At 36.6% G+C, this 72,089-nt stretch overlaps 1 protein-coding gene across 2 annotated transcripts; it reads right to left on the minus strand.

The window, feature by feature from the left end:
- Positions 1-13,565: 13,565 nt before the first annotated feature.
- Positions 13,566-58,979, minus strand: SCAF8 (SR-related CTD associated factor 8). Of its 2 annotated transcripts, none has more exons than XM_070932641.1 (20): positions 58,833-58,979; positions 45,266-45,349; positions 44,182-44,226; positions 42,228-42,389; positions 38,996-39,152; positions 32,578-32,708; positions 30,640-30,816; positions 28,253-28,332; positions 27,488-27,602; positions 26,889-27,020; positions 26,338-26,450; positions 26,032-26,225; positions 24,667-24,767; positions 24,188-24,301; positions 21,469-21,625; positions 20,426-20,556; positions 19,414-19,558; positions 18,759-18,812; positions 17,156-17,368; positions 13,566-16,399 (listed from the first exon to the last, which is right to left on the minus strand). In XM_070932641.1, exons 1-20 carry the CDS (start codon positions 58,860-58,862, stop codon positions 14,781-14,783), a joined length of 3,954 nt encoding a protein of 1,317 aa, XP_070788742.1. In that variant the 5' UTR covers positions 58,863-58,979; the 3' UTR covers positions 13,566-14,780. The 2 variants fall into 2 exon arrangements, with proteins under 2 accessions (XP_070788742.1, XP_070788741.1); XM_070932640.1 differs by having other exon boundaries at positions 28,253-28,335.
- Positions 58,980-72,089: the final 13,110 nt, after the last annotated feature.

Consider the following 72,089-nt stretch of genomic DNA (forward strand, 5'->3'; position numbering starts at 1 on the left):
AGAACACCAAGGACCCCTCCTTTCAACCCTGAGCTACAAATATTCTCCTTTATTGATGTGTGTATACGTATTTCTGATTCTGCTTACTGGAAAGTATTTGCACAAAGAACTGTTCCTTCAGGTCAGCTTCAATAATGACATGTAGGATAATGGTCTAGATGGAACAACCCTTGGCTAAACATATGGCAGCTTTCTAAGCCTATTTAACATACAGAAGTAAGCATTCACTGATATTTTGGAGATGAGTCCAAAGCTGTGTATTGTGAAGGGATGGAACTTGCATTTTCAATTCAAAGCATTGTAATAATTTTTTAGAGGCATTTCTTTAGGAAGTTAATGGGGTAGGTTATAATGTAAACATTCCTATAAGGTCTGTGTGAATATTAATAGATACCTTTTGCTGATGCAAATGAATAAAAAAATAAATATTTAAAAACAGATATAAAATATATTGCTTCCTTCAAAACTAAGATAAATACTTGGGTGGTCAAGTATCTGTTAACTTAAAAACAAAACAATTATTAAAAATAAAGCAATGCTTTCAGCATTCTTGGATACATACTGTACATACATATGTGAAATATGCAAAAAGAAAGGTGTATAAAAATAATATCAGGGTTTCCAAGACCTACTGAAAGCTGAGGAGTAGAGATAAAAATATTCACTGACCAGAGAAGAAGCACTTAGCAGTTCACTGTAAAACAAACAAAAGAGTTTGCTGCTATCCTTCATTTGTAGCATAAGGAACTTATATACACACTGTCATTGCAACAGTAAAAAAAAAAAAAAAACTTGCATATTTTTTATTTATTTCTTTGTGTAGTAGTTCAGCTAGGTGGGAGTAAAATAATATCTAAAGGATATTATTTCAGTCAGGCAGACAGTGAGAGCAAAATGTTTGGTTGTATAAGTATGCAAAATGTGTACTGGTATTGACTGAAAATAATATAGCATTTTACATACTAGGCTATGTAGAAACCAGTGGTGGATTGCTACCGATTTGCCCCGGTTTGGGCGAATCGGTAGCAGCGGTGGCGGGAGGCTCCGCCCACCTGCCCGAACGTCATAAAATACGTTCTGCGAATGTACAGAAGTTTGCACGCGCAAGCGAACTGGTAGCAAAGGTAAGTGAAACCCACCACTGGTAGAAATGTATCAGTCTTCAGATTAAAATGTCATTAAAAATTTTAAAAATGGCCTAGCAAGGATTTATACTTCTTTAACCTACCAAAAATGGGTTACTTTTTAAAGAGAAGTACAGTAGAGGAACCAATTAGGGATTGGGAAGAAAAATAATTGATTGGCTCAGCTTCTAATATGCTGAGAAAAGGAACTGAAGTGAGGTAAACTATGAGATTAAAATATCTCCCCCCCTCAAAAATATGAGAAGCTTCAGAAAGGAAAAATGGTATTTCTCTTTCATTCTTTGTCTGATAGGAAATCAGAATAACTACAAAGTTGGTTGTTTCAGTTTAACTGAAGCTTCAAATGGGATTGTTCATTTACAGTGAGAGTACAATAAAAATTTAGTCTTTCTTAAAATAAAATATGCAGAGAAAAACACGGCCATCTGTATGGTATAAATAAACATACCATTTCTACTTAAATTCAGGCATTAAAGGCAGAACTGAGAACCTTTCAAATTAACTTCTGGATATTAAGAGAGCACAACCTCTGTTAAATGATGAAGATCTCCACAGAGATCAAGGAAAGGAAGAATGAAAGAAACAACTATGAAAATAAAGTGAGGATAATCCCTTAAACCAAATCTTAAGGAAGATTTACATAGACTAGAGAAATTAACAATAAAGTAATAAAAAGTCCAAATTTACTATTAGTTCCACATTACTAAGGTTCAGTGAGGAAAATTATTTAGACACTTGTATAAATATACCTGGTATTAGTCTCTCATCTGTTTTCTAAATTGTATACTTTTTTTAAAAAAAAATTATATTCTTTAACATTAATAAAGCCTTTCTATCTTTAGTATTCTCTAAATCGCTTCAAAACCTCCCCTTCCTGAGCATTTGTAAGGCTTTTCATACCTCTAAATACGAATCAGGAACAAATGTATATTTTTATGTACAGATACATTCATGCTTACTAAAATGCATGTTACCGTTTCTCATTTTTCCTCAGTAGAGATGGCCTTTGTTTGTATTTGAATGTGAACATTTGGAAAATCCAGGACTCTAAACTAGATGGAGAAGCTGAAAAAACTTCCAGAGAGAAGGTAATGGGTATGTTTACATCAATCATCAGCAATTCAGCTCTTCTTGAACATAACTGCTTTATATGATTTAGGGATTAGGGTTTCTTTGGTTGGGCTACTAATGGATCTTTGGCAGTTTCTTGATTGGGGTATTGCTTACTTGATTGTTAGTCTGAAGTTGACTATGGTGATCTGAGTGCTGATTACTGGTGGAGAGGTGCTGGAGTTTTTTTTCTCTTTTGGACTGGTTGATTTTCTCTTTTGCATAGTCTATAGATGTTATTAATGTCTATGTGTCTATTAATGGCTGATTTGTCAGAGTGCCAGGCTTCTAGAAATTCCCTGGTATTTTTGGACTTGGCCTGGTAAATGATTGTCACATTTTCCCAATTGAAACTATGGTTAAATCTGTTTATATGTTGCAAAATTAAAGAAATTTCATCATGTCTTTTGACTGCCAGTTGGTGTTCATGGATGTGTTCTGCCAGTCTTCTGCCTGTTTGTCCTATATAGTGGTTGTTGCAGTTCTTACATTGTATGTTGTAGATGACTCTCTATTTTTTCTTCAGGGGTTACTGGGTTGTTTGGTTTCTTAAGATGTTTTGAAGAGCTTTAGTTGTGATTCCATGTGGTTGTAGTAGTCTATTGTGGTTTCTGAGATATTTTTTATGTATGGCAGTGTAATTTTTTTTAGGGTTTGCGTTGGTTGTGCTGAATTGGGTTGAGTGGTCAGGGACTTTTTGATAAAGTTGTATAGATTTTGTTGGAATGTGTTCTATAGATGTTCCATTTCCTTGGTCCCTATTAGGTAGAGTGGGCTCTTTGGAACATCTGTTGGGCTATAAATCTTTCTGATTTATTCCAATCTGGATTCAGACTCAATAGGGCAGGCTGATCCCTGGGGGCATGGTTTGGGAGGGAGCTGGTGACTCCCAAGGAAGTGAACAGGATTATCTTGCTGTTGGTTTGGCTACCTCTTTGCTGAATCAGGGCCTCTCCTACATTATAAAGCATCCAGGAAAATGATCTGCAGTTATATCCAGGTTTAGCATCAGTTTCCCTAAAGGAGGGAGTATTAGTGGACAGCCTTGAAAGAAAAAACATGTGCTCCCTCCTCAAGAGGTCATCTTGGATCCAACAATTTTTGGCAACTACCAACAAGTACCCCACATTATGTTTGGGTAGGTTGGTGAGGTGTTTGGTCTGCAGCTGATAAGGAGTCTGGAGAAAACAGATTATCTAGATATGTTTTGATTGGATTTCAGGCCAGGATTTTGTACTGGGACAGACTTAGTTACATTTGCTGATAACTTGTGGGATTGAAGATGCTATTCTTGTGTATCTTGATCTCTGAGCACTTTTGATACCATCAACCACAGCATCCTTCTGCCAGTATCCATGGGTTCGGGATTGGGGGCACCATTTTACTGTGGTTCTCTTCTTTTCTCTTGGGTTGGTTCTAGTCGGTGTTGATTAGGTGAATAAATTTATTTATATATTTGTAAAATTGATTGACTGCCCATCTTATCTCAAGGTAACTCTGGCCAGCTTACAATCGTAAGAGACCACAACCTATTTGGTATGCTGCAGGGTACTAATATCTCTCCCTGCTTTTCAACAACTATATGAAACCACTGGTTGTAGTCGTCCACTTATCTGGGATCTGGGATCATGAGTAACCTTATGAAACCCAATTGTATCTTTCAACTCTGGGCCAGCCAAGTGAGGCTGTTCAGATGCTTGGAAGCTGTGCAGGTTTGAATGAGGAGGAACTACCTCTGACTCAATCCTATCAAGACAACTGGTCTTGACTGTGAAAGTTTGCACTCTCCAGAATTTGGGATATTCCATTGATGGATTGGGTAGCATAGGGGTCCCCAATCCTGAGGCCCACTACTGCGCATAGGTCAACTCGTGTGAGCAGCGCATGTGCGGAACTTGACTTGGACAAGTGGCGGGCCAACATGCAGTCGGATGTGCACACAGCTCTACTTGCAATCGAGCCATGTGTACATGCATATGTGTTGAGCTGCGTGCACATACGTACTGGACCATTGCTTGTGTGGACCGGTTCCCCTCTCCCCCATCCCGGCCGCCAAGCTGCAAAAGTTGGTGACCACTGGGGTAGCACTTCCCTTTCAAGGTTGGTGCGCAATCTGGGACGAAAAAATATTTGTACAACTTTATCAGCTGTACCAGTTATCCCAGCAGTCCCCAACCTTTGTGGCTTGGCCAGCTGGGGGGTGGGGAAGAGGGGAACCAGGCCGTAGCCTCTTTGCAACCGGGCCACAGGCAACACACGCACACATGCAGCTCAACTTGTGTGAGCAGCGGGCCAGCATATACCCAGGTGTGCAGCTTGACTCACAAGAGTGGCAGCTGGCACTCATGCGCATGCACACAGCTTGACTGCAAGCCGAGCTGCACGCACATCCACGGGTGCATCAGCCCGCTTGCACAGATCAACTTGTGCATGTGCGCCAGGCCACTGTTCACACAAATTGAGTTGCATGCATGTGTTCATGTGCCCTCCTGCGGCCCGGTTGGATATAGACTACGGCCTGGTAGTGGGTTACGGCCTGGGGATCCCTGAGCTACACCCTTCACCAAATTGGGGGGGGGGAGGTCTTCAGACAGTCACTCACACTTAGCCTTGAGGCCTAACTACTATAAGACACTGTAGATGGGGCTGCTGAAGATCACCCAGAAAATTCAGCTGATATGGAATGCAGCAGCACAAGCAGAGATGGGTGTGCACGTGTTACATTTTTGTTTCGTGAATTCCACTGCTTTCCACTTTGATTCCAGGTGCAATTAAAGATGCTGGCTATAATGCCCTATATAGCATAGGGATTGTTTGCTTGAAGGACCGTTTCCTATATTTACCTGGCCAATTTGATCTTGCAGTGTTAGTGTGCTTCAGATTCCTTGATTAAACAATATCACTATCAACTTTGGAAGTGTGCTTTCTCTGTAATAACTTCTACCCTCTGGAATGAGGTCCACCCACCCACCCCTCCCGAGATCTGGAATCTGCTGTTATTTATAAGGGCTGTGAAGACCTGGCTCCTCATAAAAGGCTTTGGAAAGAGAGAGTGAGACCCTTTGCTTTGTTCCTTCCAATCTGATATGCAAGCCATCTTTTATAATTCATTTGATTGCTGTAAGATGCTCAGTCATTGGGAGCCAGGCAGAATAAGTTTTAAAAGTTATTATTAATGTGGTTGGTTACACAATGTTTAGATTGGATTTGACATTTTTGTCCAGCTTTTGGGTCCTTCCCAAGGACCTGCAATAGACATAAGTTTTTGTTTAATAATATTAAGGTATTACTATGGTTGGATACAGTCAGCCAGGTGTTTAAGATTTGACATTTTTTAATCTGCCTTTTGAGTCCTTCCCAAGGATCTGAGTTAGGCAGGTGTTGTTTGATGATGTTAAATGTATTGTTAGAGGATGGAAACTGTTCCAAGTAAAACTGCCTTTTGCAATTGACAGACTGCGATTTTGTCAATGTCAATAGTATTTAAGCGATGCTCCAGAAGTTGGACATCGGCATTTACAAAATCACCACCAGCCATTAAAATCATAAATTATCATTTTAAAACTATGTTCCTAAGAGCAGTTGAACAAATTTTACATGTCTGTGGACAGGACATATATGGTGGGATCAAGTAAGGAATATCATAACTAGCAGGTACTGAATCAGGAAATTTTGTGGTCTTCTCTGGAATTATCAGCAATAAAATCCTGCTCTTTAGAAGGTCAGATCCTGAAGATGAAACTCAAATACTTTGGGCAACTAATGAGAAGGAAGGACTCACTGGAGAAGAGCCTAATGCTGGGAACAGTTGAGGGCAAAAGAAGAAGGGGACGACAGAGAATGAGGTGGCTGGATGGAGTCACTGAAGCAGTCGGCGTGAGCTTAAATGGACTCCGGGGGATGGTACAGGACAGGAAGGCCTGGAGGAACATTGTCCATGGGGTTGTGATGGGTTAAACGCGTCTTTGTGACTAACAACAACAAAAATCCATAGTAGGCATAAATCTAACTGCCTAGGTATTAACTGAAAATTAATACAATGATCTAGGGGACAGTAAGAAGTCAAAATATTTCTGCAAGAATGGGCGAAGGTGTATTTAAAATCTTCTGGATCCAGCTTACACTCTAGAGTTAAGCAACAAAATTTATATTTATTGCCAAAGTTCCTTTCATCTATGAACTGAAACTGGATCTGTTAGGCTTTGCCTAAGGAAAAGGCAATTCTAAATTTCTCATGTCATGTGTTTATTCTGTTTTAGGCTTCCTTATTTATTCATTTAAAAGTTAAAAAGTATGGCCCGCCAGATTCAGATTTGGGAAAGTCCTTATTGCTATTTATTCTTTCTTAATCACCCCATTTTCAAAGCCTTTGCCCAACTTTCTATAGATGTGTTCTATCAGACAAATCTTCCTCTGAGTTTGTGAATTTTCTTATAGAATGCAGCCCTTAACTTTCTTGAGTAAACTTTTGTTGGGAATATTTTCTGTTAAATTTTGGGACAGATTCAATTTCAGTTGTATTACCCCAAGTAGGTTACTTACGTCTGATGCAGGACAAATGGGTGTGTTCTCCTCTGTATTTGACTCTTAAATCTATGAACTGTTAGGGTACATATACCATAATGATATTTGCATCTCATGTCTCTTGTTGAAAGTTGTATAACAAATTGTACACCAATATTTGAAAATTATTCATTTAAAAGGAATGATATGTATTTCACACAAGCTGAACTAAAATACAGCAGATATAATTTCCAATGTGCATGTAAGATTTGAAATTTACATCATTAGCTAGATCAGAAGAAGCAGCTTACAGAAGAAATGTTACAAAATTAAAAGTGATATCTATTTGCCTAAGAAAAATGGCAATTTTATTCATGTAGTTTTAAAATTACTTTATGTTCCTCTAACAGTAGTGAATATGTAATAAAGAATGAGTAGCCCGTTTAAAATGTAATGTGTATATGTGTCATAACTCCAACATCAGTGAATAGATAAGATTTTAAAATTCTTGGCTTTATTTCATGTAAGAACCTGAAAGCAGCAACAACAGAATAAACCTACATGTTTACCCCAAATAATTTAACAAGATTTGCTCCAAAATAAATGATATAGAAGTGCAACCTAAATGAACTTCCTCAGTATAATTTTAGATACAATACTAAATACTTTTACATTAATAGTATTGTTGATAGTATTTCAGTACAAAAGCTGCATTCCAAGCTCTTTGTCTTGATGCTGTGACTGCTCTCCTTCTCAAAAAAGCATCAAAAAGAACTGTTCCCCTATCAGGGGAATAAAATATTGTCAATAATATAATTATTGTGGACAGCCAGAATTTTCTTTATAATGTAAATTAGAAAAAAATTAAAAATGTTTATTTTCAGGAAACCCTATTGGTGGCAAATATCCAGGCAGCTGTCCCAAGTTTGCTGTTACTGTTAAAGCAAGATTCATGATCCTTAGTAAGGAATCCAAACAATTTCATTTGCCTTATTTCAAACCATTTAAAGGAATACTATGGTTTATCCAGTAATAGAAGGACTTTTAACATCAGAGAAAAACTCTTCTCTTGCTTCTCTTTTCTTTTAAAAGTATACATCTTGATAGATATTACATTATAAAAAGCGATCTGATGGTTCCTTCTTTCTGTGATGATTGGATTTTAAGCATTTATATGATAATTTAGCATGTGCAGTAATATAGTTTCACAATCAAAATTAAATTTAGATGCTGTTTGCTAGTTCCTCCCTTTTTATTTTTGTGGGGTTATCTGAGGGAACGCCTCTCTGGTTTCATCTATCTGTCCCATTAGGTCTGGCATGGATACATTATGAATACAATTTTGCTTGTGTGTGGGAATCTGGGTGTGCAGCAGAGGCTGTGCAGTAGTAATGTTGACATTTATTTATTTATTAAATGTATTGGCCACCCAACAGGTAACTCTATTATTGGTGAATCTTCTGATACCTCAGCTACTGTTTTGTTATATGGATATCGAAATTGTTTCTATTATGATTCTTGTATTTTTAAATATATAATTTTAATTGCTGTGAGTCCCCCAGAATCATTTGAAATGAGCAATAATATAAAATTGAAATAATAAAGGATCTTTTACTTTCAGGGTAAAGGTAGTGTCTGATCACTAGATGCTTCAGAAAGTTCAATTAGTACAAAGATGAGCAACTTGGTATTTCCCATGAGTTTAGAACTTTAAATTCACATTAAGCTATCTATCATGGACCAGGAAGTCCAGTCTGCATTACCAAATAAACTACAATGCCAGAGTATATCGCACCCATGCTCCTATAATCATGTGCCATATATTTGCCTCTACAGCCATACTAAAATTCCTTTACTACTAATGTACCGAAGACAGCAAAAGTATCATTAAACAGTGCATTCAAAAAGAATTCAGACCCTCTTCACTTTTCTCAATTTTGTTATGCTGCAGCTTGATTCTACAGTTGTTGAAATTCATTTTTTCCCTCATTAATCTACACTCAGTACCCCATAATGACAAAGTGAAAACAGAATTTTAGAAATGTCTGTAAAATTATTAAAAAGAAAAAACTGAAATATCACATTGGTGTAAAGTAGTCAGAGCCTTTGCAACACTTGAAATTTAGCTCTGGTGCCTCCCATTTCTCTTGATCGATGCTGAACTGTTTCCACACCTTGATTGGAGACCACCTGTGGTAAATTAAATTGATTGGACATGATTTGGAAAGGCACACACCTCTCTATTGAAGGCTTCACAGCTGACAATTCATACTGTAGCAGAGCAAAAGCCATGAGGACAAAGGAATCGCCTACAGAGCTCAGAGACAGGATTATTGCAAGGCCCAGATCTGGGAAGGCTACAATAAAATTTCTGCTGCACTGAAGGTTCCTAAGAGCGCAATGAATGGCCTCCATAATTTTCAAATGGAAGAAATTTGGCACGACCAGGACTCTTCCAAGAGCTAGTTGTCTGGTCAAATTGCGCAACGGGGGGAGAAGGGCCTTAGTAAGAGTGGTGACCAAGAACCCAATGGTCACTCTAAGTGAACTCCAAAGATCCTATGTGGAGATAGGAGAGAGTCCCAGAAGGACAACCATCACTGCAGCCCTCCACTGATTTGGGCTTTATGGCAGAATGACTAGACGGAAGCCTCTCTTCAGTGCAGTGATAGGTTGCTACCGGTTCGGGCGAACTGGTAGCAGCGGCGGCGGGAGACTCCATCCACCTGCATGGACACTTCTGCGCATTCAGACCTGTGTATCCAAAAAGACTTGAGGCCATAATTATTGCCAAAGGTGCTTCAACAAATTACTGAGTGAAGGGTCTGAACACTTATGCCAATGTGATACAGGTAATCCTTGAGTTACGAATGTAATGGAGACTGCCAATTACATTTGTAACTCAAGGATACATAGGAGTGAATCACGTAACTTGAATGTGATCACTCCCTGCTTTTACCCACACATTCACTAATCAAATGTGCACGAGGTATCTTAAGGGTGGGGAAGGCCATGGGGGGCATAGTGATGGAACAGGCCACTCAAGGCCTTCCCGACCCACTGAGATACCTGCTTCCCTCTCCCATCCTGCCATGCTGGACTCACTTCACTTGCAAAGACCTGTCTCCTCTCTGCTGCAGTTTCTTTGCCTTTGAGGGAGAGATGGACAATTTCCCTTCCAGCATCCAATAGGCGTGCAAATACTTTTTGTGACAAGAGTGAAATGTTCTGGGGGCTGTAATCTTACACGACTTCAGGCATCCATCTGCTTTTGCAGAGAATAGTTGCCTGAAGTCACACAAGATCATGGTCCCCAGAACACTCTTGGAGCAAAAAGCATTTGCAAGCCAACCGGATACTGGAAGGAAAATCATCCTGTTCTCCTCTCCCTCAAAGGCAATGAAACCATGGCAGAGAAGAGACAGATCTTTCCAAGTTGAATCCAACATGACAGGATGGGAGGGGGAAGCAGATGTGGGGAGAGAAGGGAAATAGGGTGAATGTTGCAGTGCCTCTGCAGTCATTCGTAAACAATCATAACTCAAGGATTACCTATATTTCAATTTTTTCTTTTTAATAAATGTACAGACATTTCTAAAATTCTGTTTTCACTTTGTGATTATGGGGTACTGAGTGTAGATTGATGAGAAAAAAAATGAATTTCAACAACAGTATAATCAGGCTGCAGCATAACAAAATTGACAAAAGTGAAAGGGGTCTGAATACTTTCTGAATGCACTGTATATACGGACATCCTCGTCACTGTAGTTCTGGAACTATGCATTGTTTATTCAAGCACACTAAAAGAATTCCAAGCTCATACTTTGAGGAGATTTCAATTGTCCCAAGAAAAAACACAGATTTCAAAATAGATTCTATTTCACATAACGTGTAGTGCTAATATGACAAAATTCATATTGTACGATTCTGATTTTTCAGTTTTTTCCACTGGGACTGTAAACTGGATGACAATTATCCTTTTGGAACTGTTAAGAGCAAGCTTAACAGTAAGAGCAAGTGTCAGAGTAGTAGATTACAGTGTCAAATGAAATATACTGTTATTATCAATCTTTTTTTGGTATTAAATCTGTTAAATAGTTCATACATTTTGAAGTAAACTTTGTTTTTGTATATTCTTAGATTTTATAGAAAGAAGATGGTTATTCAAATATCAAAGGAAAAAGCAAAATAATTTTCAAAAAGAAAAGTTCTTTCAGAAATTAGGGATGGAATGTTAGGAACTGTCAAGCACCATAAATTCTTCCTCATGTGAGAAACTACGAACATATAGTATAACACACTAAAAGTATAATTTCCAGTCATATTCATTTTTATAGGTACTGTAATCAGTTTTAAGTATTTGCAAAAACATATCAGGGCATTTCATAAGCAAGATTAATTAAAAACCAAACAAGAAAAACTTCACGGCTCAATTTACATTGCATTTCAAAGCTGCAATCCTATGCAAATTCAACTCAACTCAATGGAGTAGGTTTGAGCAAACATGCACTGGACTACACTATAAGCAAAATATCCAACTTTTCATACTAAAAAACCAATAAAAAATCATCAAGAAAGAAGTGCCGCAGACTTATTAGTAACCAGCATGAAGTCTGAAAATCACTATTATAATTTTAACATCAATTTGTGGTCACACTTGCTTGTGATTTTTGAAAGGTCTTAGAGTAAAAAATTCATTTTGGAAATATACATATTTTTTAAAATAAAGCAGGAAACTACTACTGGCATTTAATGTTTTGCATGAACTACAGGATCTATGGAAAATCATTCCTGATAAATTATAATTTGATGAGCACCACTGGAAATAGGATTATGGGAATCAGACACATGGATTATTTGTATTTAAATATGTATATGGGAGCAGTCTCTTTTTAAATGATGAGTTTACATTCTGGGAATGTCAAATTAGCTTCTCAAAGATACCATGCATATTCTGTATGGTGTCAATTATAGTGCAAATTTCTGGTTATGATTTAATTTTCTTTTGAAGAGATCAATTTAACATGGTGCCTAATGAAACTTTTATAGGACTGTCAATCTTTTGAATTAGAGTATAATAATTTCATTTGTTAATTATATTTCTATTTTGGTTACTTCATTTGTTTGAGATTTTACTTTATTTTCTATAATAAACTTATCAAAACACATTTAAAAGTTACATGTTAAACCAATATTCCCCTGAAAAATAGAAATTGAAATTATGTCTATAACAATTAGCTTTTTCCTTGCTGAAAAAGGACAGTTTTTCTCTATAATACAAATGTTTATTACATATATGAGAACAAGAGAAAAATATAGGGCAAGAGCAGTATATTCTCAAATAATTTATAGACCATAATAGTTTGCTATTATAATAATGATCAGACTATTAATTTCATTCACTTAAGTTATCAACTTTAGCCTCATTAGGAAAACAATCATAACAAGCAAAAGACTCACAGCTGATTCTGTTTTCAATATGTTGGTGGATAGAGGTAAATTACAATTTCTCAGCCGTAAAATGGAACAGCTACAAATTCAGTAGTTCAAAATGGCACTGACTCATGTGTTATGTTTACTACCATAATTTGGAATACTGCTAGCAGTAACTTTCTTCCAACATAACGTAACTACCTTGTCTGGAGATCCCTTCTATCTAAGAGGCACCTTTGTCTCATCCTACTTTTTCCTCAACTAGTAGATCTGAGTTATGCCAAGCTTGTCTTACTCACGAGATGCTATGTCCAAAGATAACATAAAGTATGACATACTTTTATGCTATTTAAAATTTTAAAAGATACAGCTTTTACATAGTTCCAAGGTATCTTTTTATATGATAGTGATACATAGTTAGTGCTATTCCAAGATTTAAACTTAAACCACATAACATGTTTTTGGCCAATTGTAAAAATCAAGAATGCAATCAAACACAGTTATCTTATTAGAGCTATTGTCCCAAAGTAAAAAATGCAATTATATTCCACTGTTGCATTATCCAGTGAGCAAACACAAATCTGGGGCATTGAAACTAGATTATACTGACTATCCAGATTCTTAATGCTGTTATATTTGGCAACAGTAATTCAGTGAAAGTGAATCCATCCTGACAGGCAGACTGCCAATAAGTACGCAACAATAATGCATTTGTAATTTAAGATTTAAGTTGACCAAAAGCAAAAATGGTAGTGCAACTGTGAATTTCCAAATTGTAAGTTTGTAATTCTCAAACTTTATTGCTATAAAAGTGTATTGACTTCATAATATTAATGAAATTTCTGTGACTTTCATATATTTCATATTATTATAGAAGCATAATTTTGTGGAACTTGAATAATTCACATTATTGAAAATTCAAAATTTTCTTGAATTAAAGAATGTCATTTTCTACATAAAATATTAATTTAGCACAATATAAATTCTAGAACTATCATATTCTTTAGATTTTGAAGGCTTTTTAAAAGAAAAAAAAATAAAGGATAAATGGTTACATTCTATCAACTTGTTAGAGAGTAGATCCTAAAAACATATTTTTAGTTTGGACAGAAATATTTTTATGAGGCCATTTCAAATTATGGAAACTAGCTAGCCCAGAGTTTTAAAAATTCCAAATATCTAGATGCCAGTATTCAATATTGATATCAATGAAGCTTAATCCAAGTTAAATGCATATACGATTGTAGCCTAAAGAATCTTGAAACCTAAACCTTACGTGGTCAGTTATTTGAGATAAGCAAGAGTGTTTTGTTCTTAAAGTGGCTCAATACGTTTTAGATAACAACTATGAACTCAATATTCACAGCAAGCAAATCATCAACAAAGTATTTTTATATATCACTTTCTACCCAAAACACCAGAAGCATTACAAAAATGACAATTCAAACATTTGCTTCATTTTTGCACCATATATTGCCACACTTAAAAAGCATCCTTAAATCTTACTCTTCAGCCTTCAGAGCATGCCAGTCCACCTTCTGAAGTAATAAGAATTTAGAAGAGCAAATATTAATTTGTTTAACCTGTCACATCAGCATCTACAATTTTCTTTCTACCTAAAGAAGTTTAAATATGAAATTGCATAACCTAATTCATTTCATTTTATTTAACTGTCTACATTATTCTGTGAGTGCGTGCGCATGCACTATCACACACAGAAACAGTGGTATCTACATACAGTTTTACACAAATATTTACATACATATATTATACACAAACTAATGTGATTCCATGATTTTTTTAGTAGAAAGGCGTATGCTTTTGGAGCATATATAATTGTTGCACTAGTTTTACAAGAGCATTATAAACCTTTTGCAACAATTAGTTAAAGCACAATTCAACCAGAATGTTATAGATTGTATATAAAAAATACAATACCTAGAATGCTTATCAAACAAATAATGCTTTATTGGCATCTAAAAAAACATTTAAAACGTATGTTATTTTTTAATTCATTGTAGTACGAGGACAGATCATGGACACTTGTTTGAGAAACAGAGACTATAATGCAGAAATTTCAAAAACACACCATCTCTGTATTATTTATGCTCCTTTTCTGGGCCAAACTGAGGGAACATTTAGTATCACAGCTCTGCCTATGTTTTAAAAATTTGCAGCAGCCTAGAAATCTGGATAAGACAGCGCCTGTTTTCAAGTATAACAATTTCTATGGCCAACCTAATAGCATCTAAAAAAATCAAGTTCTTCCATAGGAAGTCTTTTTCTTTGTTTGACAAGCTGTAATTTATCCTTCAGAAGGAAAAGCAAGTGGGGGAGTTTGCATTTTGCCAGGAAAAAAAAAAGAAAAAAGAAAAGAAAGACAAACTTTACCTACCATGTTCAAATTAAAAACAATATTCTATACAGGTCAGTTGTACAACTATTTAAGTGAAAGATGAACATGAATATTAGATTAACTTAATTCTGGAAGAAAAAAAAATGAACTACTAAGGTCCAGTCAGCCATTCATCTATTACAGAGAGAGATGACAACTTTACAAAAGGTATCTTTTTACCTACTGAGTGATGATTATGTTCCCTCAGTTTCTGTGCTTTCTACCACTGGTTCATTTTCTAATTCAGCTTCTGTGTCACTCTTCTCTTTTTTTGTCTCATTTGAAGACGCCAACTTTTCATAAAGTTCCAATTCATCCTGCACTTCCACAGCAGATGGCTGATTCTCTGTTTCTGTGTTTTCACCGTTAACCTGGGGTACACTATCAACTTTTTGTTGAGAAGCACCACCTTCAAAATATTCAAACGCTCTTGGATGTGGAGGGGGTATCCAGTTGTTCTGTGTTCTCTCTCTCCCAAATCTGTTTCCATTAATTTCTCTACCAAAATTAAAATCTCTATCATCCCTGTCCCTTTGTCTTTCCCATGGTCTACGACGGTCATCAAAGTCTCTGTGGGCATCTTGTTCAAGTCCTCTGTTCCAGGTAGGACCACTTCGAGTTTCAAATCTGTAGTTTGTTTGCCGATATCTCTCTCGAAAATCCTGGAACCCCTTGAGACCACCATATACAGGAAAGGTCTGATGTTCTCTTTCATCATAATCTCCTCTTTGACCCCAGTGTTTTTCTGAGTTGAAAGCAAAATGCTCTCTTCTTAGATTATCCATACCTGGCCTTCCAAAGTTGTCCCGTAAATCTATATGTGGCCTCATAAGATGTTCTCTTCCATCTAGAGGAGGTCGACCTAGACCTTCTCTTGGATCTAGTGGTGGCCTTCCAATAGAATCCCTTATATCTACTGAAGATGTTCGATCTCTACTTTCCATTGGAGGGAATCGATAGTCTCTATCTCCTTCTTGTTGAATGCTATCTTCCCCAACAGGCAATCTTTTATCTGGGTTAGAAATATCCATATTTTGCCTACTGGAAGTTGCAAATGACCTCTCTGTTTGAGTAAAAATATCTCCTGGAAGGAAAGGAACTCTAGGTGGAGGAAGGGATGGATCAAGTATAGCTGGAGGAGGAACTGTACGTTGTGGTGGCATCCCATGTTGCAGTAGTGGAAACCTAGGACCAGGTGGTTGTGGTATTAATCCTGATCGGATTTCTACTAGAGGAATTCCAGGCAACCGTTGACTAGCAAGAGTTAAATGGGGTAAATTTTGAATTCCAGTGGGTGGTTGTAGTCCTAATAGTCCAGAACCACCTGAAATATTTGGTGGTGGTAATCCTAACAGTCCAGAACTACTTGAAACTATTGGTGGTGGCAATCCTAAAATTGCAGAATTGTTTGATACAATGGGTGGCTGGAGTGCTGTCAAAAGCCCAGAACTACTTGATACAATGGGTGGCTGGATTCCTGACAAACGTCCAGTATTATTTGAGACTATGGGTGGTTGGATTCCCATTAAAAGGCTGGAGCTGCATGAAACATTTATGGGCTGAAGTCCTGTCAAAAGCCCAGAGCTACTTGAGACACTTGAACCTGTCATAAGACCGGAACTATTTGAAGCAGTGGGTGGTTGAACTCTTGTCAAAAGTCCAGAGCTGCTTGAGACACTGACCGGCTGCACAAGTCCAGCACTACTTGAGACATGGGGTGGCTGGATTCCCCCTACATGCCCAGAACTGGTTGTGATACCAGATGGCTGTACTCCCTCGGTAAGTCCAGAACTGCTTGAAACGTCATCTTGAACTGAAATACAAAAACTTAAATCAGAGAATTGAAACAACCATGTCTAACTAATACTTTAATGGTTTAATTATAGAGTCAGATTAAACTAAATTCAACATCTACTGGTTGGTTTCGCATTATAATCTGCAACAATATCTATTTAAGGAAAAGTAAACAGTATTTCTTACTGAAGAATAGCTTATAAAATAAATGTTTAGAAAAATTATAAGCTTTTAAAATATTTTATCTAGAAAATTATAGAGAACTAAAAAAAAGAACTAGGATTTGGCATATCATTTTCCTATCTTGTATATTTGAGTGAATAAAACTACAAAAATTATGTTAAAAGCTTTTTAATTATTTGTATTATACTATTATTAATACAATTCAGATTAAATGAACAAAAAAGTATTGTGGCAATATAGTGATGAGTGAATAACAGATCTTATTGAAAACAGATCATCGCATGAAAAAACAGAAATTATATTGCAATTGGGCTAATAAAGAACTCGTTATGCTGATCCTATTTCCTATCCTTCTAGTCTGTCTGTCTGTCTGTCTGTCTTTATTTAGCTCTTAGAAACAACAGGTAAGTTCAATACTCTCCCAAAAGTAACATCTGATACAGGACTAGAATTCTTGAAAGTTATGACATTCCTATATTATGCAAGCATGTATGTGTGTATGTGCATATGCATTTATCCATGTACATACATATATACATGCTCATGCAAGCACGCATATAACCCTCCCAAAAGGTTTTATAATGCTATTTACCAGTTCTGTTTTCGGTAGAAGAGGTCTGAAGATCAGCACGAAGAGATCCTTTTTCATCTAATTCTGAACTGTTCTTTGAAAGAGAAGAAAAGACACTTCCGGCAGATAATGTTGGTGTCGTAAGACTACTAGAAACAGTACCACCTGGTAGACCAAGGCTGCTAAAATCTTTCATTGATTCTTGAGCAATAGTCAGCGACGGCTGTACAAGAGCTGTAAATCAATACATATGCACATTAATGCTTGTGCAAATCTATGTATGTCTTTCTAAAAGAATCCATCAGTATGTTAATCAAACTCTGAAACATCTTTCTACTTGCTGTATAAAAAAGTAATCACAAATAAGTTAAAAATATAATCCTTAAAACATCCAGACTGAAGAAAGCTATTAGAAAACCCATCAAAATTATACAGTTGGATTATAATTTTAAAAAATTCTAATCATTCCTCATCAATAACAATAAATGCAATCTATTACCTATTAACTTGGGGCAGTTAATACATATAGGGCAGCTTTCAAAACAGCATGAGCCTCTTGGGATCAGACAAAAAATAGTTGTTATATGCCTGTCATTATATATACTGTTTTACAGCCCTCTCTAAGCAGTTTACAGAGTTAGCATACTGCCCCCAACAATTTGGGTCCTCATTTTACCCACCTCGGAAGGATGGAAGGCTGAGTCAACCTTGTTCTGCAATTCTGCCTGATATTAATTGTTGCTTTAAGAAAGAATTTAGTTGAGAATTCATAATAGGTGATACTGTTTATTTCATTTTATGGGCAGAAATGCCAAAACCTGTCTGTAGGAGGCACTACTGTGCTTTAAGCACAAGTACTATTAAGTTGATAGTATACAAGTGCAAAGACTTGAAGATGTAAGTCCCACTATGGGAGAGTGCAGAAATGAGGCTTAGATCGTCATGATTTAAGCTTTTTTTCTACACCACACCAGAGGAATTCCCTTCCATGCATGAAGGAGAGCTGACATCTGCAAAGGGTGCAGAAATAGAGCTTAGATCTTCATGATTTAAGCTTCTTTTTTTGCATCCCATGAAAAGATGTCAGCTCCCCTTAGTCAGCAGCTCTTTCAGCCACCCTACAGAGATTGAGTAGGAGCCCTCTCAGCAGGCAGTAGCAGACTTTCTGGGTAAGGCAAATGGCAATCACATGATCACAAGGCGCTTGACAACTGGTTGTAATAACTCATTTAATGACTGCGTTGCTTTGTGACAGAAGTTCCAATCCAAACTGTAATTGTGAGTCAATGACTTCCTGTACAAAGAAATGTTATCTACATGCAAAAATCTTAAATTCTGGACTCCTATGTTCTCCAGTCTAACCCTAACCCTAATTGGAAGTCTTGCTAGGAAAACATGTCTTACAGGACTGTTTATATACAGTTCTTGATAATGCCTGTACAGGTACCATCATACCTAATACAGGTAAACTTGTCCACTTATTTAAGAGTAGCAGGAATTCAGCTCTAAGCTTTATAATGTTATTTATAAAAATAAATCCAATGTTAGCCAATTCAACCAAATTGTTTTTTTCAACTGTGACAGTTTTATTGGAATCCTATGAAGAAAAGTTAAAACAGCTTACATGTTGGAACTACTGGTGGTGGACCAGGTGGTGGAACAGGTGGAGGCATGAAACCTAGAAGAAATAAAGAATAAATATTAATAGACAAATCTGTTCAAGTTTATGAAAAATAGCAAGATTCTTAACTTAAATTCTTAACTGAATTATAAATATGTTCAAGCATATATTATCTAATTCAAGAAAGTGTTGTAATTAAATGCATATATACGAATATTTATGGAAATAAGATCCACTGAATTAAACCAGGTTTATTGCCACTTCATTATGCAAATAGATGACTACAGATTAAATTAATATTTTTTAAAATTAAGGAGACTCATAGATTCATAAAGCTGAAAGGGATTCCTTAAGCCATTGAATCCAACTCCCTATTCACAATATCGGGCCCTGCTTTGCAAAGAGGGGACCAAAGCTTTTCTGACTAATTATGCAAAATTCTCAGCAAATGTAAACTTAAAGAGAAAAAATACCGTGTTTTCCCGAAAATAAGACCCTGTCTTATATTTTTTTGAACCCTGAAATAAGCGCTTGGCCTTATTGCCATGTGCTCAAAGCCCGATTGGGCTTATTATCAGGGCATGTCTTATTTTGGGGAAACAGGGTAACAATGCCTATACATTTTGATATATATTATAGAATAGAAAGATAACTTTACCAGGAGGTGGTTGTGAAGGATTAAAGCTTGCTCTCAGGAATGGAGGCGGAGGAATTCCACTGTAACCAGGTGGAGGGACAGACATTGTAACAGGAAATGCAGGTGGAACTAAATTGACAGTTGGCACAGTTGGAGCTACAGGAATCTGTTATAATAGGAAAATATTCTTGATGATCCTTGATCCATGCACAGTTATGAGAAGAAAATTTTAAAATTGCACCCCTGGAAATTGGCCTCTTTGGGCTATTTTGTTTTTAAATTTCAGCTGGAGCCCCAAATAAGGAGATTTATAACTTGCAAGTTGTTAAAGAAAAGCATGTAGGAAGGGCAATGTAGTATTATTTTTTACATTTATTTCTATGTAAAAGTAGTTGTCTCTTTAAATTCAGACTTAGTCGTTTAATAGTTGACTAACAAATGAACTTCTAGAAAGTCCACATAACTACTTTTCATTTTCTTTCCAAATTCTCTCTCTCCTATCAGTGAAACTGAACACTTGCCAGTTAATTCCCAAAATAACTCTGGGTCGATTTAAAGATTTCTAAATGTTATAGATCACATTTTTAAACTGTTCATCTCCTTCACAGAGTAATTTACTATATAGGAGAAGAAAAATCATAACTTTTTTTTTTTTGAGGCAACTTGCCATGGTATCATTCCCAGAGTTTTGCCGTCTCTTACTTTTTCTTGTTGAGATAATTTTTTACTCCGTACTTTTTGGGAGTCTCCTTAGAAAACAACCAACATGGGATGTTCCTGAGATGTTTGAGTGGAGTTCTTTATTCTATATGTGAAACCAATGCATTTTCAGTTTTGTGCACGCTTAAGTTTAGAGTTTTTCACAATAAAAAGAAAAAAATGTCTCAACAAGTTGCAAATATCAGAATCACTGAGAAGGTACGAGAAGGTATGGATCTGATACAAAAATAAGAGTTGACAATCTAATCAATAATCTGAATTTCCTTCACTACTGGAAGAAAAGTGTGGTCAGAAAATGAAGTACAATACTAACCTGTAACATAGCGACAGATTGTGTGTAAGTTTCTGTCTGTGTTGTGACAACTGTGGTTTTGTCAACGGTTGCACTCTGGGTTATCTGCACATTCTCTTTTACAGTCTCTGAAGTTCTTATAGTTTCCCATTCTACACAAAACAACAACAGACAGTGTTTTGAAAAGCACACTAGAAGATAATAAGCATTTGCTCTACTAGCTACGATAACCTACATTTTTGCAATAAATGGAGACTGAAAAATATATTTAAAAAAAACTATATGAATGGCACATTCCCAGATTGTTTTATGAAGAGCAGAGGTATCGAACTCAAGTCCTGTGGGCTGGATCTGGCCCGTGGTGTGCTTAGATCTGGCCCACGGGGCTGCCCTGGAAACAGCTAAGGACCAGCCCTAATGCCTCTACCAGCGAAAATATGTATTATTAGACATGCACAATATTTGGATCAAAAGCACCTCTGGGAGATTTAGATCTGAGTATTTCATAATATATTTTTGTTTTATTTTTCTTTTCTTTGTATGTTTTTCCTGTTTCTTTCTGTGTATCAAATTAAACCAAACTAAACCAAACCAAACCCCACAGTTTTTGGCAAAGCATCATTTTCTAAGTAGCAATTGATTTCTCCTATTTACAAATTCTCTACAATTTTAGACTGAGGATATATCTATACTAAATCTTAAATATTATAATATATGATTTATTTATTTAATTAATAAATTTCCTTTGGAAACTAAATAATAAATATGTTTATTTACTAAATAAGTAAGCAAATAAATTTATTTATTTAAATAAATAATAAGTAAATAAATTTCCTTTGGAAACTAGCATATATCCCAGTTGAAGATGAAAATTTTCTACATATGTCACAAAGTGGAACTGTGATTCAGCTTGACTGCCAACTGTCAGCTTACTTCTTAAATAGCCTGAGAGGAACAACACTTGTAGTGCATATTTAGATTATTGGAAACACATTTCTCTGGAACAAAATATGAAAATATGAAAAAAAAAGTTTTAATTACAAAGAATTTTAAATTGTTCTTACCACTATTTACTGTTTCCTGGTCAATCATGCCTCCTTCTGCAAAGCCATCTAAATCATCCAGCTTAACTTTTTCCCAGGGTATATATGATACTCCAAGATCCACATCCCAAAACTGTTTGTATTCAGTTTTCACCCCTTTGTTTAAAGCCCATGCAATCTGAAAATAAAGCAAATTCAGTGGTGGTGGAAACAAAAGTACAATAATCTCTACAAGGCATCATAACATTCTGTTTATTTTTACACAGCCTGATTGACAATTCATTTGCTGAACAGGACATACTTGCAGAACAGAAAAATGCAGTGTCCAAATACATTGTAATGATATCTTTTATTTGACATTAAAAGATTAATTCCTCATCATGAAATTTCCTTTTTATAGGAAAGGAGATCAAAGTTACGTAGCACAGAAAAACATAGACAATCTGTTGATCTATAAAGAATCTTCCTGTGCTTGTCTTAAATTCTTCCAATATGTCAGCTTTTTCTGCCGTAAATGCCAGCAGTAAAGAATTTTAAAGTTCTCAGTCCCAAAGAATTTGGACATTATTCTTCCCAATCTCAGGCTTACTGTTTATCCAAAATTTCTAGTTATGTTTTACTATTTTGCAGGACATTTTTTTTCCCTTCTAATAATCAAGCAATAAATATTTTGAATTAATTTTAAATTTTTCCTTTTCTATTTTTGGATAACATCTTCATTTAATTGGAGTCATTAAAATGCATTCTTCAGATGAATTCTTTCCTAGAAGCATTTTTTCCCCAGTAATATAAATATTAAAATCTACACAACATAGACATAAGAATCTATACAGAAACTTATTTATTATATTTATTTCCTGCCACAATCCCTTAGGAGAAAGAAAAATAAGAATGCTTTGCCTTTCTTACTGCTCTGGAATAAGCTTGAACCTGGAAAGTTAGCTGTGCTTTGTTAGTTTCACTATTTATCTTCACCTATGCTCCAGGCATCATGCCTGCTGCTTCATTTTCCAGAGGGCCACTATAACCCAAGAGACTGCCTGGATCAGCCAGTGGAGTGAGGCCATTCAGGAGCAAGAGTCTGAGTTACTTTTTGCAAGTGGTAAAATAGGCAGTTAATTGATGGATTCACCAATCTAGCAGACAAGCCAAATGGACCTGACCCAATGGATAACAAGGGTGCTGATTTAACTATGACAAAGGAGTAATGGTAATACCTTCCATATTGGTCAGATCATAAGACAATTGCTCCAAAGCAAAAATTAGATCTAATTCATGGCCACCTATGTATGCAAATCTTCATGAAACTCCTAGGCTTTCCCAGGATCCATTGTATGGAGTTAAAATCCCCCAATACCCATAGGCGGAGGAAACTCAATCATCAACCCAACAAACAGGCCCAGGAACCCTTGGAAAGATCCAGATAGACAGCAGGGTCACTAGTATAGCAACAGTATTCCTAGTTTGTCCTTAGGCGCAACTTAACACAAAGGCAGTCACATTCTGCAACCTTCAAAATGATGATCTTGGTCACAGGTAAGATCTCATAATATATCAACACCACCCTATGCCCCTGACCCTGGTACTCAGGCTGAGGCAGGACCCAAAACCTGGTTGGGCAAATTTTTGAAAGAAGGATATTGCTACTCTCATGCAGTTAGAAGTGAGTAAAATACACCAAATCTACTTGTCTGTCCATTATCAAATTATGAATAGATGCTGCTTTATTATAGAAAGATCTGCTGTTTATCAGGAACACTATGAGGCCAGGTACTCTGATAATCTGACCACAAGGTCCCCAGCATGGAGCTACTGAATTGGAAAAAGGAGACCACCACAAATCATCTGTCCCCTGAAATAGTGAACCCGATGTCTTCCATCATATTTCCCCTAGCTGAAAACACTGGTATTTGGCATATGTATTCTGTATTCTTCCCATCCAATCATCCTGTTCATCTGAGGCAAGCACTTATTTCATCCCAATTCTCACTAACCATCTTTCCTACCTAACCTATGCTTGGAGTTAACAATCTGGCAAATCACTCAGCCCACCTCCTAGCCAAACCCTACTTACACGACACACAACACATTCCGATTTCCAGTAACGTCCAACACATTTAACTCCCTTCTACATGATTTGGAGATGAGTACAGTGGACAGAGACTTTTCTATTGGTCCTGAACATTTCTTCTTCACCTTCTGATCCATAATCTTCTATTACTTACTACTGTTAGGTTTATGTTCCACCATGAGCAGTGGTGGCGCAGTGGCCAGAGTGCAGTACTGCAGGCTACTTCTGCTGCCTGCTGCCTGCCTGCAATTTGGTAGTTCAAATCTCACCAGGTTCAAGTTGATCGGCCTTCCATCCTTCTGAGGTCGGTAAAATGAGGACCCAAATTGTTAGGGGCAATATGCTGACTCTATAAACCATTTAAAGAGGGCTGTAGACCACTGTCAGCAGTATATAAGTCTAAGTGCTATTGCTCTTTTGATTCTTGCAAACTGATCAACTTATTATTATAACAACCATATGAAATAGGATGAGAAACACAATGACTTGCTCAAGTCTACCAGTGAGTTTCTATGGCTCAGGATGGATTTGAATCTTGCTGTCCCCAGTTCTAGTCCAAAATCTTAAGCACTAACACAGTGGCTTTTCTTCATTATATACAAAAAGCACATGATTATGATAATAAACTATAATTCATACTGCATATAGGCAGGACCACTGAAACTATACCTTAATAATTTTAGATCCAATTTTGTAGGATCCAGAGCTTAGTTTCTGAAGAGCACGATAAGCATCTTGCCTATGAACCATACAGACATATGCACAACCTCTGGGAGGGATCATCTATAAAAAAACAAAAACAAAAAAACAAGGAAACAAATAAAATTAAAACATAAATTAATAACAGAATTTCAGAAAACCTCTTGCAGTAATAAATATTAGCAACCCCAAGATTATTTTGTCATACCCCATGCCATGCTAAATGATTTCCTGAAATTCAGGAGAAATGTTTTAAGAGGCACAAACGGAGTAACAAAAAATATCTTACTCTGTGAACACAATTTATATTTCTCTGCATCCAGCCACAAAACCTCTAGGTACTTTTATTTTAAAATAAATCATACAAAACTTCCTCTTATGTAAAATAAAGAATTTATGAAAACTTAAAATTACTATTCTTTTTAAAAGTTACCGATTATTTTACTTACATTTATAGATTCTATTTGTCCAAATTCTTCAAATAAATTGGTTAAATCTTGCTGTGTGGCTTTCTTGTCCACTTGACCAACCCAAAGCGTGGTACTGCAGACTGCCATGATAAATTATAATGGCAAAGGTTTATATTTTATTCATATCATTTGTCATTTATCATCACTACAATCTTTTATTGTCACAGAGGGAAAGACAAGCTGAAACAATTTACCACTTACCTATATGCAGAAATCAATACAATTATTTAATTTAAAGCAGTGGAAACGGAAAATGTCAACCATCTTCCAAGAAGTGACTAGCAGGATAACAAAATCCTGAAACACTAAATTTTTATGAAAACTGCATATAAATAAGAATATTTTTATGAACATAAAAAAGCAGAGACATGGGGAGAATACAGAAATATTGTAGATCTGGTTACTACTAATCAATACTAATCATAAGTATGTTTGAAATAGCAGGTGATGCCATGAAAGAGGGAGTAGTAATCTTTAGTTCTTCCTTCCTCTTAGAAACCAAATTATTATCTTCAAACCTTTTCTTGAAGCTCCTCCAACAAGTAAGGGAGAGAAGAATACAACTCCCGTGCCCACATTACAAGAAAAAAATGGCAAAAATTATGTATAAGAATATGGAAAGCTATAGTGGGCATACCACTGAATATTTATGAGCAACTTATACTTTAGCTTCTTGAAATATTCTTGAAATATGTTTTTAAGAAATGTTTTAAAAATGCTTTCATTAAAATTAGTTAATAATTTTAATCTTAAATTAAATTTAATCTTAATAATACACCCAATTTATTGATTAGAATAAAAACAGATTTATATGTTTTTACACCATGCATATATTATTAAAATATTATGTGCAGACAAACTAACAAAATGGATAGAAATGGCAAGGAGCTAATCACAGAAAAATTTAAATTTAAATTGGTTTAATAATATTTCTTCCACAATAAATATCACATAGGACAAGCTAAGTCCTAGAAATAGCAAGCAGCTCTTAATTCTGAGTTGACCCTGAAACCCAGGAAGTCTCATTAAATTTAACAGTACTATTTAGCACAGTGCTCATCTTTCTACGGAATTGCATCTCTTTTATGGGCCGGAATCTTTTAAGGTTAATAATAATAGTCAGTAGAATTAGTTCTGCTTCTCCAGTTTCTCCCTGATTTATAAATTCTAGAGAGTATTATCCCAGAAATCAAACTATTCTGCCTACTACTATTTAAGGAGTGATAATGTAATTTTAATGAAAGGAAATACAGTCATTGAGTATCTCAGACCAGAATGAAAATGTACTTCAAACATTTCAGAAAATATCCATACAAATAATCAAATAAGCCAGGTAATACATACCACTTAGTGTTTTTGATCGGACAGGAGGTAATCCTTTTTTCTGTCTTTCTTTTTCCCTTTCTCTAGCTCTTCTTTCACTTGAGTATGACCTTGATGACTTCCTCTTTCTTTCTCTTGATCTAGAACGTGAGCGCTTTCTGTGTTTACGCTTTCGAGAACCAGACCGTGATCTTGACCTTCTTTTTCTTGGTGACCTATAAAATAATCAGTTAAATTATATTAATGTAATACATAACATACATAAGAGAAACAAAATATGGGTTTTAAGCATGAAGACAAATATCTTTGTAATAAAGTTACAAAAACCTTGAACGTGATCTTGAGCGTGTTCGTGATCTTGAAAGAACTGCTGGTTTCTTTTCTTCTTGCTCAAAGACTTCTTGTTCTATAATCTCCTGGGCTTCATCTATATCCATGTCCTAAAAATAAAGAGGAAATGAGATGCCAACATATTGAAAAATATATTCATTCTTATCTATATTTGTTTATGGAGATTTTTTTCATATATTCCTGAATACATCAGTTTGCTCTAGAGCCCATGGGCCGGATATGTCATGCACTGGCCATGCCCATGCCATGTGAAGAGGGAAAAAGTCACAAGACAATGCCATGATGATGTGCGTTTGACATCCCTCTCTAGCGTCTAGGAAAATCTTCTTATACTCAATGTATGTGTCCTTATTGTGCTCATGGACAGAGCATACTGCTCTCCAACAGATTATGACATAAAAACTAATGTTCATCATTTACATTCCCAGTAAATAGGCACCCATGAGATTACAGATAGTATACAGTGTTTATTTTACAATTTTGTGATCTACTAAATTCATAATTTAAACAGAAATACTACATTTTACCTGTTGTTGAACATCCATTGAATTGTCAAGCTTTGTTTCCACTTCTAAAAACTGTTGGTGACTGCTGTCTTGTGAAGGTGATGCTGAATGCTCAGAACCAAAATTTTCTTCTTGAGTTTCTTCAGGGCTTACCTGCAGTGAAGAATGTTTACATTATTTTTTTAGCATCAAACTCTGCAACACTTGCCTATATGTCTGTCTCTCTCTCCCTGGGTTTCAATAACTAGTACATATTTTTTTTCTATTTTTGATATTTAACACCAGATAAGTTATATAACAGGTATAAAGGTATGTCAAATGAATGTTGGAAGTGTAAAAGTAAGGAGGGGACTTTTTATCATCTATGGTGGACATGTGATAAAGCAAAAAAATTTTGGAGTATGATTCATTTTTAATACAGAAAATTTTGAAAATTGAGATAAAAATGAAGCCAGAACTTTTCCTTTTGGGCTTAATGGAAAAGAACTGGAAAAAAAATTTGGAACTTTGTTATTATATATGTTGACAACAGCAAGATTATTGTATGCACAAAAATGGAAGGATACTTCGATTCCTACTATGGACGAATGGTTGCAGAAGAAGTAAGAAAAATAATATACCTTTGGTGGCTGCTGATCTAGAAGCTGTTGCCGAAGATGTTCTAAGTTTTGTTGTTGTAGTTGTTCAGCTAGCTGATGAAAAAGTGAGTTGTTCACGGATTCAGATACCAGGGGCCTATAATACATAATTAAGTACAGTTACCCTATTGTTTACAGTAACTGTATAAATATATTCAGAATTCATTATTTAAAGACTATAACAGAACTTTGTAGAACCAGAATTTGATGTTCTCTCGAAATGTGGTGAGAATAGGAAGGGACAAGAAGACTAGCTTGATCTAAGGGGATTATAATGGAATTCCAACATTGTTGTAGGTCATTATTGCACTTGATGTGGTAGGGAGAACCCAACACTGTGACTTTTAAACAACAATTTATAGATTAATATTTTAAATGAACCCAACTGCTGATTTAAGAAATTATGGTTTATCCTCAACAATTCCTCTCTCCCTTTTCCCTCTTTCTCAGATGTAAGAAAATGACTTAAAAGAATATTTTAAGTGTACTGGAAATCTCAAATAGGGAAAGTCTGAACTGTCTGAATTTTTTAAAAAAACTAAGCAATAAAAAAAAATTCCATAACTTCTTCTCCATCACCAGTTAATGTCACAAATACTCCAAAACCATTTTGCATAGGTGAAAAGCCTCTGGATTAGGACAAGCAATTAAAATCAGAAAAGTTGGACTTAACTACAGATTTACTTTGCAAATAAGTTCAAATTAAAATATAAAATGAGGTGCTTCCAATCACAAATTAAGACTTACAATTGAGAAGTTGGAGTTTCCTTTTTGGACTCTTCATTCAAATCAGCTTCTTCTCCAAAATCTCCAAACCTATCTATCAGCTTCTAGGAACAAACAAATTATGCATTAAAAAGGCACTGTTGAACATGAGCATTATTTGAAATCAAAGATTTCTATTAGATAGATTTTGATGTTTTAGTTATACATATATATTAATTGTAATGAATAAATTATAACACTATGATACTAATGTATATTCTTTCTAAAACAATCCCTTATGCCTTGTTTATATGTACCCTGTTTCCCCCAAAATAAGACATCCCCTGATAAGTCGGGTTTTTGAGCGCATGGCAATAAGGCCAAGTGCTTATTTCAGGGTTCCAAAAAATATAAGACAGGGTCTTATTTTCGGGAAAACACAGTATTACCTTAGATCTAAAACAATCACATAAATATAAAAACCAAAATACATTAATTGATGTACATTATCTATGTGTACTCCAAAGCCATGACTCGTGTTACTAAAATTAGAAATTATAAGATAGGCTTTGATAAAATGACAACTGTGAATCACTTGGAACTGCAAGTTTAGTTCCCAATAGAAAACCAAGAATTGCAAAAAGACGACACAAAAAAATCACAGAGCTGAGAGAGAGAGAGAGAGAGAGAGAGAGAGAGAGAGAGGGAGAGAGAGAATGCCTGGCCCAAGTTCACCCAACTGACTTTGTGCCTAAGGTGGGACTAGAATTCAGTTTCCTGGTTTATAGTGTTGTGCTTTAACCACAACACCAAACTGGTTCTTGTATCAGTCATATACAGGAGTGGTACCCAATCTTTGTAGCTTGGTGGCTTGGCTGGGGGTGGGAGAAAGGGAAACTGAGCTGCACAAGCAGCGGGCAGGCATTCATGCTTGTGAATGCCCACCAGCCCTCCATTTGCACAAATTAAGCTGCATGTGTGCCTGCCAGTCATTCATGGGCCCCAAATCTGAATAGGCCATGACCTGGTAGTGGGCCATGGCCCAGGGGTTAGGGATCCCTGATTAACAGCATATTAAGCTAAGACTTAAAAGAAAAAATAGATAAAACAAACAAAACATAAAACAGTACAAAATAAACAAAGAAGAAAAATAAATAAAATAGAAAATTTCATATTGTTACCACTCCATGATTAGAACATCTCTAATCTTCTTATGGAAATTGCTGCACATAAGAACTCACTACTAGTCAGCAAGTTTTCAATCTGAGAGTAGAAATGAACGTTTTTCCTTCATAACCAAGATGATTTTAGTTAGGTATATAGGTAAATTACCACAGAAAGGGAAATGGAGTATGAATAAGGGTCTCAGATTCATTCAGTGAATGGAATCCCACTGTACTTCCCATCTAACATTGTAAAGAGAAAATCTCTGAAATGAGTCAAACAAAAGGTTTTACACTGTGGAGAACTTAGTATAACTTTAATCAATATATTTTGTTTAGAAATCTTATGAATAACTACTGTATTTTTCGGTGTATAAGACGCACCTTTCTACCCCCAAAAAGGGGGTGAAAATCTGGGTCTTATACGCCGAATGTAGCCCCGCCCACCCGCCGGCCCCCACCCTTCGGCCATTTTCGGCCAGTTCCAGGTGGCAGGGATCTGGTTCGGGGCACAGCCTGAGGAACAACCCTCCCTCGTCGGGGGGGGGGGGATCTGCCCAGCAGCTTCAGGGAACAAGGCAGGTGCCACGATTTGCGGCTGGTCACCCCTCTGGCCACGCTGACTTCACTCCCCAGCAATGTGAGGAGCCGCCGCCGCTGCCTAAGCCCTCTCTGCACCCAGGAGCCAAGCTGAGCTGAATGGGAGCCCCTAAAGGGAAACATTCCTCCTTTCTAGCCATTGCTGCCCGGATTCCCCAATGCAATTCTCAAGAGTCGCACTTCAGGTGGCGGCCAGTTCCTCTGCAATGTGCACCGGGGAACTGGGAAGTGCTTTGGATTCGGGGAGGAGATTGTAACGCTGCCGCCTGAAAGTGTTTTTCTGCACATTGCAGAGCCACGCGCCCCCGTCCTCCTTCTCAGCAGACTCAACTTCTCTTTCCTCCTGGACAAATCCGCCGCCTGAAACATGATGCACTTTTTTTTGTCTCTGCACACCCGTTTGGAATCGGGAAGGGGATCGCGGGTCTGTCGCCCGAACCCGCGATCCTCAGGCTGTGCTCTGTCCCTCCCCCCAGAGCATGCGAGGGGTCTCTTTGGGGGAAAGCGAGTAGTCCCTGCACCTCTCGCTTGCAGGAGAAGGAGGAAGGTGGCGCCACCTTAAATGCTGGTAGGCAGAGGTAAAATACTTTTTTCCTTGTTTTCCTCTCCCAAAATTAAGGTGCGTCTTATACTCCGGTGTGTTTTATACACCGAAAAATACGGTACCTTGTTAAAAGAGACACTCTGTTCTAGTGGATTGAGTGTATTGGTGGCAGCAGCAGCAGCCGTAAGTTGAGCAGTGAGAGCCTGTAGCTGAACAACGAGACCAGCATCCAGTGCTTGAAGCAATGATGGTTGTGGCTTTTGTTGTTGCATCTGCAATGTCTGTATTAACTGCTGAAGCTGAAACGGAGATTGGAAGAAGATAGTTTTGCTATAAATAAATTCTGAAATTAAGCATCCATTCTTGCACTGCTTTCAAAGATAGGACAAAATATCCCAAATCAAAACTTCAATTCCAAGCACATAATTCCTAATTTTAAATTTTCAAACATTTTGTAAAATATAAACAATTTTCAATGCACTTACAAAAGAAACAGGATGGAAATGCATGTCATAATCAAAGAGAGCATTTTGCATCTGATTTGGCACAGATGTCTGGTAAGGACAGGGCGAAAGAGCAGGGATATCGTTTGCAGCAGAAATCAGTGGCCAGATGTTGGACCGTGGCTAGCAAATCTCTCCAGAGAAAGAAAAGAGCAAGATAGATGATGATGATAGATAAGATAGGTAGGTAGGTAGGTAGAGCTCATCGTAAATACTCCTTGTGAATAGACCATAAGAACTGAAATTTTAGTGGTCAACTTATGCAAGCAGCTGGGAGTTAAGCGATTCCATCTAAGCTCATAGTTGGTCTTCCTAAAAAAAAATTGAAGAAAAACCACAAGAGCTTTTCTCCAACAAGTCTGACTGAGCTCAGAAGGTGGGTTTTCAGTTTAAACTCAGTCTAAGAGCTAGAGGACAAGAGTCAACCCATGCCTGGAATCTATCGCCACCACACTGGAAAAGAGGCGGGCAATGACGAAGACAGAAGAGGTGGGGTTCAGCACTGTAAAAGGACCCCGCCGCCACAGTCCGGCTGCTATTCACCAAAGGACCGGCACCATTTTCGCCCACTTTTAGGGGGGGAAAGTGCTTTTCATGGAGCGAAAAATACAGTATATATTTTTTCCCCAGAATGGTCAAATCTTTACTGCATTCACCAGGTAAGTTTTCTCGTTAACAAAATTAGTTTTAAATACAAGTTTTAAGAATTTAGAAAGAAAATTACTTTTTGGAATAAACAGCAAAAGTATTTAGAGCACTGATTCTGGAAAGTTAAAAACAGACTAAGGATGCAGAAGGATTTGAAATAAGATTTTGAAATTAATTATAAGAATATTTATCATGAGAAATTGTTGTTGTTTGGATTCCTTAGAAAAAAAAACATGGAAAAAAAACGGGAGTTTGAAAGCTAAACACTAGAGGAAGCTAGAAGAGACTAAAAATTACAATTAAAAAAATACTTAAAAGTCTTTTTTAAATACTTAAAAGTCTTGTTAATTCAGAATGGAGCAAAATATTTTAACACTTGATATTTTCAAGGATGCTTGTGAACAAGGACTCAGAAGTGAATTTTAAGAATGTCTTGTTATAATAGATAAATGGTGTATAAATATTACAGAAAGGAACAAGGTCTACCGGCAAGACTGAAATTGATTTGAATATGGATTTAAAAATTACAAGCTATAAGAATATGGAAAAAGATGATAAACTGGATATACAAATGAAACCAACTGAAGTGTTAATAATTTGAAAAGGTATAAAAATAACAAGGTAATAACTAGATTTACAAGAATTGTTATGTTTTGAAGGAATTTCAGAGAAGGGATGTAGAAAAAATGAAAAGAAATCAAGTTCTACAAGCTACAGGGAAGGAATATAAAGTTGGTTTATTTGATATATAGATATATTATCTCTAGTAACTCTTTAAGGGCCTTTTGCTGACCAGGGCTGAACAAAAAAATTAGTCTTTAACTTTTCAACAGCAATTTAAACTATATGAAGCAGAAAAGCAGAATTATGTATTTCTAGATAGAGATCAGGCCAAAATGGATTTATTACCTGTTGGCCTTGTGGACTCTGCAGGATCTGTGCTACAGCAGCAAGTGTATCTGTATTAGTTATCTGAGATACCCATGGATCAGGTAAATTTTGGATTACATTGGCTGGAGTAGCAGGAGTTACTGGAGTTCCTGAAAAGAAGATAAGCATTTATATTTAGATACTGTTGGAAAGAAGTAGAAAATAGCAAGAGATTAATCACATTTGTATTTCATCTAATCCATTCTTAGCCATAAAAAAATAACTGGGTGACTATGGAACAATCATTCTGTCTCAGCCCAACCTATTTCACAGGATTTTTAAAGGTAAAAACAGGAGTGCTCTTAGGTATCTGAAACTCTTGAATAAGTTGTGATATAAATACAGTACGTAAATGTCTCCCATCTATTCTGAGTCCAATTCAGCTCTCCTTTATCATGTATTCAATGCGAGAAACTGGAAGCGTCGTGGTGAGACTGGCTGGAAAATAGCTGGCTGCGACAAGCTCCATGAAAATCCAGCCAGACAAACTGCTGTTGGGGGGGGGGGGGTGTCTTCAGACTGGAACCGTCCTGTAGGGACGGTGAAGAAGGAGAGGCGCCTCGGACAACCAAGAGGAACAGGCAAGTTCTTCGAAAGGTCAGAGGCAGCTCTTCAAACCGGCGGTGGGGGGTGGCGGCCATTAAAAAATGGCTCTGAAGCTGGGGCAACCGGAATATGGTTTTTGTGCAGGAGCAGTGTTTGAAAGGAGTGTTGGTACCGGGTGAGTGATTGGCCAACTCACAGGTAAAAAAGGGAATTAAAAAAAAAAACTTTATAAAGGTGTCCCGGAGCGGAAATGAGTGGCTAATTGGCACTTGGGAATTTTAATGGAGGAAGAAGAACAAAGAGGAGGTTAAAGTACTAAAGCACAAGAAAGAAAACTTTATAACTGGATTTAAAATTGGATTTGGAGAAATTAAAATTAATATAAGAAAAAGAAACCCGAGTGAAAGTATTTTTTATGAGGATTTGAAATATTTTTGACAGTTTTGACACTTGAAGGATGAACAAAGAGGAAGTTAAAATATTAAAGCCCAAAAAGGAAATTTTATAACTGGACTTAAAACTGATTTTGGAGAAACTAAAAATAATAAAAGGAAAAGAAATCAGAGGGAAAGTATTTTCTATGTGGATTTAAAATACTTGTGTAAGCTTGATACTTTGTTGTTCTGGGAACATTGTGGATTGGAGAGAGACATCTGTGGATGGAAAGAAAGCATTACAAGACTGGCCCGAAAATTGAAGAAAATAATAGCAGTGAGCTTGACTACTAAAAGAAACTGTGAGAACTTTTAAGGAGTATTTGTTTTTTTAATTGCTTGGTCTCGACTTTCAATGGAGGTAGAAAGTAACAAAGCTTTAAATTGGAGTGGATTGGACAAACATTTGAACTAGATATTACCTGGAAATAAAAAAGAGATTATATGGACTTTAAAATCTTAATTAAATATAAGCTAAAATATTAACAATTTTTTTAATTGACAATATGGAGTCTTGGATGTGTGAGGAATTAATTGAGATGTTTAAAAACATGCGTGAATTATTAAAGGGCGACAAAAAGTCAGAGATTTTGCTAGAATACACAAAACAGGAAAAAAAATATAAATGAGAAGCAAGAAAAGAGCCTTGGTGGCACAGCGGACTAAAGTGCTGTTAAGTAGCACTTAGCTGCCAGCTGCCTGCAATTACTGCAAGTTCAAATCTCACCAGGCTCAAGGTTGACTCAGCCTTCCATCCTTCCGAGGTAGGTAAAATGAGGACCCAGATTGTGGGGGCAATAAACTGACTTTGTATAAAAAGAACACCACTTTGGGGGGGGGGGGGGCGAAAGCCCTACTAGGCAGGTATATACAAAAGTATGAAGGCTATTGCTTAACGCATTGTAAGCCGCCCCAAGTCTCCAGAGAAGGGCGGCATATGAATCGAACCAATAAATAAATAAAATAATACTGAAAGAAAAGGAATTGAAGGTAAAAAGTTAGATAATTGCACTGGGATTTACAGTGGCAAAAAAAGAGTGGACGGGGGAGGGGGGGATATCTCCCCAAAAAGAATCAATCAAAGGGAAGAGAAGGAAATGGAAAAAGATTAGGAAAAAGCTTGGGGAGAATTATGCGAGTAATAGACTCAAAAGTTAGAAAAGGGATTCAGGAGAAAAGATACAATAAATATAAAAATAAAAAAAAAAGAAAAAGAAAAAGTTAAGAGAATGGGATGAAAGGAGAAAATTATTAAGAAGTGAAATTTTGGAGAGACCAAGAGAAAATGGTTAAAAGGGGAAGAATAGTGGAAAGAAGGAAGGGAAATAAGGTATATATTAGTAGATTTAAGGGAACTGTATTAGTATTATTAATTGTGAATGTAAGAAGCGAATATGATGATATATATTGTTTATTGTAAAATAGAACAGCAGATGAAAAATGAAGTGGCAATTTGGTTTAATTATGAAAATAACTGAATCAAGAGATAAAATTGAAATGATAAAAAGAGTGATGGGGTTTTGAAAAAAACATGTTGTAAATGATGAAATAAAATAATTAATTGATGCTATGGTAAGAAATCAGGAATTAAGGGCGGATAGTGATATTGCTTATTTTTTTTTTATTTACACTTTATTGGGGTTTTTTTTACACAAATAAAATATAATAACAATTCTGTGATATTGCTTATTAGGTATTAAGAAGAGATTAAGATAACATGTGGAAGGTTAATTAAGTTAAAGGGTTTCAATGTAAGAATTGAATATGATGAAGCACATTGTTTATAGCCAAAAAATGTGATCAGGTAATTAATTGATGTTATGCTAAGAAACTAGGAATTGAAGTGCGGATGATGATATTGTTTATATATTATGTATTAAGAAGAGATTAAGATAACAAAAAGAAGTAGGGAAAAAGAATATTATGGCTGAAACTGAAATATGTAAATTGTATTTGGAAAAAACAAAAAGGAAAATTGGAATAGACTATAAAAATCAATATATAACTATGTTATAAGATGTGTAAGTTGTGATCCAGTCGACACTCTGTTCATAAAATATGTATGTAAAAGAAAAAATTAATAAAACTTGTTTAAAAAAACCATGTATTCAATGCATTAATATGAATACTACTCTAATCCACAACTCCCCATTAACAACATACATGGGAACAGAAAAACAATGTATAATATTTAGTGGAGTAAAGTACTTTGCATCTCAACTCTTGGGTGACTAGCTTGTTCAAGCTACTAGTTTATCAAGTCTATCTTTTGGTGAGCAGACAGTACATCACAGTAAGTCCACCTACTTTTCTTGATTGCAGGAGATAACCGTGAACAGAAAAGCAATATAATATAGTTATCAGCTTTGGAAGCCATATTAACACCAGAAGCTTCCACGCTGCCAACTTCTTGCGCTTGGGAAAGTAGGAGGGGGGATTCAGGAGTGATTGTAGTTTAGACATAATAGCATTCTTCCCTTTGGTCAAGGTCATGGTGTTTCTGTATCTGGAGGAGGAGTGGTTGCAGTGATGGCTCAGGTTGGGACCGATGATGATTGGGCCATGTGACAGGGTGCAGGGGCTGGATTTGGGATTTTGATTTACTGAGGGAAAACCTGGAACTCTCAGATTCGGGTTTTCCCAGATGTGCCAGTATACCAATTCTAATAAATGGAACTTTGAGAAATGCTTGCCTCGGAGTTTTTAATTGGAGTTGGGGCTTTCTGGAATGCTGACAATAGTAGTATTCTCGGGGTGGCTCAGCACTCCACATGACCCAAAGGAGATCAAAGCCCACCTCTGAAAGGCAATTTTATCCGTTTCATAATATTTTTAAGGTATCTTTATCCCAGATTCACCTTACAAATATCTATTAATGGTAGTCCTGATATTAAAGATTGCCAACATAATCACTTTTTACATAGAATGCTGTGAAGCATGATCCCATGTGTTTGCTGTGAGCAAAAGGACAAGGCATTCTCCAAGTCATCTGTCAATTCTGGAACTGAAAGTTATTTTTTCTGATTCTCTATTTATAGGAAACAAACTATCTCTCCAGTTTGAGTTTGAAGTAGACCTTCAGAGCCCTGTGTACATCTTGTTTGAGCCATGTGTTATCAGTTGGCAAGGATATTTTCTTGTGCTTGTTGGAATTTTGAATAACTCAGAGCTCAAAATTCATATCTGACCTAGAAACATTTTGTTTTTATGGAATATGTACAGATTATCTGAGAGCCCCTAATCTTGCAAACCAAGGCTAAATTCCATATAACGAAGTCGGTGGGAATTTGGTTAATGAGTCTGAGGAGGGTAATCAAGACTTGTTTATTTTATTTTTATTTATTTTATTTATTTATTTATTTTTTATTTAAGACTTGGTATTCAATGTTGACTAACATAAAGAAAAAATGGGTCTGAAAGCAGTACCCTTGACCTATTCTGAAGAAATAGTAATAGCAATAGCACTTAGACTTATATACCACTTCACAGTGCTTTATATATCTCTCTAAGCAGTTTACAGCAGGGGTGTTAAACTCAATTTCATTGAGGGCTGGATCAGGGTTGTGTTTGACCTTGGGGGGGCCTGGGGGTGTGTAGCCAGAGTGGGTGTGGCCAGTTAGACGTCACTTGTGTCAGAGGTGCCTTTGGTGACTCGAGTGCTCTGCCAGCAAGAATGGGCTCCCAAGCTCCATTTCTGATTGTGACAGCCTCCTGCAACCCTCTGCCAGCAAAAACAGCCCTGGAGGGCCACACACAGTGCTTGCAAGCTCCGTTTTTTCTGGCAGAGGCATTATGAGCCGGTCCTTCACTGTTTCCAGGATGGCCCCGCGGGCCAGATCTAAGTGCTCCATGAGTTGTAACTAGCCCCCAGGCCTAGAGTTTGACACTCCTGGTTTACAGAGTCTGTATATTGCCCCTAACAATCTGGGGTCACCTTGGAAGTATGGAAGGCTGAGTCAACCTTGAGCTGATCAGAATCAAACTCTTGGGATTGAGCAGTGAGTTAGCCTGCAATACTGCATTCTAACTACTACACTACCACGGCTCAATGAACATAAAGTGGTTCCTTATGAGTGCAACCCAATCATTACTAAATCCTTCTTCAATCTGGTGAGTCTCAACATATTGCATGATAGCATGTGCTCTGGCTCCAAAATATGGTTTTGGTATCAACAACTTGTAACACATTACCATCATATTGTATAAAATATGATTTTATATATCAAAAGCTATAGTATTATTGAGAGAGCATAAGCCTGTCTTTTAGATTTGTGTACTTAATGTTGTATAATATGCTGACCCCTAATGGCTAATGTGCAAATATACTACAGTATTTTTCGGAGTATAAGATGCTCCGGAGTATAAGATGCACATTAGTTTTTGGGGAGGAAAACAAGGGGAGGAAAAATTCTGCCTCTGCCTACCAGCATCCATCGGTATTCATCTGGCTAGCGTCCTTGCAGCAAATAGCAAACAGCCTGGTCAGCTTCAGCACATTATCACACCCTGATTCAGCACGAGCAGCTGATTGGCGGGTGGATCGGCCTCCCAGAATACCCCCAATCTGTTCCAGGCTGCAGGGATTGCCACAGACCATCACTGCCTCCATGCCTCATGTTTTTGGCCTCAGTGCCTCATGTTTTTGGCCTCCAAACATTCCATTTTAGATCCATTCCAGGCTGTGGGGATCGCCACAGCACATCGCTGTTGATTGCCGCCTCCAAAAACAGCTGAAAGGTGGGGGCCCGCGGATGGGCGGGGCTACATTTGGTGTATAAGACGTACCAAAATTTTCACCCTCGTTTGAGGGGGGGGGAAGTGCGTCTTATACTCCGAAAAGTACGGTATTTTCCTGGAAAAATAAAGTTCTTAACAATGGCATTTTTAACTTAAATATTATGTTGAACTTAACCATCTTCATTAGACATGTTTGTGTATGCCTTAATTCTGGACTCTGATTATAATTCAATATAATCTATTTTTCTACCAATAGAAATTTCACAAGCAAATATTAACCAATTTAAGTATTTATTTCATTCAAATCCTTATAGAAAAAAATATTTTTTTCATTTCCCCCTTATAATTCCTTTCTTAGTTATGGTGCACCTTTCAAAAGACTAGAAATAAAATACAAAACAGCTATAAAAATATAAAAAATAAAGTAAGTCCCTATCCAAAGAAACAAAATAAAAAACCTAAGAAACCTGAATATATATTTCTGTATACATATCAGAAAAAAATACTATTCAAGGAAAAATATATACATATCAGGAAGGAATGTAACTGCAAAAAAGTAATGCAACAAAAATCTATTATTCTTGCAAATTTAAATTTTAAAGATGTAACAAAGGGAAAGGTGTTAAACATGAATATTTGTCATGGATATAAAACAAAAGGATATTATTGGTTCTTGTTACCTGGTGTATTATTACTCAAAGTAGCAGTTGTCCCTGGTAAAACTGGAGTCACAACTGGAGGAGGAATTCCTGCTGCCATATCCAGTAGAGGCTGGATAATTTCACTTTTGAACACATTATTCTTCTGCCACAAATTGAGCACTCTAACAATTTTACTCTAGGAAGGAAAGAGATAATATTTAATTTTAGACTTTACATCATACAAATTCCTATTCCAAGTTAAACAGCTTTTAAAATAAAACTACTGAGGCTACATTCAATATTCCTTATGATGGACAAGGATCAGGAATGTGTTGTGGATTTCAGTATCCTTTTTATATTAGGATTGGAAATCATGAAACTTCAAAATTATTTGTCATAGAGTTAGCAGACAAGTCCAAAACCTCTATATTTCAGTCAACATTACTGCTAAGATCTAAACTATGATTTGACATACTCATCAAACCATGATCTGGAGATAAACCATAATCAGTTGATTACATTCAGACATCATAATCAACTATAGTTACCAGTCAAGAAATGAATGAGGCAAACAAAAAAAAAGGTAGATTAGTAAACAGCTGATGGTACATTCCAGTCCCTATCTGCAAAGAAGATGCCTTCTCCAGTCTTAGAGAATAAAAAATAGCCTACGTCAGTGGTCCCCAACCTTTATGGCTTGGCAGTCTGGCGGGGGGGGGGGGGAGAGGGGAACCGGCCCGCCACTCGCACATGTTGAGCTGCACACGTGCTCCAGCCAGCTGCTCGCACAGCTCAGTTCCAAACAGACCATGGCTCGATAGTGGCCCCTGGTTGGGGATCCTGATTTATGTGACACAATTAACAGACTTGTTCAATTTGGATTAGATTTCCTCATTTTATTCCTATGAATGCACTGAATGATTCCAGTGATTCAGATTCTGAATCTTCTAGCAGTGGCCAGAAATTCTTAGAAAGTTAAGAACAGAAATGAATTCTATTATTGAAAACAAAAGGGTAATGTCCCCTTCCTCTGCAGCTGCTTGTGCACCTATTAAAATAGTTGGGGGTTAGGGAAGTAAAGTCATAAATTCTACTGCCTGAGTGAATTTAATTTATGGGATCCTAGATTCCATTAATTCCAAATCTTTAGTATTCTGTTTAAACTATTATTTTGAATCCACAAGAACTTAAAAACTCTCAATTTTTCTCAATTTTATAGAGCTTAACTCATTTATATACATAATGTATAACTTCAGGTTAGATACTGTCATGCTTAATTTCATATCCATTCTGTAAGAATATTATTATTGGATTACCTTGGCATGAATACATTATGCACTGTTTAATGTACAATAACAGCACAGATCAAAAACACCATCAGGTCACCTACTAGAGACCGAGCCTATCTATGCATTTGACTTCATTATGGGGTTCAAAAATATGGCCCACATGCTATATGTTGAAATGATAATCTAGTACCAATAAACAATTATATTCTTTTCCATCTGCAATTCATTATTCAATAAAATTACCATATTTTTCAGACTATAAGTCGCACCGGACTATAAGACGCACCTAACTTTTGGGGAGGAAAACAAGAAAAAAAAATCTGCCTGTGCCTCCCAACATCCATCCGGTATTCATCTGGCCTATTTGCCGCACCCCAATCGCTGCCGCCTGTTCAGCACAGCGTGTTCAGTACAGCCCATTTGCCGCTGCAGCCCGTTTGTCGCCGTGCCCCATTCACCACCACCGCCTGATCACCGCAGCCCATTCGCCACTGCCGCGGCCCGCTCTAGAATAGCTGATCAGCATCGGACCAAACCCCCACCGCAATATTCGCTATATAAGACACACAGACATTTCCACCCACTTTTTTTGGGAAGAGGGGGGGGGAAAGTGCGTCTTATACTCCGAAAAATACAGTATATTCCTTTCATTTGTTCCACACATCAAAAATAGTACTAAAAATATTGGAAAATGCTGATTGATATAGTGTTAATTTTTCCAAAATAAACAGACATCTGCCTGTATGTAACAACCTGAAAATTAATGTACTAAAATGCAAGGAAGTTGTATCTCTCAAGGGAAACAGAATACTGCAATATTTATTAGTAGATGAATGTATGTCCCTTGCAGAGAGTGAAAATGGAAAACATTTAAAATGTACAGATGATGGTAGAAAGATAGGGAGTGGTACAGTAGTGGGATTCAAAAAAAATTACTACCGGTTCTGTGGGCGTGGCTTGGTGGGAGTGGTAAGGCTTGGTGGGCGTGGCAGGGGAAGTATACTGTAAAATCTCCATTCCCTCCCCACCCCATGAACCTGCTTTCCAACTCTATGTGAAGGGCAACCAAAGAAGACCCAGATGATCAGCTGGGACTCGATCAGCTAGGACTCAGGAGGCAACGAATAGATGGGGGCAGAGCCAGTCAGAGGTGGTATTTGCCGGTTCTCTGAACTACTCAAAATTTCTGCTACTGGTTCTTCAGAACCGGTCAGAACCAGCTGAATACCACCTCTGGAGTGGTATGCGAACTACTACAAAAAACTATTCTTTCCGAAAGAAATAAGAATGTGTTTATGCCAAAAGTACTTTATTATATTGGATTGAGAATTGGGTAGGTCAAGGAAAACATAAAAGCTGAATGTAATGGGTCTGAGTTCCTTATGAAGGATATGTGTGGTATAACCATAAAAGATTATCATTCAATGAGTAGTGAATTAATATGGACTGAATACAAAAGGCAGTGACCATTATGAAAATACATTGAGATGGTTTGGTTGTAATGAAAGAATTAATGAGATTGAAACTACACAATTAATACATGTTGGATGATGTTATGTACCAAAAGAAAGGTGAAGAAAATTGTGACTGTAATAAATTGATGTGTTCTTAAGAAAGAAATGAGAAATTTTAAAAAGGCAATATATAAAACATGATAAAATACAGCAGGGCAGAAAGATATAGACAAATATAGTGAATGGTTTAGCTACATCTCTTTTCTTTTTCTTTTTAATCTCATCTCTTTTTTTCCTTTTGGTTTATTATTTCTTACTCTTTTTCAATACTCTGCATAACAATTTTTACCCCAAGAGGAACTACAGAGAAGACATGCACAGTACTTTTTCCCCTATTCACAAATAGTATTATCTATTATTCGGAACATTGTCAAGTAAAAAAAATACATTAAAAATTGTAAAATTATATTTTTAATGTAAACTGGAATAGTTTATTGGGGAAAGAGAGAAATGTAGATGAATCCATACCTTATCATCCCCAGGGCAACGATATAAATTCTGGAAAGTGCTAATGATGTTATTGCTAAACCGAGGAGCAAACACATCCTTTTCTTGTCCAAACTGATGCCGAGACTGCCGTACAATCGAGTCAATGACATATAATCCAGGCACCTTGTATTCTGGTTTACACTACATAGAAATACAATAAGAATATAAATTTCCTATAAGATTTATTAGCTAAGCTATAGAAACTATGAATGCTTTTTTTTCCTGTATCGTATTGTTTTATATTACAATGAGTCATGAATATAGTAATGGTATAATCATTTGTTGGAAAATTTCAAAGTTCATTTATATAAAGGTAATAAAAACTAGATAATTTTAGGGAAATGTACCTTCATTTTGATGTTAACAGTTGGAATATTCTAAGTTTTTAAACTATTTAAATAATAACACAGGTAGTCGTAGGGAACATAGCAATTTCTCAGAGGCATGACTCTTCTAATATGTACTCTATGCAGCAGTTATGGCACCAGCTGGTATTATGGGGAGGGGGGTAAAATTAAGACAAAACTCAGTATCAGTGGGGAGGCTTTTCCTCTGGAAGAAACGAAAAACATTGTGATGCTAAGTGCTCCCCTTATCAACTCATTCTTACTGGTTAAAAGCCCAAGCACTGAGTGAAAGTCAGAGTCCACAGCAGAAAGGAGTGGTACCAAACATGCTAATGTTCACTGTTCACTGTCACACACAGAGATCTATTTTATGGGAGCATTTCAAACTTGCATAAGACCCATGATATGCTACCTGCACTCTACAGACTTGATGTAAGTCCCCTGCAGTTGATACTTTAGCTTGGACACGCTGAGCTTTTGGCTCAGTGCACACCAAAATTTACCCTCCAAGAGAATTATCTAGTATTGTTATTGAAGAATACCTATGTCAATACTTGGCAGAAGTAGCCTTAAAAGTAACTCAGACACTTTTTCATCTATGAAGGTATGATTATATGAAAACAAAAAGACAAATTAGAAACCGATTGATATTGATTGCATATAAGGTCAATTCATAAAAGTTCTTCTGGAACTGAGATCATACCCTTGTGTGATAGGGGTAATTGAAATTGTGCAATAAGTATTGATGAGTAGGGCCAATATAAAAAATTACACCATCATGTATAGTTTGTTAGTATTAACTGCGTTGCTCACAATTTATGAGCAATCTGCTCACATAGAATGACATTGGGTTGGATAGGACAAACAACAAGATTATGGACATTACCACCTGTGCTCTTACAAAAAATGCAGTAAGACAGCTAGGCAATTCACTCTCATACGGACAGTAAATGTCAAACCAATGCCAGGCTGAGGTTTACTGATTCTGATTCCTCTAAATGTTGCCATTCTATGGAACACGATTTATTTACTGTTCAAGTAGATAGATGGGTGTTCCATCTAGATGGCAAGATGTTCAAATATCTGTTCTGAACCTCTAGTAGAGCTGTTATTTAGTGCAGAGGCTAAGATCTGAGGCAAATCTGTGGCCCTGTTCTGTTACTCTGAAAATGTATGGGTAAATTCCAAAGGAAGTTGAGCTTTTATTAAACTGAATTCAAATAATATCCATATAATAGATAAACCCTTTATGATAAGCAAGCAGTCATGGAGTTTTTGTGATCCAAGGGACCCACTGGTTTCAAGTAATCCATGTAAAGGAAACAATAAGTGAACTGAATCACATAAAGGACTCTTCATATTCCAACAGGCTATTCTGACTTCCAAATAAGAACTATCTCTCATTTCATGCTTGCCCTTACAACTGCTCCACAAAGGAAAAATAACATACTGTACCTCATCAGATTGTAAATTGTGGTAATATATCCAGTAACATTAATGCCTTTAATACGTTCATCTATATGTAAACATCTAGATTCACGATTATTTAAATTACTAAAACTATAATGTTTTGTTTGGTGACTTACCTTTTGAATGAATTTCTCAACACTCTGTACAACATGTTTGTAGAACTAAAAATAAAAATATATAATTTGTTCAATAGGTTTATTATTTCTTCATTTGTTTATTTATTTATTAAACAAATTTATATAGCCATCCAACTCACACATTTGTTATATTCCGGGCAGCTTACAACATTTATATAGCTTCCACTATGTACCATCTTCTTTCTTGTTTTAGCAATTTTCTGGTTAATGTGTGTTATTTAATTTAGTAAATGATACTCTCAAGACCCACATTTGGAAGATTTCCTACTCTCTATTTCTTTCTTTTTTTTTTTTTTTAAATATTCCTTTAATAGAAAATAGAGTTTAAGAATACAGTAAAAAAGGAATTGCTGCTTCTTTTTGAAAAATGTATGACCAAATACTAACATTATTTTTAAGGGGAAAGGAGGACACCGCAGGAAGGAAAAACATTTTACAGTGTCTAATGGAAATCCCTCATTGAATGGGTATTTAGGATCCATTATTTTTGGCTTTTGTTCCCATTAACGATCTTTTTTTTATCTATTGACTACATTATTTATTTAATGTAAACAAAACCTTTCCATTTAGTGTGTGTTTGTGTGTATGTACATGTATGTATTTGTATATGTATGTATGTATCAGTGGTGGGTTTCCCCCGGTTCGAACAGCGGGAGGCTCCACCCACCAACCCCGATGTCATCAAAATGCTTCTGTGCTTGTGCAGAAGAGCACGCACGCGCAGCCCCACTACAAACCGGTAGTAAAGATAAGTAGAACCCACCCCTGGTATGTATGTGTATCAGTATGTGTGCTGTGAATTAAAAGCCCCAAAGTATTAGAGCTATAGGGACACATGCAATTGTTAATATTTAACATATTTCCAGACAAATTTCTTTTATGCAGAATTAAGAAAATGCCACAAACAATATGAAAACATATAACTATTTTAACCGACAGTAAAAAAAAAAAAATTAAATGGAAATTGAGATAAGGATAAGAATACCTGGGCATTGCTCTGCACTAACTATCTGGACCATTTAAAGCTAAGAAACATTTGTAAACTATATAATCATTTTCTTACCTTTATGGCCTTGATTGCTGCCTTAGTAATCTGGGTCATTTTAGCCTTTGAAATAGGAGGCTTGTAATCATTCAGTGAGTAAAGCTGAAAGAAAAGAGAAATTACTGTGAATATAAATGGAAAAAAACTATTAAAATTATGTAACAATGTTAGATCCACTAGTAATATTTTCATCAGATCAAAATTGAGCTTTAATTTATTGCAATTAATCATGTCCATTATTGATATGGCACTTTCATGAAACCCAGGATGATTTTGCATTAACTGAGAGAACAGTATGGATTCCCAGTACAAAAATAGTAGCATTCTCCAGTTTCTGGAGTAGAACTATAGAATCTGTTAGTCAAGTCTAGAACTGAAAAAAGCAGGAGGAGTTTTCCCCTTACCGTAACTCTGTCCCTTAAAAGACACTGTTTTTTGTAGAAGCAAGGCTGGCAATTTTTTTGTTGAATTCAAACTTAAAAGTCAAATGTGACACAGTGAATCCTTTTCATTTTTACCACATTAAGGACTAGATTGCAATAAAGTCTGAAATCACTGTTCATCTAGATCACAGGCGTCAAACTCACTGTATCACGTTGCCATCACATGATGTTTTTCCCATTGACAGAGCTGGGGTGGGCGTTGCCTGCGCGTGACTCATCTAGCCCCGGGCCGCCAGTTTGACACCCCTGATCTAGATGCATTACAAAGTGTTAACAATTATTGCAGCCCTCTTTTCTTCTTTTTCCCCATCTAGATTAGTTATCTCTGCCATTTTTGCTTTTGTTTTATGTTGTCCCCCCTCCCCCGTTTTGAAAACTGCCCAAAGTTGGGCAACATATAAATTTAATAAATTAATAATATTAAATATATTTGCATAACACTACTAAAAAGTGTTATGGTAAGGCCTGGTGTGAGCAAGGTACAAATTCAGATGAAGTATTATACCCATTATCTGAATGTACAATTCATCACTGATTTACTTACAGCACAATCTAGCATGACAGTCATACATCAGGAAGAAGTTAACCATGTATTTTAAAGAAAAGAAAAATCAGAAGTGATGAATGGTCAGCCACCATAAAGATGATTATGATACTGTCCACACTGGAGAGTTATCAATTATTATCATGATCAGCAGCTGATCATAACTAGATGTTCTACTTGAAGCTTAACAGATGAAGATGATTTACTGATGTATAGCAAGGAGGTAATCTCATTCTTTCACTGAAATCAATATTTGGCTGCCAGATTGTTTCTTGAGATTTTCACTCTTATGCCCTTTCTATCAGAGATCTACAATACCTGGATTTGAGTATTCCCCCATGAAAGTGTTCTATCTGATCAAGTGTTTTATTTGCCATTATATATTTCTGAATGGAATAATTCCACTTCACCTGGGGGGTGGAATAGGAAAATTCAGAGCATAGCATAATCAGGAACTCACAAGTCCATATATTTAAGATGTTAAATAGCTAGACCAAGTTTTCCTGTGTTCAATGAAGTTTACATAAAGGAAGACCATGTGCACTATTCTTAAATACAGAAAATATTCTAGACACAACTCCTGAGCACACTAACACAGGTTCATATATTGTTACACTGTTCAATGTTATCCAGTTTTCTTAGTCCATAAATGAGCAATGTAATGCCTCTGGCCACCATAGTACCCAACATCCCTAAATGCCATCAATGAAACAATAATTAAGCAATCGCACAAGATTTCAGGGCTTTTGAACGAGTCCTTGCATACATATGGAAAATAAAATCTCAGCTATTTCCAAGCCTCAAGCAGATCTGCTAATTAAAATGATTGACAACCTTTATCTTACTCCCTGTTCCCTTTACATACAGTAGTACTATGGGGCACTAAGTTAACATATACAGATGCTAACTGTATCTAAATCTAAGTGCTATTTCCCACTTTCTACTAAATACTTTTCATGTATTAAAAATATTGAAAAAACTATTTCTGATTTATGCAAATACCAAAGCAAAGAGATTACAATAAAAATTTATAAAATAATAAAGCAAATATTAAAATTAATCTTGAAAAATGTTTATACAGTAGTTGAATCACAACTATAAATTCAATCAACCTGCCCAAAAGAGGAATATTAAAATTAATAATTAGTGGTAATTATAAACTTGTGGATCTAGTGAGAGTTTTCCTTCCATATAAAAGTCATCTTCCCTTGCTCCTGCCAACTGACTTCAAATGAAGTGTAATGGGCAGGGGTCCAGAAGGCAAATTGTAGTGTAAACCTCTACAAGCATCACAATTACACCCTCAAGCTTGTGAAAAATGAAGTAGATTCTATACATCTGTCCTAGATTATATTAGATATTTTAATTAAATCTGAAACAAAATTATGTAGAACAAGAAGTTTCAACATTTTATGTACATTTGTTGCAGAAAGCACTTGAGAGTTGAAAGTTTTCTTTCTGTTTTCCAGAGTAGATAACAACAAAAACTGCACTGGACAAATACTGGACATGTACTAAGGGAGCAAAATAACATGTCTTTGCTACACTCGCCCCTGTGGGAATGGATAACTGTGAACCCTGTTATTTGCTTGATTTTCCTCTGCAGAGGAATTAAGTACCTTGACAAAGAAGTTACCACAAACTACTCTAACTCCAGATAAACTTCCCTGAGAAGGGGCGTTTCCTATGTGACTGCCACATGATACAGAAAAGTTTTGAAGTTTAACAATCTAATTCTAAGTCAGTTAAACTCCACCTTCAACATCATCCATCTTTTTCATAAAACATAGCATAGAGAACCACTGTTAATGTATGACATAAAACTTACTCTATCAAGGAAAGTAACAGCAAGTATCAAAGCCTCAAAAAGCTTTCGTTATTGAACCTTTTGGGAAGTTTACAATGAAGTTCTCAATAAACTTCATCCACTCTCATCCTTCCACTCTGAGGTAAGAGTGAGGCCAAAGGAATCTGATCCTGCTACATGTCGCCTATACCCATCAAAGGTCCAAACGAATGCTAACTAGCCTAGCGAGTATTGATTCTTCTGGTTTACCCAAAATATAGTGTCTTCATGACTTCATCTCCCCTTCTTAGTGAAAAACTAATGACATTTTAGTACTACAAACTGTACTATACATCTATAAAATGAGCCTATATTAGGAAGTCTTAGTAAACAGTTCTTTTAGGGTTTCCAGAAGTCAGAAAAACAGATCTGCAGCAAATTCATTTTTGAAAAACAATGGCAGATGCATATTCTTAGATAAACTAAATAAAAAGGCCAAACCAAGGAGAAACCCGTTGTGGAAAAGTAGGCAAACACTGGCCTGGAGACAAAATCTGTTCCAAAACTCTGCTTAATCAGAAATTATTTAATACTCTGAGAAACAGTAAGTTTTCAAATACTTGCATTTTTATGGTATTTTGCTGTTCAACCAATAAACAAAAACTAGACCTCTCAATCTAGTGGGTCTTACTACAAATTCCATCTTAGCTTCATATAGCTGCTGTCTTTCGTTTATAAAGATTCAGGGTAACAGTAACCATTACATCTTAAAAGACTTTTGTAATGCTGTATAGGAAAAGAAATATGTAGGTTTCATTCTCCTGGATTGTATATATTTTATTGTAAATGGTTCATTACAACAAATTTGAAACAAAATTAAAAGTCTCAAAATAATTAATAAATTATCTTTAGTGGTCATTTATTCTTAATTTTTCTTCAATAACATTTATCTACATGCTGTCTACTCACTTTTTAAAAATTTCCTAGCTATTCTATTTTCATTTTTGTTCTAAAATGAATGGCTGAACAATGACATTGTGTTGGTTTCAGTTCAATTTGAAACTAGCATGACTGTAGGAGATGAAGGTGCTTATAATTTTTACTTTTATAGCAAAATTTGTTATATTTGCTTCAAAACTATTTTTTTAAAAAAATAAATATATAAAAGGATTTTTCTTTTACCTCTGTAGCCTATCTTTCCAATATACAATGAATAAAAAAACACTAATTCATTAAAAAAATCTCCACTATCATTAATATTGAAATCTACAGAAAGCAGTAGCAAAATATTTGAACCAAAGATGTTGCTTAAAAAAAATCTGATTTTTTTTTGTACTGCAGATTTGACCAATCCAATTTTAAAGTTATGGTTTGTAGATTTTGCATCATTATTACACAATATCTTATCCTCCTCTCAAAGTGGAAAAAAGATGAGTCATGGTTTCCCAGATCAATGTACTGACAGATGAAAAATATTATATTCACATTAATATACCTAAAAGAATATTAAAACATTTTAAATTAAACATATTTTAAAAAATCAAGCTGCAAAAGTAATTCCCCTTAACAAAATATATGAATTCAAAGTTATAGTTTCAAAGGAGAAATTGTTCTCTACATTTTATTTTAAAGGATAATTTTATTTTAAGAATATGTATGAATCGAGAGAAAAGGCTAGATAGTTTAGATAAAGGAAAAGATATGAAACTACAGATTACATTTTAAAAGGAATTCTTTTCATTTAGATTAAACATCCATTTAATCTCGCATTCTGTTCCAAAAGTGATTGGAACATTAATAGTTCACCTTATGGCTCTTTCTGCATTATATTTCATCTGATATAGATCTATTCTATGAAACTATAAGCCTGCCTGCATTATGTTTTTTGAATTACAGAAATATTTTGCTTTGTAAATATCTAAAATATACTTGATATGGTGGGAGAAAGCAAGTTACTTGATTCCTGTATGGGATATTCATATAGTCTTGATCTATCAATTTATGTAATTATGTAAATTGCCAATTAATAGCAATGAACACCTGAAAACATATTATCAAATCATAATGTGCTGTTATTCTTTGCATGTTCTGTGTCTTTTCTAAATTCTTTACAAGCAGCAGACTTCCAATAGACTGGAATTCAGATTTTGTCACAATAGTATACATAAAAATTGGAGAATATTTAAAACAGCAAGTAATGATAAAAAACAAAGGCTACAATTGTATATAAAAATTATATACAAAATTGTTTTCTACTTTACTGAAAAATGTAAACAAGTTGTGTCTGCACATGCAACCTGAATTACAGATTTATTGCTCCACATATACAAGCAAATAAGCAACTAAGCAGACTTAACATGATATCAAATTTGGGATTATCTTTTATGTATCCGAAGAGGCTAGGATTTATACATCAACCAGAAACTCTAACTTAAAGTTGATTTACAAATGTTACCTTGCTTGGGTATAACAAAGCGTAATTCTGGAATTGGATTTCACACTATGTTCTTTATGTATGTTGTACAGAAATATAACAATCTGAGCACATCAGCATGCTATTTGTTCAAATTGCCATTAAAGGAATCAGGACCCTTGACTTATTGTTATCAATGAACAGGAACAAAAAGAAAGAAAGAATTGATCAATCAGATTCAATAACATTAGTATGAATTTATACCACTATGATATTAATTTATAATAAAATAGATGGCAACACTTTCTAAATGCATTAGTAAATAAAAGCACGAAATAATAAACGTGTATGAATGGTCAAAACACGATAATCTGAAACAATTACGTTGTTTCACAACTGAACTATTATTAGAGAACAAAACAAATTAAACAAAAAATCCTATGACTATGTTAGTGAAGTTCAAGAAAATATTCTGACTATGATTATTATTATTACTGTAGTAAATTGAAGATGAGCAGTGGGAAATTACAGTGGGAAAGTACTGTATTTTTAGGGAGGAAAATAACTAAACGCACCTTAGTTTTTGGGAAGGAAAATAAGAAAAAAGCTGACTGGCGGGTGGATTGGCCTTCCGGAATACCCCCAATCAGCTGTTCCCAGAGGTGAATTTTAACAACAGGTTCGTTGGTTGTGAGCTCTGTGCCTTGCTTTTTTTTCTGCCTCTGAAACTTCTGAAAGTCCATTTCAGGGAAAACTTTTTTTCCTGCCTCTGAAAGCCTCCGAAAGAGAACTTCAGGGGAGGAAAAAAAAGCTGTTTCAGGGGCTTTTTTTTCTGAAGCTTCATTTTGGAGACTTTTTTTTCTGAAACTCTGTTTCTGAGTCTTTTTTTCTGAAGTTCCTTTTCCAGAGGCTTTTTTCAGCCTCTGAAACCTCAGTTTGAGAGGCTGGGCATTGCTACATTTGGAGTATAAAACACACCCAGATTTTCACCCTTTTTTGGGGGGGGGGGGAGGGAAAGGTGTGTCTTATACTCCGAAAAATACGGTAGTCAAGTAACCAAATTCAATTTAGTTTCTATTTCCTCTGCAGTTAACATCGATATCTGCTAGCTTAGCAATTTTATCTGAAATAAAATATTTGAGTCTGTTGGAATTTGCCATGTCAGATTGAAAAGGCTACAAGGTAAGGATGTCCTTTAACTCCTATACTTTTCATTTTGGTTCTAGAAGTTCTGATTAGAGAGATTAGACAGGACAGGAAAATCTAAATTTTGAAGATAAAAAAAGAGATGTATAAATTGAGAATTCTGTTGATTAGTTTTGATTCTACAAGAAGCAAATAGTGGAATGGAATATTTAATGAAGAAACTGAATGACTTTGGTACTCCAGGAAGCTTTGACATAAAGAAACAATAAAACCAAAATGTTGGTTAATAATATGACGATACTGGATAAGGAATTTCTGATGAAAACATCAGGTTTTAAAGTGGTTTTGTTTTATTCAAGATAAAGCTAACTTTGAGGAAAGAATTGAAGACAGAAGGGTGTGTTTGCCATTGATTCACATATATATCACAAAAAGAATGGTTTAATTTAGGTAAGAAAAGCATGGTTTTGAATTAGCAAAAAGTGAATTTGAAATGCAGTGTGCTAATGATGATCATGTTATTTCTAAGGTTTATAAAATGTTGTTAAAACTGAAAACTGAAAATGAGTATGTTAAAGATTGTATGATTTGATTATAATATAATGACTGATCAATGGAAGATATGTGGATGAAGATTACACTGAAACATAATTTGAAAGAAAATTTTTGTAAGATGATGTATTGTTGGTATTTAACGCCTGAAAAATTGTCAGAGATGTATAAAGGAGTTTCAAACTAGAAATGCAACTGTAAATATGGTACTTTTTTGTCATCTCTGGTGGACTTATGAAGCAAAGAAATATTGAGACCAGATTTTTTTTCTTAATTCAGAAGATTTTTTAAAAATATGTAAAACTGAAACCAGAAGGTTTTTTTTTTTAGGTTTGATGGATAAGGAACTTGAAAGAAAATCCAGAACTTTGTTGTTATAGATGTTGACTGCAGTGAGACTCTTACATGCACAAAGGTAGAAAGACACATTAATTCCCACAATGGAAGAATTGATGGCAGGCAGAGATTGGCAGAGTTGGCAGATAGCAAAATTGGCTATTCTAATTACAGAGAAGAATTTATCTAGTTTTGTTTTGATTTTGAAATTACATCTGATTTTTATACTCAAAACTGAAAAAAATGAAATTTTGATTGGATGACTAGAATGATTTTGTTGTTATAGAAATTGCTTAAAACTTTTAGAACTGTAAAGCAAAAGTTTGGGATTGTATAATTTTTTACCTTTACCTTTATTTCTGCACTTCTCTTTTCTTTCTCTTTCTTAATTTTTATTTCTACTTGTATTTTATCTTACAATAAATTTGAAAAAACTTTTTAAAAAACAGGTAACCAAAGCATCTCCATCAATCAATAAGATAAAGGTAAAGCAGTCCCTGTGGATTTTACTCTGCTGGTGATTAGCAAGTATAGGGAGCAATGCTCATATCTATTTCAAGGCAATTGAGCCAGCGCTGTCTGAAGACATTTCCACGTCATGTGGCCAGCATGACATCACAGAGCACTGTTATCTTCCCAGCAAAATGGTATCTATCTATCTACTCACATTTGCATGCTTTCGAACTGCTAGGTGGGCAGAAGAGGGGCGAGGACGGGAGGTCATCCCATCGTGTGGCACTCGGGTCTCAAATCTGGGCTGCCAGCTTTCCAGCTGACAAGTCCAGCATCTTAAACACTGAGTCACCACACTGCCAATTTACTTACTTCCAAACTACCTTTTAACTATTTTTACTATTTGTAAAACGAACAGAAATGCCAGAGATATAATACAGTTACTGCTATATGTTCCATCTAATTATTTTATGAATTTATTTATAATTTTTTTTAACAAGCATTCTTCGACACACTATTTCTACCATCACTTCAGTACAAAATAAAGGTTATTTTTAACAAAAACATTAAAAGGTAGGGGTTTGCAAAATATTGCAAATTCTAATTGTGTGTAGTTCTAAAGCATGATGTCAAACTCGGCATGTCACGTTGCTGTTCCGCTATGTTTTTCCCATTCACGGAGCTGGGGTGGACATGGCCTGTGTATGATGCATCCAGCCCGCGAGCCACCAGTTTGACACTTCTGTTCTAAAGACTATTATTTGAACTTGTTTTGAACAAGACTAGATAGTCTTACAAATCTGGATGTGTTCTCATTCTGAAATATCCCCACTCTGACCTCAAAACATATCTATTTCAAGATTAGAATATTTCTGAAATGGTTAGAATAACCCATTACAAACTTGAAACAACCAGACAGCCCTAATAAGCAGTTTTTTGGGTTCACAGTACATAAATATTAACATCTATTAATGTCTCAACTAGAGAAACCAACATCTGATTGGTAATCAATAATATGTTTTTTATTGTTTATACACAAGGTTTTGTTTCTGTATCCTTGTAAAAGAAGGAACAGTGAATATAAAATCTATTTTTTAAAATATTTTTTAGCTATTCCCAAATTATTTTACAGGAATATAGTATAGGAAGCAAGCTTAAATACTGCTTAATAGAAATCTTTGTGAACTAATATTTTAAAATAAATTTGGAAATTTAGGCCAAAGCTACCTAACTTTTTTTTTAAATGATACTATTTCCTTGTATTTGGGAAAATAAATTTAGTATTATTAATATTATAAATTATAATGAATAAATAACTTAAATGGATATTGAAAACTCACGTTACAAATTGTTACATATTCATATTACATTATTCAGTGCCAGTAACATGTCTCTATGTGCAATTGGTAGACTTGAAGTATTTTAGCAGAAGGTGAAACAGATACATTCTATACTTTACTTAAGGATCTAAAAGATGCACCTAAATCTTAAGGATGGCTTTTGTTGTTTACATATTCTAAGAAAGCAGTTGTTTTTTGTTATCTGCATCTAGTTGATTTCTGCCCCATCTCTATTGGTTCACTTTGTAAATGAGAATGTAAAATGAACAGGGAGGAACAGAAAACAGGCAATGATTCTGCTGAGCATGGTGCTGAAACAGAGTAAATAGAACTGATTGTGAGTCAAGAAATATTAGCAGAAATAGTCCAAATTCTCTTTACAAATCTTATTGGGCTTCCCCTTACTAAAATTCCAAATGAATGACAATCTTAATGTGTACTACCATATTTGCAGATAGCATTGCACAGGAAATTTATAAGTAGACCGATAATTGTGCCTAGATTTTTTTCATTCATTTGAAATTAATTCAACATATAGAATAAACAGTTATACAATTAACAAGAGTAAACATAAGTTCAAATGGTCTCAAGCTTTATTAAAAGAACACTAATGTATTTTCTAAATCAACAACAAACAGGCTGTGTTTATTTTGAAAATTATTAGGAAGTTGTAGTTTGGAATGCACTGGAGTCCATGCACAAGGACCTCTTTAAAGAAGAAGCATCTTCCTTATAAGCTTGAGAAAGTCACAGCTCTTTTAATGGGTTGTATGAAAAACTCACTGTACTGGTACTTCTGTACTTCCCAAAGCAATTTTTCAAAATCATTTTCAAAACATGAACATAGAAGGCAATATGATGCCCTCTGTATATTTTGGACTATAACTCTGACAAGACATGGTTAGCACTGTCAATAGACAGCTATTTTGAAGGTGGTATTACAAAACTCTAACCACACAAATCTTTGCTAACATTTTGAGAATATTCTGTTATAGAAGGGTTTACTTTCAAGATATTGCAGATAGGCCAGGGGTCTGCAATCTTAAACACTCAAAGAGCCATTTGGACCCATCTCCCACCGGGAGCCACAAAATCTGGGTGGGCGTGGCCAACTCGATGTCACTCACTTCCACCAGTCACATGACCCCCCCAGCCACGCCTACCCAGCTGGTCATTAGGGCAGAGAACCAGTTGTTAAAAAACACCGGGAATCACAAAACCCTTTTGACATCTCTCTCCCTCCCCCCTCTCCCTCCCTCCCCCACTTTCTCTCTCTCTCTCTCCCCCCCTCTCTGTATCTCTCTGTCTCTGCCCCAACCACTTCTCCATCCCCCGCCGTCGCCTTTACCTTCTCAGGCCAGGCGAGGAGTGACTGGGAGGGGAGGGCGAGGGGCAGGGGCAGGGCCAGCCAGTAGTGGGATCACCCGACGAGGAGCCACAGAGGGGCCAAAGAGCCCCATGCGGCTCCGGAGCCGCAGGTTGCTGACACCTGAGATAGGCCATGCTGCCTATTCCAGTATCCCCCACAGGGTGTGTTATTTTTATTTTTTTTATTTAAACATCATTAGGTTTTCTTTCTTAATTTTCTGGATACAGAATTAATTAGCCTAAGTGAAATCAGAAGCAGTTCATGATTCTACAATATTGTTGAAGCCAAACATGTCTAGCAAATATTTGAATGGAAAAACATTAAAGAATCTTAGTTAAGCTGCCTTAAACTCAAAGCAAAGATATATAAATGAAATAAATTTCTTATTTCAAAGGGAAATAACAGGGAAAAATAAAGAATATTTGTTTCAAATGTAAGTATAAATTATAGCAGCTACAGATGTGAAGACCTGTAAAAAAAAATACAGGAAAAAAGATGAAAAACTGAAATGAAAATTTTGCAGTGGAGGAAAATCTTATTATTCAATATTTTCTATTTTACAATGACTAAATGCTTAAAAATTGTTCAAAATGCACAGAATGAACATTTGTATATACAAAGCAATTTGCAGCGTTTGTGAATAATTTCACCTAAATATGGATATCAATTTTCCACGGCATATGAAGTTTAATTTGATGCACGATCAAATTTTTCTTTAATACTGGCACTATATAAAATGATTCCTGTCTAGAATATTTATATTTATTATGAATTTGGGGTTTTATTAAGGAACCTTCTATTCTTGCCAAGCTTAAAAACTGAATTAAATGATCTACAGAAAAAAAGTAGTTTTTTTTTTCAAAAATAAAAATCTATAAATCTTTTTCTACTAGATTTAGCCACATTATATGCCATTAAAACAAAATGATCACATAAATTGCATTATAATCCTTAAAAAAATCCAGCCAACTGATTGGATATCACCCCTATAGTACAGTTTGAAGGTCTGGCATTGAAAAATTCTGAACAACTTAAGGCAAACAGTTCAAACTTGGATTGTTTTTCTGAGTTAATATTCCTTGACTCACAATCAGTTCATTAAGTATTTTTTTGGTTTCACATAAGTTCTTTTATTAACCCAACAATTACAGTTTGTAAATCATAATATATTTATGAATCTAGGGTTAAGCCAGATACCAATAATCTGTAGCTGAATTATTCAATCCTATAAATGTACATTTGAATGTAAAATCACAAAGGTTGAATCTCATTAAATGCAATTTTAGGCATGTTTAGGCAGAAGTAAAATCTATTAAATCTAATAGTGCTTATTCCATATAGATGTAACCTAAATGCAGGTAAAAATAGAATTACAGTGCAATCCTATAGTTGTCTATTCAAAAGTAAATGTGAAGAGTAAAATGTAATGAATTTTTTTTAGATTACAACTCTACAATATTCTACGTATGTAATGTTGTGGTAAGTTTATTTACATATTTTAGGACAATTAATATTAACCACAAATGATATCTATAGCAGCTCTCTGTATACTTGAAAGCACCTAAAACATACATGAAGTCTTTTGCTTTCAAAGCAAATGGCTTTACATAAAAATTAAATGTTTATAATACTTCATTTCTAACTGATGTGTGTTTTATGTTTATGGTCTAACTAATCCAATTAATATTCTGAGAAGCAATTTTCATGGCAGCTTTCAAAGTGACTTACTCTGAAGTAGGTATGTGTTAATTATCACCCTTTTAGCTTTTTTGATGCGTTTACTCAAAAGTAGATCCACCACGTTCAATACAGCATAACCAGTAATTCAATTTGATGTCTGTATTCTGACACACCCACAGTTAAGTGAACCATGGTTTACTTAAATTTTCTGAATTCAAGATAAAATGAACTATGAATTAATCACAGGAGCTGGGTTCATATAACAAACCAAGCTAAAAATCTGTGCTTCCACATATCATCTAAACAGCCCACATATAATTTCATGATTGTAGAAATAATCTTGCAAACTGATCTTAAAAATGGTAGCACTACTAAAAGTTTTAACCATATCGGAGTTCCTCATAAAACAAATGTGGGGGTATTTTCTCCTTTCACCACTCTCCCAAAAGGTTTTCTTTTTTTCAAAGTACCAAATCCATTTGCTTCATAAAGTAGTATAATATTTGCACAACCAAAGCCAAGTAAACAATATGTTACATTCAGGAAATAGATGGGTCCTCCTTCTTAGCAACCTGTGTTTCCTATACATCTCTGTATCATTCCCACCCATCCCCCAATTAACCAAAATAAATGAAAATAGCCTCTCTTGTTATTAACTCAGCAGTTTCGATTGGTTGAAATTAAGTCACTCCCCCCCCCTTTAAGCAGGCTATTCCGCGTATATAGCACAACTCCTAAAGATACCCTTTCCTTAGTTGTTGTTGTGCATGTGCTGCTTTCCCAGGCTAACGGAAGGAGATGCAGACTTTTTTGTTTTTGTTTTTGTTTTTATTAGGCCTCTTCCATCATCCGGAGTGTTGCCGTCTCCGTATCCCAAACCCAACCTAATGTAAGCAAAGGTTATATATATGTATATAGATATATATTATATTTATATTACACTAGGTAGCATCTTAAGGGCGGTTGCAAGCAGACCCCAAACCTCCCATCTGCGGTTATTTCACATACGTTCTATATTAACGTAAGCTAGCACAACTGTTATTTGTGGGGAGGGGGAGGTGTTGGGGAAAAAACGTTTCCCCCGCCCCCCCCGGGACAGGGAGGGTGAAAGGTATTTAAAAGGGGCAGAAAATGGGACTGAGAAGAAATTTGGGGGAGGGGGGGAGGGGCAGAAGCTGGGCCGAGCGGGTGGTTAAAAACCCCAGAAAAACAAACCCGAGGTGGTTTGGGGTGTTATTTTTCCCCCCCTCTCCTCAATTCCAGCCCTCTCCAGTGGAAGAAGTAGGAAGACGTCCCCCTCCCCCACCATTCCCCGCTCCACTTTTCTTCCTCGAATAGCCCTGGTTCTTTCCTCCCCCCTCCCCCCCCCCCCACCAACGGCATCTAGGCCTCTCTTCCCACCGTAGTATTGTAGAAGAATGGCAGCAACCGCAGCAAACGCTCCCCCCCTTCTCCCCGATCTCGGGCGACGAGAGCCTCTTCCCCCCCCCCGCATCCCCTCCTCAGAGAGTCCCAAAACAGACCTCGCTGTTAAAAGCTTTCACGGCCTCCATGTTGTGTGGCGGAGGGAAAAAGGCTTTTAGACACCGCGCCGAAAAGGGGTTGTTCTCCGCTGGGGTGACGGCGGTCGGCTTCTTTCATGGGCCACCGGGCCTCGTCGCCATGACGGGGGTAGCGGACGGGGTTAAGAGGGGGGGGAGGGAGCGGCGGACGGGTCGGGGAAAGGGGGGGCTCCTCCCTACTCCGCTGGGCCGCCCCAGGGCAGGCTCGGCTGGCGCTGCAGGGACAAACACGCAATAGCTGCGGCGCGGGCACCAATATGGCGGGCGGGAGGGCTCTTGGCTCGCAGCGGCGTACTTCCCTCCGAGAGCAGCCGAGACGCGCGGGCCAGAGCGGCTCCTTAGCGGGCGAACGCGAGCCGTGGAGAGGCGCGGCGGCCGCCAGCGAGGTAAGAGGGCAGAGTGTCTTTTTTAGGGTGGTTTCTCCTGGTACCCTAGAGAGGGTTCGGCCAGAGAACGAACTCCCCTCGCAGGAGAAGGGCGGTACTGCAGCGGAGTGAGGGATGGCAGCACCAAGGGACTGCCCCCCCTCTCCACCCTCTCAGACCCGGGGGAGACGGGGGAAAGCGAATGGAGTCCCATGGCTTTATTTTAGCGGTTGAGCCTATTCAAAGATTAAACGGCTTGTGGATGGGCCCGAGGAATCTGATTGAAAAGTTGTATGCCTAGGAAAGAAAGCTTTTCTTGCTGAAATATCTTAAAAGGGGCTCTTCGGAAAGTGATGCTTGCCCTTGCTTGAGTTCAGTAGGGTTTATTTTCAGAGGTTAGCATGGATTATGTATCATCTCCTAATCAACTAATTAAAGTGAGAAGAAACCTGGAATTAAGAAGAAGCTTCCTAACAGCAAGGACCATTAACCAGTGGAACAGCTTGCCCTCAGAAATTGTGGGTGCTCCATCACTGAAGGTTTTTTAAAAGAGTCTAGACCAGGGGTGGCAAACTCAAAGGCGCGGTGCTTAGGTCTGGCCCGCGGGGCTACCCTGGAAACGGTGAAGGACCAGCCTGCGATGCCTTTGCTGGTGAAAACGGAGCTCGGGAGGGCCACATGGAGCCCTCCTGAGCTCCGTTTTTGCTGGCAGATGGTTGCAGGAGGCCATCGCAGCCGAAAACTGAGCTCAGGAGCCCGTTTTCACTGGCAGAGCACTCGGGCCACCACAGGAACCCCCGACACCAGTGACATTGAGCTGGCCATGCCCTCCTCCCCCCCAAGGTCAAACACAACCCTGATGTGCCTCTCAATGAAATGAAGTTTGACACTTCTAGTCTAGACAGTCACTTATCTGAAATGGTACAGGTTCTTCTGCTTGAGCAGAGGGCTGAACTAGAAGATCTCCCAGCTCTATTCTATTTTATTTTTTAATAAAATAATTTTTATTCAGCATTTACATCTTTAACATCTTTGTTACATTTTAACAGCTTTCCGCTACTGGCATCTTTAATAATAATCTATTTTGTCTTTTGACCAACTATATACAGATACATTTTATATAATAATTACTAATTCCTATATTCACTACAATATATACATATCTATTACATATTAAATATTTCATTCCTCTATATTATCCTCTCTTATATTTATACATTTATACATTGATTTTAGATTCTTTCTTCAGCCAGCTATACCATCTATTCCATGTTTCATTTCCTCTCAATCTTTTAAGTACCATTGTTAATTTATCTGCTTCTGCACATTCTATCTAGCACCTTCTTAATAATCATCGTATTTGATGGAGCAAATCGTTGTTTCCAATTTTGTGCAAATGAAATTCTGGCGGCTGTAATTATATGGAGTATAAGGTAATAATTTTCTAATCTTTTCTTTTATAATTCCGAACAAAAATAGTTTGGGTTTTATAGCAATTTTTTCCCGTCATTTCCTCTAGCCATTTTTATATTTTTAACCAGTATGCCTTTGCTTTGGGACATGTCCACCACATATGGAAATGTGTCCCATGTTGATGGTTACATTTCCAACGGTGTGGTGAATTGTTTGGTGTTATCTTGGCCAATCTCGCTGGAGGTAAATGCCACCTATAAAACATTTTATAAATATTTTCTTTGTAGGCAGCCGACAATGTCATCTTATAATTTGTTCCCCATAATTTTTCCCAATGCTCTAATTCAATTTATACCCAAAATTTTTCACCTAAATTATCATCATTTCCTTTACCATTTCTTCCTCCATTTTGAATTGCAGGAGACATTTAGTGATTATTTTCTCATCGATCCCGGTTAATATTTTATATATTTCTTGTTGGTCAGTATGGAATCCATATACTTCTAAATCTTTTTTATATTTTGTTTGGATTTGTAAATAGGGCCACCAATCAATTTTAATTCCTTCTTCCAATTTTTGTCTGAATTTCAAATTCCCTAGTCCAGAGGTGGGCAAATGTGGCCCTTTTACAACCTGTGGACTTCAACTCGGCTCTCTCAGGAATTCTGGGAGTTGAAGTCCACAGGTTGTAAAAGGGCCACATTTGCCCACCCCTGCCCTAGTCCATCTAACAATTCCTTATATGTCACTATTTTATTAAAGTCAAGTAAATTGGGGTAGACCAAGGCTTCCATTGTGGACACCCATCTTGGGATTTTGAGATAGAAGTTCCTTTTAACTCCTTTTAAGTTTCTAGCTGTACTTCCCTCACTTTATGCCTCTGAAAGTACTTATGTGCTTTGTCTTTTCCATCCCAGATGAAGGCGTGCCAACCTTTCTGTAGGTCATGACCCTCAATTGTTAAAATTCTTCCATTTTTTTAGGTTTATCCATTCTCTGAGCCATGACACTACTGCCGCCTGGTGGTAAAGTTCCCAATCTGGAAGGCCAAAGCCACCCTTACTTCTGGCATCTTGTAACAATTTAAATTTGATTCTGGGCTTTTTCCCTAGCCATATAAATTTACTGATAACTTTATTCAATTTGTCAAAAAAGGTTTTCCCCAATTTTATGGCACTGTTTGAAATAAATATAAAATTTTGGGTAAAATATTCATCTTTATTGTGGCGATTCTCCCAGTCAAAGAAATTTGTAGTTTTGCCCAATTTTCTAAATCTTTTTGAATTTGTTGCAATAATTTTGAGTAATTGTCTTCCTTTATTGAGGATGTTCTTGCCGTTAGGCAAATGCCCAGGTACTTTGCCTTTTTGACAATTTGTATTCCTAGTTTCTCCTCTAATTTCTTATTTTGACTTTGCGTGAGGTTCTTAGTAATTATCTTTGTTTTGTTTTTATTTATTTTCAGGCCTGCTACTGTTTCAAATTTCTTTATTTCTTGTAGGAGCTTTTCTCCTGTTTCCAAAGGATCCTCTATTATAAATGCCATGTCGTCTGCAAAAGCCTGTGTTTTATATTCTTCTCTTTTAATTCTTAACCCTTTTATTTCCCTATTTCCCCTTACCTGCGCCAATAGTATTTCTAATGAAAGGATGAATAAACTCTATTCTAATTCTCCTACTCCTTTGGTAAAATATTTTAGTTGTTTTTGCTTAATCTGTCAAAAATCCAAAGTCTCTAAATGCGTTCTCATCCTCCGCCACATTGCCCTTCTGTGAACTTGAGATTCCATATCTAGTGTAGCCTTAATTTGGGGAAGGGTTGTTAATACAATCCTAAAATTTAATAAAACCAAACAAAACATAGCAATCAGTTAATTTACTTTTTATAAATAAAAAAAATCTGAAGCTGACTCAACAGCCCCGGACCTTCTGGGTATTCAGGTGCTCATTGGGATGGATTCTACTCAGCTTGCCACCTGCTGAACTCTAGTAAATCTGTTCTATGTGTGTACCCAGTAAATTGTTCATCAGAAACTAGGCATCGCTTTAAGCTACTATAGTGGATTGATAATGGTACTTAAGGGTGGCCAAAAGCATGGGATGCGACTAAAGCATAGAACTGAGGAACTTGTGGCTTTCCTGCTGCAGTTGAAATGTAATTTTAAACCTTCTCATAGACCTGTCCATAGACATTAAGACTAAAAAACATTCAGCAAATCAACATCTGGATGATCATCTTGTCCCACTTGAAAATGCATCAGATGCATTTCAAGCTACTCTATTGCTATTAAGAAAAAGTCATTTGATACTACTAGTAACATAAGATCTAGTTAGCTATCAGCCCAACTGGTTTCTGTAAATAAGCAGAGTAAAGAGTCCTATCTTACATCTGCCTGGACCAGCAAATTATCTTTGGCCAGCCATAGAGGTTGTCCTTAACTTACAGTAATTCCCTTAGTGACAATTTGAAGTTACAACGGCACTGAAAAAAGTGACTTATGACCATTTTTCAGACTTATCTCCATTGTAGCAATCCCATGGTCACACGATTTACATTTGGATGCTTGACACTTGACTCACATTTATGACAGTTTCATGTGATCCCCTTTTGTGACCTGACAAGCAAAGTCAATGGAGAAAACAGATTCCCTTAACAGCTGGGTTACTAATTTGACATCTGCGTTGATTCACTCAACAAATGTGGCAAGAAAAGTCGTAAAATGGGGCAAAGCTCACTTAACAAATGTCTTACTTAGCAACATGGGCTCCATTGTGGTTGTACGTTGAGGACTACCTGTATTCTATGCCATAATAGCTAAATAGCGTAACAATCAGACCTGATCTAAGAAGTAGATTCCAGTTAACAGAATTGTTCTTTTGGATCATCCAGTTGATAAATGCTTTACTATCACATGAGTAATTTTCCTACTCTCCTTTCCTACTTGAATTAAGGGTTCAGCAGGATTGTAAACATGTTTTTTTGAGAATACAGTCTATTGCATACATCTGTCTTTTTTTCCTAAGTAAAGATTATACTGCCAATTTTACAGGCAAACCTCTTTCCCTCAATCCTGTCTGCAGCAGGGGAATAATGTAAAAGCATCTTTCATGATTGTTGAATAGATTACTGACAATCTATGAGGAAAATCCTTAATTTTCATTTATTTACTGTTTATTTGCTGAGTGGCGCAGTGGCCTAAAGGTGAAGGCATTCGCCTCACACTTGGGAGGTTATGAATTCAATCCTAGGCAGCGAGAGATTTTTCTCTATCAGAGCGTAAAGAGAAAATACCTGCTGCAAACTCTGTGCAGGCATCAGGAAGGGCAATCTGGCCAGTTAATGATCAGCTCCATTCAGTCGTCCTGACTCCAACCCGATAAAAGGGATTACAGGGTCGTAAAAAGAAAGAAATAATTACTGTTTATTTGTTAGATTTATATCCTGTTTTTCTTATATAACACTGCCTCTAATCCTCCCACACACACACATCATCTTAATCATTAATGTTATACTGGGTATATATCATACTGATATAAAATACAATATTATATGTTATTTTAGATCTAGACGGTGTCAAACTCAAGGTCCGGGGACCAGATCCGGTCTGTGGGGTGATTAGATCTGGCCCACGGGGCTGCCCTGGAAACAGCAAATGACCGGCCCACGGTGCCTCTGCCAGCAAAAACAGCTCGGGAGGGCTGTAGGAGGCTGTTGCAGCCAAAAATGGAGAACGGAGCTTGGGAGCCCGTTTTCACTGGCAGAGTGCTCAGGCCATCACAGACACCCCTGATACGAGTGATGATGAGCTAGCCACACACACCCCGCCCCCCCCCGAGGTCAAACACAACCCTTATGCAGCCCTCAATGAAATCGAGTTTGACACCCCTGATCTAGACAATACTATTAGGGACACTGATGAAGGTAATACAGAATATTTTAAATTGTTCATCTGGAGAACAACAGCACCATCTAGTGAATATCTCTGTGGACAGCAATCCAATGTTTATTACCGTATACTGTATTGAATCTCACGTAAAAAGACTATTATTACCTTAAAAAGGCCTTTCAAGTTTCAGTCAAGTCTATACTGGAACTAAAGGTTTTCAAAACTGCAATGAAAGAATTAATATACAATTTTTTAAAAAAACCACTTCTTGTTAAGGAGAAACTATGAAAACTGTTGATTTATCTACATAAAAACTGGGAGGTAAGCAAGGGCATTATCATTCCATAATTCAGAGCAAGAATGACAAGGAGGAATAAGAGATGTATTTAATAGCTCTGAAAAAGAGAGCTGTAAGATACATCCATTAAAATATTTCCTTTTGTTACAGAGGCAGAAATTCTTTCTCCTAAAATACGTAGAGAATCAGTTAGTGAGGAATCAGTTCTTTTAGGGAAATATGAGAACACATTATGTAATCACATCAACACTTAAATTTTGAGGGAGAGCAGATTTATACCTAATTCAATATTTGAATTTAGTAATTTGAAAGTGCACAGAAAACCGGGGATCATAAAACGGTATTACAGATTGTAAACTATTTAAAATAATTTTTCATTGGAACAGTATATAAACCTTAGTAATTAAAGAAACAAAAGTCAGCTGCCGTTTCATTTCAAGCAATGACAGGAAGGAAATAATTTTTCTGGCATTTTCAGTTAAAGTTATTGCTCTAAGGAGTACAAGAGTGTTTAATTTGTCTGGGATATTTTTAAATTGTAAATTACATGTAAGAGATTTAATTTCCCATATATTAAATAGTAAATAGTCCCTCTCCAGAACCTTCCAAGTTCCAAGAAATTTCTCCTGTGATAGCTGAGCAAATACACATTAACTCTTTTTCTCTAGAGCTGCATCTTTTCTTGCACAGAAGGACACATACCCTGTTTTGCAGAAAACTGTCCTGAGAAAATATATTTCCTTTATAAAGAATAAATGAGACCTGCACCAATCAAAAATGGCACATTTAAATAACTATTAAATGGGATAGCAGAGCTTTAAAATTGTCCATCAGATATAAACCTAAATAACACCAGTCTGAGATATAGAATACAGGTAGTCCTCCATTTACAACAGTTCATTTAGTGACTTTTCCAAGTTACAACAGCTCTGAAAAAAGTAACTTATGATCATTTTCACACTTACGACTGTTGCAGCATTCCTATGGTCACATGATCAAAATTCAGATGTTTTTCAACTGGTTCATATTTATGACGGCTGCAGTATCTTGGCGTCATGTGATCAACTTTTGAGACCACCTGACAAGCAAAGTCAATGGGGAATCACTTTGACTCAGATTCACTTAACAACTGTATTACTAACTTAACAAATACAATGATTCACTTAACAACTGTGGCAAGTAAAGTGGTAAAATGGAGCAAATTCATTTAACAAATGTTTCACTGAGCAACATAAACTTTGGGCTCAATTACGACCATAACTTGAAGACTACCTGTATTTTAGTTTAAATTAGACCCATAATTTCTACATTTGCATTCAAAGATACACATTAGCCTACTCATGGAATTATGTATCCCAATAAAGGAAAATATTTGTAGCTCACGGTTGAAATGAGGGGTCCTTGGTGCTCTCTAAACTTGGTTGTTTTCTTGCAGGCATCTCAATACTCAAACTAGGTAACATCATTTGTGCTAGTGATCAGTAGGGTTTGCTCTTAGGAAGAAAAAAAAAAGCTCAGAGAGCACCAAGGATCCCTCATTTAGATACCCTTTTGGAATATTAAGCACTTTTCACCTTTTCCAAGAATAGTACTTCTTGATTATTTACTGGCCAAGATCACAAAACAAACAAGCAAAAAAGTAGTTTGGTTGGCTCCTTGTGCTGAATCCTGAATCCTGCCACCATTGCTTGTTTATAACAGTTTTTAAAGATAAAAGATAATGCACATTCTAATATAGCTTGTCAGCAAAGGTTTCCAGGAAGCCAAAGTTGTCATCCATTTAATCTGAGAATTCAGTGTGCTTTGTGGCTTATCTAGAAAATTGAAACCTTTTCTAATCAATAGCTGAAATGGAAAAAAAAAAACACGTTTCCCCAAATCACTGTAAAAGTGCAGTAAATTTCTAATGTTCCTAACTCAGTCTGTTCTCAAATTATACGGCAGCAGTGTTATAAGTAAAATCTCCTTCAGGTAAACCCTGATTTCTGGTGACTTTACAGATTCAGCTGTACAGTTTTCTTGGCAAAAACTTGAAAATAGTTTGCCATTGCCTTCCTCTGTTAGCTTTCCTGTTTAACATAACATCCTAATATTTCATAGTGGTAACCATTCAAATACTTATCCTGCTTAGCTTTTTGAGACCCCCCAAGGTCAGCTATTGTCAACTAGTTGGGCATCATTATTATGCATAATTATGGCAGATGATGTTTTAAGATAGTGCTTCTAGGTAGTCATTTATTTATTTATTTATTTATTTATTTATTTATTTATTTATTTATTTATTTATTTATTCAATTTATATGCCGCCCTTCTCCGGAGACTCAGGGCGGCTTACAATGCTTTAAGCAATAGCCTTCATACTTTTGTATATACCTGCTTAATAGGGCTTTTTGCCCCCCCCCCCAAGCGGTGTTCTATTTTATACAAAGTCAGCTTATTGCCCCCACAAACCGGGTCCTCATTTTACCTACCTCGGAAGGATGGAAGGCTGAGTCAACCTTGAGCCTGGTGAGAATTGAACTCGCAGTAATTGCAGGCAGCTGGCAGCTAAGTGCTACTTTAACAGCAGTTTTTAGTCCGCTGCGCCACCAAGGCTCTTCTATTGTTACTGGAGATGAGATAGAATGATGTAGGTCAGCCCCTGCAGAGTAATCCAGTATTCTTGTCCTGTCCTGTGTGCACCTGTGTACATTTAAGGAAGCATAGCGTGGACAAAGGGGGCACAATGACAGTGGTTAAAAACACTGAGGTGGTCAGCTGGAAAGCTGACAGCCTGGGTTCAAGACTTGAGCTCCTGCAACAGGGTGAGCTCCTGTTACTTGCCCCAGCTCCTGCTCATCTAGCAGTTCGAAAGCCTACAAACGCAAGTCGATTAATAGATACCACTTCGATGGGAAAGTAACAGTATTCTGTGCACCTTTGACATATAGCCATGCTGGTCATATGGCCACGGAAATATCTTCGGACAATGCTGGCTCTCTTGAACAAGAAACGGAGATGAGCACCGTGCCCTAGAGTCAGACATGACTGGATGGGAAAACCTTTAGTGTGGATGAAAGTAAAAATTTGACTGTTCAGCAATTTTGTGATGTACAGTATATCTAGAATTGAGCAGGGATGCAATTTGATCTTCCTTCTTGTGGAGTCAGTATGGCAAGATGCCACATTATAAATTACTATTTTCTCATTAATTGAAGTAGCAAGGCAACCTATTTTGAAGGTAGCCAAGTCCTTTGTGTATTACCTAGAGGGCGCAGTCTAGCAGTATGGAATGTATCATCAATTTTTCCTCTACAAAAGTGCTCTCTCTTTCTGTCACACTGTTTTCATAAAAACAACGCTGAAGCTGCAAACATCTTAATTATTAAGGAAAGACACTAGTCTGGATTTTTTTCTATCGTCTTCTGGATCAGTTGATGCAGAGTGATTACATTCTAGTTTTATCCATCATCCATCCCAGGCATTAAATCACTAACTTTCTGATTCTCTAGCACAGTGTTTCTCAACCTTGGTAGCTTGAAGTCCACCCATCTTCAAGCTACCAAGGTTGAGAAACACTGCTCTAGCATCAAATGAAAAGCAATGTCAATGGGGAAGCCAGAATCAGTTAAAAACCATGTTACTAACTTGACAACTGCAGTGATTCACTTAACAACTCTGGCAATGAAGGTCGTAAAATGGGGCAAAACTCACTTAACAAATGTTTCAATTATCAACAGAAATGTTATGCTCAATTGTGGTCGTAGGTCAAAGACTACTTGTATTGCCAAGTCCCTTCTGTAGCATCTCCTCAGGGAAGAGAAAAGCTATGCCCCTTTCTACTGAGTGCAGTGGCAGTTTCTGCTGAAGATCCGGACTTCTTCATCTGCCTTGCAAGAAACAGCAATGTGTAGAGTTGCTGGGCAGTTACTCTTTCTCCATCACTCTTTGCTGCCTTGCCAACTTTAAAACTGAACAGGAAAATGGCTAATGCTTATTTTTTAAAAAAAGAACATGTGATAACAGGTGATATAAAATCAGTTGCTGCAGTAATGATCTCTTAGTACATTGCTATGGAGATAGGCTTTCACAAAAAATTTTCACCATCCATTTGCTATTTTTTTGTGAACCACTTGCTGCTGTTCAGTGAATACATTCTTTAAAGGAGGCAATTTGCTAATGGATTTCAGGAACTGAAAGGAGCAAAGATAAAGATAACGACCTGAAACAAAGAAATAAGGAAACAACCCCCATCACCAACACCAAAAAAAAAAAAAAAAAAAAAAAACTTTTAGCATCTTTAATTATAGATGTATTTTCCATGTAGATATGGTATTATGTAGATATCCTTTCCAGGGGATTACCATTTTGACGTGGTGGAAGGACTTAGAAGTTCCACTAAGTTTGAAAACACTACTACCAGTAGTAGTAGGAGGGACAGCTGGCAAGGTCAAAGGGGCTGGGGGCAGAGGGAGACTGTGAGTAATTCACATTAGCCAGGTAAGGCGTACAGAGGCATGGAGGAAGCCAGAGAAATGGAGATACAGTGGCATTCAAAAAGGCTATTGCTAAGTAAAAACTCATATTTAACTCAATAACTGACAATTCATACCTACTAGAATTAGTGGTAAATTAGTATATTACTACTAGTGGTAAATCACAAGCGTACAAATTTAGAACAGAGGCAATGCAAGAAAATACTGAGGAATCCTATAGCAAATTGCAAAGAAGCTGAATGTATTTTCAAGCAGGAAGTAACTACCACTAATCAGTTATTAAAAGATAAAAGTTGTAAAAACGGAGGAACCTGGTACTGTAGGATGATTTTGATGAGATAATCATTGTAATGCAAGATATAGTTTTGGGAAAATATTTTTATTTGTTGTTGGAAGAAATATCCTTCTGGGTTCAGTTCCAAGTGGGGAAAAAGACAGTGGATTCATGGAAGTTGCTTGGAAAGAAGGTTTATTGATGAACAGGATCACATGGCTTGAGATCCTGAACAGAAAAGGGGCAAGATGCTGAGAGTGCCTTGGTTTTATTCCCTCTGTTGGGCTTTGAATTTGAGCTTGTATTCTGATTGATTGTCAGGCTCCCATGGGGCCATGCAGGGGCAACTCTGTAGGCTGTGTTTTTAGTCCAAGTTTGGTTGAGGCTTGCTGAGTGATGTAATCTTCCCAGGTTTACCTTTTTCCGATCTTGGGTGAGGCCATTTGCCTATGAATAGACCTAGCTATCTCTTTAACTGTTAAGTGTGGACATCTGCTGTGGGCTATTAAGGAGGGTGGGGGCTATTAAGAGTGAGTGTGCTTCCTGCCTAAATAAAACATGTTTCTCCATTTCTTATCCAGGGAAATATAACATTCTGCCTTTTTAATATTTTCTCGAATATTTCATTTTTCTAGGAGAGGGGTGGGTGCTAACTTCTGTTGGAAGAAATATCCTTCTGGGTTCAGCTCCATGTTCAGGTCCATGTGGAAACATGGAGACTGCTTGGAAAGATGGTTTAATGGTGGACAGGATCACATGGTTTGCGTTCCTGAACAGAAAAGGGATGCTGAACATGCCTTGGTTTTATGCCGTCTCTGAGCTTTGAACTTCCTGGGGCACAGGAAGAGTATCCTGATTGGTTGTCAGACTCCCAAGGGGTGGGGGTCTTAGCTAGCCTTGCTGGCTGATGTAATCTTCCCAGGTGCCATGTGGTGAGTTTCTGTTGCTAGATGGGTCCTATTGTGTTGCAGATGATGGTCCATTGACAAAGGTGGTGGTGGTGGTGGTATTGGGTTTCTGCCTCTGGCTCATTGACAAAGGTGGGGGGGAGGCAGGAAGGTGGGAGCTGCTTTGTCTTTAAAACATGTTTCTCCATTTCTCATCCAGAGAAATATATTCTGCCTTTTTAATATTTCCTAAAATATTTCATTCTTCTAGGAGAAGGGTGGGTGCTAACTTCCTACACTTCTTACATTGTCAATATCTGCTGTTTACATCAAGCAACATAAAACAGTTTCTGCCCTTGAATATAATCAGATGAACATCAGAATACAACTGGTGACACAATAGGGACTTTAAGGGTGGAGAAGTGCAATCCAACTTGGGAGAATAACTGAATGAGCCAAAGGAAAGATGCAGCTACTTTAAAAAAATTGCAAACAGATGTTCTATTTCATATTCCTATGTTCTTTGATGCCTATTTTTGGAACTAAATGTGAAGCTCTCCGAGTACTTAATAAACTTTTTATTTCTATGACTCTTTAGAACTTATGAGTATTATATTTGGTTACTGGTGAGAAAATATGCCTCATCCTCTCATTGCTCTAAGTCAGAGTTTTCCTGTCTCAGAATCCTGTTCTTGGAACTTTTACTAGAATGCGTCCCTCCTCACTATGGTAGTTTTTGCAGTAACATGCAATCATGGTTGGAGTTATCGAGAAAAACATCTAGTAAAACTGCTAATGGAATTTCATTTTACCAACACAACTTACAAGGTCTTTAAAAGCAGTGGAAAAACAGGATGCATCATATGCAGGCCACGCCCACCCCAGCTCTGCAAAGGGAAAAAAGTTGTGATACATCACATGCCAGCAACGTAATGTGCGGCGAATTTGATACCTGTGATCTAGGCACTGTAAATGTGAATGTTTGTCCTTGAATTCTTATTGTAATGTGAAACCAATATTAGGTCGAGATTAGTCTGTAGGATTAGGTATCTGGGCAATAAATATGAATCAGGTGCTTATTTGATATGAACTTCTTCTAGTATCTACACTACAATTAGTTATATCTCCAGATAAACAGAACCCAACTTTTTAAAAACCCTTTCTGCTTGTGCCATTGACTTGGCAGGAAATGCTGTTGATATGACCAAAGAATGAATGGTTGGCAGGGACAGAAAAGTTCTTTTGATTCCCTTCTTACCCTGTTCATTTGTAAGCAGCTTTACATTTACAGAATTCTAGCAGAATGTTGTTTATACAGCTTTGAATGTCAGGTAGTTCTTATTTAAGGATGAGAACAATGCATCCTGAACAGCGAGACTAAAGGCCACAAAGATTTTTATTTTTATTTTTAAAAAAACCATAACATGGGGGATAATTGATGTGGTGTTCATTCCCTGGCAACTTTAAAAGAATGTCATGACATGGTCAAAGCACTCTGGCCATTCTGAGTTATAGGTCTGAAATGGTAGGAAGGGAAATAACCATAAAGTTATACGAAGTACTTAAATGATAACAAGAAGGTGTTAATGGCGTAGGAGTATTCATTGGAGGCTACCTCTA

This window comes from Pituophis catenifer, unplaced genomic scaffold (assembly GCF_029215685.1).
Source record: "Pituophis catenifer annectens isolate HBS135680 unplaced genomic scaffold, rPitCat1.0.hap2 SCAF_1, whole genome shotgun sequence".
Classification (NCBI taxonomy): domain Eukaryota; kingdom Metazoa; phylum Chordata; class Lepidosauria; order Squamata; family Colubridae; genus Pituophis; species Pituophis catenifer.

Excerpts from the sequence above, each read along its gene's own strand:
- SCAF8 (XM_070932640.1), bottom strand. The coding sequence starts at position 58,862 with ATGGAGGCCGTGAAAGCTTTTAACAGCGAG. Across the intron at positions 42,390-44,181 it reads TTGAGAAATTCATTCAAAAG|TGTAAACCAGAATACAAGGT; the intron begins GTAAGTCACCAA and ends ATTTCTATGTAG. Across the intron at positions 24,302-24,666 it reads GACAAATAGAATCTATAAAT|ATGATCCCTCCCAGAGGTTG; the intron begins GTAAGTAAAATA and ends GTTTTTTTATAG.